The sequence below is a fragment of the Calliopsis andreniformis genome, unplaced genomic scaffold, assembly GCF_051401765.1.
Source record: "Calliopsis andreniformis isolate RMS-2024a unplaced genomic scaffold, iyCalAndr_principal scaffold0041, whole genome shotgun sequence".
Lineage (NCBI taxonomy): Eukaryota > Metazoa > Arthropoda > Insecta > Hymenoptera > Andrenidae > Calliopsis > Calliopsis andreniformis.
Window position 1 is genome coordinate 1669799 of NW_027480450.1, and position 72089 is coordinate 1741887.

Sequence of the window (72089 nt, forward strand, 5' to 3'; positions counted from 1 at the left end):
CCCTCATTCTCAATCCTCAATCCTCTATCCTCAATCCTCAATATTCAATCCTAAATACTCAATCTTTAATCCTCAATCCTCAATCCTCAATCCTCTGTCATCAATCCTCAATCTTCAATACTCAATCGTCAATCCTCAGTCCTCAACCCTCAATCCTCAATCCCCGTCCCTCAAGCTTCAATCCTCAACCCTCAGTCCTCATACTCAATTCTCAATTCTCAGTCCTCAATCCTCAACCCTCAATCTTGAATCCTCAATAAAAAATCTCCAATCCTAGATCATCAATCCCCAATCCTCCATCCTTAATCCTCAATCTTCAATCCTCGATCCCCAGTCCTCAATCTTCAATCCTCAGTCATCAATACTCAACCATCAACACTCAATTCTCAATACTCAATAGAATATCCTGAATTCTCGGGATTGAATACTCAAACCTCAATCCTCAACCCTCAGCCCTCATTCCCAATCGTCAATCCTCAATCCTCAATCCTCAATATTCAATCCTCAATACTCAATCTTCAATCATCAATCCTCAATCCTCAATCCTCAATCCCTAATCCTCAATCCTCAAGCCTCAACCCTCAGTCATCAATACTCAATCTTCAATACTGAATCCTCAATCCTCAATCCTCAACCCTCAATCCTCAATCCTCAATCCTCATTCCTCACACCTCAATCCTCAACCCTCAGTCCTCATCCTCAATTCTCAATTCTCAATCTTCAATACTCAATCCTCAATCCTCAATTCCCAATCCTCAATACTCAACCATCAATACTCAGTTCTCAATACACAATAGAATATCCTGAATTCGCAGGATTCAATACTCAAACCTCAATCCTAAACCCTCAGCCCTCATCCTCCATCCTCGATCCTCAGCCCTCATCCTCAATCCTCAATACTCAATCCTCAATCCTCAATCTTCAATCTTCAACACTCAATATTTAATCCTCAATCCTCGGTCCTCAAACCTCAATTCTGTATCCTCAACACTGAATTCTCAATCTTCAGCCCTCAGTCCTCAACAATCAGTTGTCAATCCTCAATTCTCAATAGAATATCCCCAATTCACAGTTTTCAATACTCAATACTCAATCTGCAATCTTCAAATCTCTATCCACAAACATCAATTCTCATCACTCATCCCTCAACACTCAGTCCCCAATGTTCAAACCTCTATTCTCAATTCTCAATCTTCAAACCTAAATACTGAATCTTCAATCCTCAATCCTCAATCCTCAATCCTCAATCCTCAACCCTCAACCCTCAATCCTCAATCATCAATCATCAATCCTCAATCTTCAATACTCAATCCTCAATCCTCAATCCTCAATCCTCAGTCCTCAATACTCAATCGTCAATCCTCAATCCCCAATACTCAATCTTCAATCCTCAATCCTCAATCCTCAATCCTCAATCCACAATCTTCAATCCTCAATACTCAATCTTCACTCGTCAATTCCCAATCCTCAATCCTTAATCCCCAATCCTCAATCCTCAATCTTCGACCCTCAATACTCAATCTTCAATCCTCAGTCCTCAATCCTCAATCCTCAATTCTTAATCCGCAACCCTCAATCCTCAGACCTGAAACATCAATACTCAACCCTCAGTCCTCGTCCTCAATCCACAACACTCAATTCTCAATCCTCAATCTTCAATCATCAATATTCAATATTCAATCCTCAATCCTCAATCCTCAGTCCTCAATCCCCAGTCTTCAAACCTCAATCCTGAATCCTCAAACCTGAATCCTCAATCTTCAGCCCCCAGTCCTAAACAATCAGTTGTCAATACACAATCCTCAATAGAATAACCTCAATTCACAGTTTTCAATACTCAATACTCTATCTGCAATCTTCAAATCTCTATGCACAAACATCAATTCTCGTCACGCAACCCTCGACACTCAGTCCCCAATCCTCAATCTTCAATCCTCGATCCTCAATCCTCAATCCACAATCGTCAACCTTCAATCCTGAATATTCAATCTTCAATCCACAATCCTCAATCCTCAATCCTCAATCCTCATCCCTCATCCTTCAATCCTCAATACCCAATCCTCAATCTTCAATCCTCAATCCCCAATCGTCAATTCTCAATCCTCAATCCTCAGCCCTAAGTCCTCAATCCTCAGTCCTCAGCCCTCAGCCCTCATCCTCAATCCTCAATACTCAATCCTCAATACGCAATCTTCAAATCTCTATCCACAAACATCAATTCTCATCACTCAACCCTCAACACTCAGTCCTCAATGTTCAATCCTCAATCCTCAATTCTCAATCTTGCATCCTCAATACTGAATCTTCAATCCTCAATCCTCAATCCTCAATCCTCAATCCTCAATCCTCAATCTTCAATCCTCAGTCCCCAATCCTTAATCTTCAATCCTCAATCCGCAATCCTCAATCGTCAATCCTCAATCCTCAGCCCTCAGTCCCCAAACCTCAATCCTCAACCCTCAGACCTCATCCTCAATCCTCAATCCTCAATCCTCAATCCTCAATCCTCAATCTTCAACCCTCAATACTCAATCTTCAACCCTCAATCCTCAGTCCTCAATCCTCAATTCTGTATCCTCAATACTCAATCTTCAACACTCAATCCTCAGTCCTCAATACTCGAATATCAATCCTCAATTCTCAATACTCAATCCTAAATCAACAATCCTCAATCTTCAATACTCAATCCTCAATCTTCAATCCTCAATACTCAATACTCAACCATCAATCCTCAGTTCTCAATACTCAATGGAATATCCTGAATTCTCAGGATTCGATACTCAAACCTCAATCCTCAAACCTCAGCCCTCATTCTCAATCCTCAATCCTCAACCCTCAGTCATCAATCCTCAATCTTCAATACTCAATCGTCAAACGTCAGTCCTCAATCCTCAATCCTCAATCCTCAATCCTCGTTCCTCAAACCTCAATCCTCAACCCTCAGTCCTCATCCTCAATTCCCAATTCTCAATCTTCAATACTCAATCCTCAACACTCAATTTTCAATACACAATAGAATATCCTGAATTCGCAGGATTCAATACTCAAGCCTCAATACTCAACCCTCAGCCCTCATCCTCCATCCTCGATCCTCAGCCCTCATCCTCAATCCTCAATACACAATCCTCAATCCTCAATCTTCAATCCTCAATCATCAATCATCAATCCTCAATCTTCAATACTCAATCCTCAATCCTCAATCGTCAATCCTCAATCCTCAATCCTCAATCATCAATCCTCAATCTTCAATAATCAGTTCTCAATCCTCAATCCTCAATCCTCAATACTCAACCATCAATCCTCAATTCTTCAATACTCAATAGAATATCCTGAATCCTCAAGATTCGATACTCAAACATCAAACCTCAACCCTCAGCCCTCATTCTCAATCCTCAATCCTCAATCCTCAATCCTCAATCCTCAATCCTCAATCCTCAATACTCAATCCTCAATCCTCAAATATCAATCCTCAAACTTCAATACTCAATCCTCAATCCTCAATACTCAACCATCAATCCTCAATCCTCATTCCTCAATCCTAAATCATCAATCCACAATCTTCAATACTCAATCCACAATCCTCAATCCTCAATCCTCAATCCTCAATACTCAACCATCAACCCTCAATTCTCAATACTCAATAGAATATCCTGAATTCTCAGGATTCAATACTCAAACCTCAATCCTCAACCCTCAGCCCTCATTCTCAATCCTCAATCCTCTATCCTCAATCCTCAATATTCAATCCTCAATACTCAATCTTCCATCCTCAATCCTCAATCCTCAATCCTCAATCCTCAATCCTCAATCCTCAAACATCAATCCTCAGTCTTCAATACTCAATCCTCAATCCTCAATACTCAACAATCAATCCTCAATACTCAATCTTCAATCCTCAATCCTCAGTCCTCAAACCTAAATTCTGAATCCTCAATCCTGAATCCTCAATCTTCAGCCCTCAGTCCTCAAAAATCAGTTGTCAATCCTCAATCCTCAATAGAATATCCTCAATTCACAGTTTTCAATACTCAATACTCAATCTGCAATCTTCAAATCTCTATCCACAAACATCAATTCTCATTACTCAACCCTCAACACTCAGTACTCAATGTTCAATTCACAATACTCAATTCTCAATCTTCAATCCTCAATACTGAATCTTCAATCCACAATCCACAATCCTCAATCCTCAATCCTCAATCTTCAATCTTCAATCCTCAGCCTTCAATCCTCAATCCTCAATCCACAATCCTCAATCCTCTGTCATCAATCCTCAATCTTCAATACTCAATCGTCAATCCTCAGTCCTCAGTCCTCAATCCTCAATCCTCGTTCCTCAAACTTCAATCTTCAACCCTCAGTCCTCATCCTCAATTCTCAATTCTCAATCCTCAATCCTCAATCCTCAATCTTGAATCCTCGATAAAAAATATCCAATCCTAGATCATCAATCCCCAATCCTCAATCCTTAACCCTCAACCTTCAATCCTCAATCCCCAGTCCTCAATCTTCAATCCTGAATCCTCAATTCTGAATCCTCAATCTTCAGTCCTCAGTCCTCAACAATCAGTTGTCAATCCTCAATCCTCAATAGAATATCATCAATTCACAGTTTTAAATTCTTAATACTCAATCTGCAATCTTCAAATCTCTATCCACAGACATCAATTCTCATCACTCAACACTCAACACTCAGTCCCCAATCCTCAATACCCAATCCTCAATCTTCAATCCACAATCCTCAATCCTTAATCCACAATCTTCAATCCTCAATCCCCAGTCCTCAATATTCGATCCTCAATGCTCAGCCTTCAATCCACAATTCTCAGTCCTCAACCCTCAATCCTCAATCCTCAAACCTCAATGCTCAGCCGTCAGTCCTCAATCCCCAAACCTCAATCTTCAATCCTCAATCCTCAATCCTCAATCCTCAATCCTCAATCCTCAATCCTCAATACTCAATCCTCAATCCTCAAATATCAATCCTCAAACTTCAATACTCAATCCTCAATCCTCAATACTCAACCATCAATCCTCAATTCTCAATACTGAATAGAATATCCTGAATTCTCAGGATTCAATACTCAAACCTCAATCCTCAATCCTCAGCCCTCATCCTCCATCCTCAATCCTCAATCCTGAATCCTCATTCTTCAATACTCAATACCCAATCCTCAATCTTCAATCCTCAGTCCTCAATCCTCCATCTTCAATCCTCAATCCTCAATCCTCAGACCTCAAACATCAATACTCAACCCTCAGTCCTCGTCCTCAATCCACAACCCTCAATCCTCAATCCTCAACCTTCAATCATCAATATTCAATCTTCAATCCTCAATCCTCAATCCTCAATCCTCAATCCTCAATCCACAATGCTCAATCTCTCAGTCCTCAATACTCAATCTTGAATCCTCAATCCTCAATCCTCAATCCTCAATCCTCAATCGTCGAACTTCACTCCTGAATACTCAATCTTCAATCCTCAATACTCAGTACTCAATCCTCAACGCTCATTCTTCAATGCTCAATACCCAATCCTCAATCCTCAATCCTCAATCGTCAGTCTTCAATCCTCAATTCTCAATCTTCAATCCTCAATCCTCAATCCCCAATCCTCAGTCCTCATTCTTCAATCCTCAATACCCAATCCTCAATCTTCAATCCTCAATCCTCAATCCTCAATTCTCGATGCTCAACACTCAGTCCTCAGACCTCAAACCTCAATCCTCAGCCCTCAGCCTTCATCCTCAATCCTCAACCCTCAATCATCAATCCTCAATCTTCAATCCTCAATACTCAATCCTCAATCCTCAATCTTCAAAGCTCAGTCCTCAACCGTCAGTCCTCGTCCTCAATCCTCAACCGTCAATACTCAATCCTCAATCTTCAATCATCAATACTCAATCCTCAATCCTCAATCCTCAATATTCAACACACAACCCTCAACCATCAATCCTCAATACTCAACCATCAATCCTCAATTCTCAATACTGAATAGAATATCCTGAATTCACAGGATTCAATACTCAAACCTCAATCCTCAATCCTCAATCCTCAGCCCTTATACTCCATCCTCAATCCTCAGTCCTCAATCCTCATTCTTCAATCATCAATACCCAATCCTCAATCTTCAATCCTCAGTCCTCAATCCTCCATCTTCAATCCTCAATCCTCAATCCTCAGACCTCAAACATCAATTCTCAACCCTCAGTCCTCGTCCTCAATCCACAACACTCAATCCTCAATCCTCAATCTTCAATCATCAATATTCAATCTTCAATCCTCAATCCTCAATCCTCAATCCTCAATCCTCAATCCACAATGCTCAATCTCTCAGTCCTCAATACTCAATCTTCAATCCTCAATCCTCAATCCTCAATCCTCAATCCTCAATAGTCAATCTTCAATCCTGAATACTCAATCTTCAATCCTCAACCCTCCGACCTCAGTCCTCAATCCTCATCCCTCAGCCCTCATCCTCAATCCTCAATCCTCAATCCACAATCCTCAATCCCCAATCCTCAATCCTCAGTCTTCAATCCTCAATCCTCAGTCCTCAAACCTCAATCCTGAATCCTCAATTCTGAATCCTCAATCTTCAGCCCCCAGTCCTCAACAAACAGCTGTCAATCCTTAATCCTCAATAGAATATCATCAGTTCACAGTTTTCAATACTTAATACTCAATCTGCAATCTTCAAGTCTCTATCCACAAACATCAGTTCTCATCACTCAACCCTCAACACTCAGTCCCCAATCCTCAATCTTCAATCCTCAATCCTCAATTCTCAATCCTCAATACTCAATCCTCAATCGTCAATCCTCAAGCCACAATCCTCAATCTTCAATCCTAAATGCTCAATCCTCAATTCTCAATCCTCAACCTTCAATCCTCAATACTCAATCCTCAATCCTCAATCCTCAGTCCTCAATTCTCAATCCTCAATCATCAATCCTCAATCTTCAATACTCAATCTTCAATACTCAATCCTCAATCCTCAATACTCAACCATCAATCCTCAATTCTCAATACTGAATAGAATATCCTGAATTCTCAGGATTCAATACTCAAACCTCAATCCTCAATCCTCAGCCCTCATCCTCCATCCTCAATCCTCAATCCTCAATACTCAATCTTCAATCCTCAATCCTCAATCCTCAATCCTCAATCCTCAATCCTCAATCCTCATTCCTCAAACCTCAATCCTCAATCTTCAATACACAATCCTCAATCCTCAATACTCAACCATCAATCCTCAATTCTCAATACTGAATAGAATATCCTGAATTCTCAGGATTCAAACCTCAATCCTCAACCCTCAGCCCTCATCCTCCATCCTCAACCCTCAATCCTCAATCCTCATTCTTCAATCCTCAATACCCAATCCTCAATCTTCAATCCTCAGTCCTCAATCCGGCATCTTCAACCCTCAATCCTCAATCCTCAGACCTCAAACATCAATACTCAACCCTCAGTCCTCGTCCTCAATCCACAACCCTCAATCCTCAATCCTCAATCTTCAATCATCAATCCTCAATAATCAATGTTCAATCCGCAATACACAATCCTCAATCTTCAATCCTCGATCCTCAATCCTCTATCCTCTGTCCTCAATCCTCAGTCCTCAGTCCTCAAACCTCAATCCTGAATCCTCAATTCTGCATCCTCAACCTTCAGCCCTCAGTCCTCAACAATCAGTTGTCGATCCTCAATCCTCAATAGAATATCATCAATTCACAGTTTTCAATACTTAATACTCAATCTGCAATCTTCAAATCTCTATCCACAGACATCAATACTCATCACTCAACCCTCAACACTCAGTCCCCAATCCTCAATCTTCAATCTTCAATCCTCAATCCTCAATCCTCAATCCTCAATCTTCAATCCTCATTCCTCAATCCTCAATCCTCAATCCTCAAACCTAAATCATCAATCCACAATCTTCAATACTCAATCCTCAATCCTCAATCCTTAATCCTCAATCCTCAATACTCAACCATCAACCCTCAATTCTCAATACTCTATAGAATATCCTGAATTCACAGGATTCAATACTCAAACCACAATCCTCAACACTCAGCCCTCATTCTCAATCCTCAATCCTCAATCCTCAATCCTCAATATTTAATCCTCGATACTCAATCTTCAATCCTCAATCCTCAATCCACAATCCTCAATCCTCTGTCATCAATCCTCAATCTTCAATACTCTATCGTCAATCCTCAGTCCTCAATCCTCAATCCTCAATCCTCGTTCCTCAAACTTCAACCCTCAACCCTCAGTCCTCATCCTCAATTCTCAATTCTCAATCGTCAATCCTCAATATTCAACATACAACCCTCAACCATCAATCCTCAATACTCAACCATCAATCCTCAATTCCCAATACTCAATAGAATATCCCGAAATCTCATGGTTCAATACTCAATCCACAATATTCAATAATCAAATCTCAATTCTCAAACATCAATCCTCAACACTCAATCCACATCACTCAGTCCTCTCTCCTCAATCCTCCATCCTGAATCCACAATCCTCAAGCGTCAATCCTCAATCCTCAGACCTCAAACATCAATACTCAGCCCTCAGCCCTCGTCCTCAATCCACAAAACTCAATCCTCAATCCTCAATCTTCAATCATCAATATTCAATCTTCAATCCTCAATCCTCAATCCTCAATCCTGAATCCTCAACCCTCAATCCTCAACGTTCAATCCTCAATACCCAATCCTCAATCTTCAATCCTCAATACTCAATCCTCAACCTTCAGACCTGAGCCCTCAACAATCAGTTTTCAATCCTCAATCCTCAATAGAATATCCACAATTCACAGTTCTCAATACTCAATGCTCAATCTGCAATCTTCAAATCTCTATCCACAAACATGAATTCTCATCACTCAACCCTCAACACTCAGTCCTCAATCCTCAACCTTCAATCCTCAATCCTCAATCCTCAATCCTCAACTCTCAGCCCTCATCCTCAATCCGCAATCCTCAATCCTCAATCCTCAATCCTCAATCTTCAATCCTCAGTCCTCAAACCTCAATTCTGAATCCTCAATACTCAATCTTCAATCATCAATATTCAATCTACAATCCTCAATCCTCAATCCTCAATCCTGAATCTTCAATCCTCAGTCCCAAATCCTCAGTCTTCAATCCTCAGTCCTCAATCCTCAATCCTCAATGCTCAATCCCCAATCCTCAATCTTCAATCTTCAAACCTCAATCCTCAATCCTCAATCCTCAATCCTCATTCTTCAGTCCTCAATACCCAATCTTAAATCTTCAATCATCAATCCTCAGTCCTCAATTCTCAATCCTCAATCCTCAATCCTCAGACCACAGACATCAATACTCAAACCTATGTCCTCGTCCTCAATCCACAACCCTCAATCTGCAATCCTCAATCTTCAATCATCAATATTCAATCTTCAATCCTCAATCCTCAATCCTCAGTCCTCAATCCTCAGTCCTCAAACCTCAATCCTGAATCCCCAATCCTGAATCCTCAATCTTCAGCCCTCAGTCCTCAACAATCATTTGTCAATCCTCAATCCTCAATAGAATATCCTCAATTCACAGTTTTCAATACTCAATACTCAACCTGCAAGCTTCAAATCTCTGTCCTCAAACATCAATTCTCATCAGTCAACCCTCAACACTCAGTCCCCAATCCTCAATCTTCAATCCTCAATCATCAACCCTCAATCCTTAACCCTCAACCCTCATCGTCAGTCCTCAATCCTCAATCCTCAATCCTCAATCCTCAATCCTCAATCTTCAATCCTCAATACTCAACCTTCAATCCTCAATCCTCAGTCCTCAAACCAAAGTTCAGAATACTCAATCCTGAATCCTCAATCTTCAGCCCTCAGTCCTCAACAATCAGTTGTCAATCCTCAATCCTCAATAGAATATCCTCAATTCACAGCTTTCAATACTAAATACTCAATCTGCAATCTTCAAATCTCTACGCACAAACATCAATTCTCGTCACTCAACCCTCAACACTCAGTCCCCAATCCTCAATCTTCAATCCTCAATCCTCAATCCGCAATCCTCAATCCTCAATCCTCAATCTTCAATCCTCAGACATCAAACATCAATTCTCAACCCTCAGTCCTCGTACTCAATCCACAACACTCAATCCTCAATACTCAATCTTCAATCCTCAGTCCTCAATCTTCAATCCTCAATCCTCAATCCTCAATCCTCAACCCTCATTCTTCAATCCTCAATACCCAACCCTCAATCTTCAATCCTCAATCCTCAATCCTCAATTCTCAATCCTCAATCCTCAGTCCTCAGTCCTCAATAATCAATCCTCAATCGTCAGCCCTCATCCTCAATCCTCAATCCTCAATCGTCAATCCTCAATCTTCAATCCTCAATACTCAATGTTCAATCCTCAATCCTCGGTCCTCAAACATCAATTCTGAATCCATAATCCTGTATCCTCAATCTTCATCCCACAGATCTCAAAAATCAGTTGTCAATCCTCAATGCTCAATAGAAAATCCTCAATTCACAGTTTTCAATACTCAATACTCAATCTGCAATCTTCAAATCTCTATGCACAGACATCAATTCTCATCACTCAACCCTCAACACTCAGTCCCCAATCCTCAATCTTCAATCCTCAATCCTCAATCCCTAATCCTCAATCCTCAATCTTCAATCCTCAATACTGAACCTTCAATCCTCAATACTCAATTCTCAATCCTCAATCCTCAATCCTCAAACGTCAATCTTCAAACCTGAATACTGAATCTTCAATCCTCAATCCTCAATCCTCAACCCTCAATCCTCAATATTCAACACACAACTCTCAACCATCAATCCTCAATACTCAATCATCAATCCTCAATTCTCAATACTCAATAGAATATCCTGAATTCTCTTAGTCCTATACTCAATCCACAATATTCAATAATCAAATCCCAATCCTCAAAGATCAATTCTCAAAACTCAATCCTCAACACTCAGTCCTCTCTCTTCAATCCTCCATCCTCAACCCTCAATCCCCAAGCGTCAATCCTCAATCCTCAATCCTCAACCCTCAATCCTCAGTCCTCAAACCTCAATCCCGAATCCTCAATCCTGAATCCTCAGTCTTCAGACCTCAGTCCTCAAAAATCAATTGTCAATCCACAATCCTCAATAGAGTATCCTCAATTCAGAGTTTTCAATACTCAATCCCCATTCTTCAATCTTCGAATCTCAATCCACAAACATCAATCCTCATCACTCAACCCTCAACACCCAGTCCTCAATGTTCAATCCTCAATCCTCAATCCTCAATCTTCAATACTCAATACTCAATCTTCAATCCTCAATATTCAATCTTCAATCCTCAATGCTCAATCCTCAATCCTCAATCCTCAATGTTCAATCCGCAATACACAATCCTCAATCTTCAATCCTCAATCCCCAATCCTCAATCCTCAGTCTTCAATCCTCAATCCTCAGTCCTCAAACCTCAATCCTGAATCCTCAATTCTGAATCCTCAATCTTCAGCCCTCAGTCCTCAACAAACAGCTGTCAATCCTTAATCCTCAATAGAATATCATCAGTTCACAGTTTTCAATACTTAATACTCAATCTGCAATCTTCAAGTCTCTATCCACAAACATCAGTTCTCATCACTCAACCCTCAACACTCAGTCCCCAATCCTCAATCTTCAATCCTCAGTCCTCAATTCTCAATCCTCAATACTCAATCCTCAATCGTCAATCCTCAAGCCACAATCCTCAATCTTCAATACTCAATGCTCAATCCTCAATTCTCAATCCTCAACCTTCAATCCTCAATACTCAATCCTCAATCCTCAATCCTCGATCCTCAATTCTCAATCCTCAATCATCAATCCTCAATCTTCAATACTCAATCTTCAATACTCAATTCTCAATCCTCAATCCTCAATCCTCAATCTTCAATCCTCTATACTCAATTTTCAATCCTGAATCCTCAGTCCTCAAACATCAATTCTGAATCCTCAATGCTAAATCTTCAACCCGTAATCCTCAGTCCTCAATCCTCAATCCTCAATCCCCAATCCTCAGTCTTCAATCCTCAATACTCAATCTTCAATCCTCAATCCTCGATCCTCAATCCTCAATCCTCAATCCTCAATCATCAATCCTCAATCTTCAATACTCGATTCTCAATCCTCAATTCTCAATCCTCAATTCTCAGCCATCGATCCTCAATTCTCAATACTCAACAGAATATCCTGAATTCGCAGGATTCAATACTCAAACCTCAACCCTCAGCCCTCACCCTCCATCCTCGATCCTCAATCCTCAATCCTCAATCTTCAATCCTCAATACTCAATCTTCTGCCTTCAATCCTCCATCCTCAATCCTCAATCCTCAATCCTCAATCCTCAGTCATCAATCCACAATATTCAATAATCAATACTCAATCTTCAATAATCAATACTCAATCTTCAATCCTCAATCCTCCGTCCTCAAACCTCAATTCTGAACCCTCAATCCTGAATCCTCAATCTTCAGACCGCAGTCCTCAACAATCTGTCGTCAATCCTCAATCCTCAGTAGAATATCCTCAATTCACAGCTTTCAATACTCAATACTCAATCTGCAATCTTCAAATCTCTATCCACAAACATCAATTCTCATCACTCAACCCTCAACACTCAGTCCCCAATCCTCAATCTTCTATCCTCAATCCTCAATTCTCAATCCTCAACCCTCAGCCCTGATCCTCAGTCCTCAATCCTCAATCATCAATCCTCAATCCTCAATCCTCAATCTTCAATACTCGGTACTCAATCTTCAATCCTCAATCCTCAGTCCTCAAACCTCAATTCTGAATCCTCAATCCTGAATCCTCAATCTTCAGCCCTCAGTCCTCAAGAATCAGTTGTCAATCCTCAATCCTCAATAGAATATTCTCAATTCACAGTTTTCAATACTCAATACTCAATCTGCTATCTTCAAATCTCTATCTACAAACATCAATTCTCATCACTCAGCCCTCAACACTCAGTCCTCAATGTCCAATCCTCAATCCTCAATTCTCAATCTTCAATCCTCAATCCTCAATCCTCAATCCTCAATCCTCAACCCTCAGTACCCAGTCCTCAAACTTCAATCCTCAACCCTCAGACCTCATCCTCAATCCTCAATCCTCAATCCTCAATCCTCAATCCTCAATCTTCAATCCTCTATACTCAATTTTCAATCCTGAAACGTCAGTCCTCAAACATCAATTCTGAATCCTCAATGCTAAATCTTCAACCCGTAATCCTCAGTCCTCAATACTCAAACATCAATCCTCAATTCTCAATACTCAATATAATATCCTGAATTCTCAGGGCTCAAAACTCAAACCTCAATCCTCAACCCTCAGCCCTCATCCTCCATACTCAATCCTCAATCCTCAATCCTGAATCCTCATTCCTCAAACCTCAATCCTCAACCCTCAGTCCTCATCCTCAATTCTCAATTCTCAACCCTCAATCCTCAATACTCAATCTTCAACCCTCAATCCACAGTGCTCAATACTCAAACATCAATCCTCAATTCTCAATACTCAATAGAATATCCTGAGTTCTCCGGCTTCAATACTCAAACCTTAATCCTCAACCCTGAGCCCTCATTCTCAATCCTCAATCCTCAGTCCTCGATCCTCAATATTCAATCCTCAATACTCAATCTTCAATCCTCAATCCTCAATCCTCAACCCTCAATCCTCAATCCTCAGTCATCAATCCTCAATCTTCAATACTCAATCGCCAATCGTCAGTCCTCAATCCTCAATCCTCAATCCTCAATCCTCAACCCTCACTCTTCAATCCTCAATACCCAATCCTCAATCTTCAATCCTCAATCCTCAATCCTCAATTCTCAACCCTCAATCCTCAGTCCTCAGTCCTGAATCCTCAATCCTCAACCCTCAGCCCTCATCCTCAATCCTCAATCCTCAATCGTCAAACCTCAACCTTCAATCCTCAATACACAATCTTCGATCCTCAATCTTCAGTCGTCAAACCTCAATTCTGAATCCTCAATCCTGTACCCTCAATCTTCAGCCCTCAGTTCTGAACAATCAGTTGTCAATCCTCAATCCTCAATAGAAAATCCACAATTCACAGTTTTCTATACTCAATACTCCATCTGCAATCTTCAAATCTCTATGCACAAACGTCAATTCTCATCACTCAACCCTCAACACTCAGTCCTCAATGTCCAATCCTCAATCCTCAATTCTCAATCTTCAATCCTCAATACTCAATCTTCAATCCTCAATCCTCAATTCTCAATCCTTAATCCTCAATCCTCAGTCATCAATCCTCAATCTTCAATACTCAATCGTCAATCCTCAATTCCCAATACTGAATAGAATATCCTGAATGCTCAGGATTCAATACTCAAACCTCAATCCTCAATCCTCAGCCCTCATCCTCCATCCTCAATCCTCAATCCTCAATCCTCATTCTTCAATCCTCAATACCCAATCTTCAATCCTCAATCCTCAATTCTCAAACCTCAATCCTCAATCCTCAGTCATCAATCCTCAATCTTCAATCCTCAGTCCTCAATCCTCCATCTTCAATCCTCAATCCTCAATCCTCTGACCTCAAACATCAATACTCAACCCTCAGTCCTCGTCCTCAATCCACAACCCTCAATACTCAATCCTCAACCTTCAATCATCAATATTCAATCTTCAATCCTCAATCCTCAATCCTCAATCCTCAATCATCAATACACAATGCTGAATCTCTCAGTCCTCAATACTCATTCTTCAATCCTCAATCCTCAATCCTCAATCCTCAATCCTCAATCGTCGAACTTCACTCCTGAATACTCAATCTTCAATCCTCATTCCTCAATCCTCAATCCTCAATCCTCAAACCTAAATCATCAATCCACAATCTTCAATACTCAATCCTCAATCCTCAATCCTTAATCCTCAATCCTCAATACTCAACCATCAACCCTCAATTCTCAATACTCTATAGAATATCCTGAATTCACAGGATTCAATACTCAAACCGCAATCCTCAACCCTCAGCCCTCATTCTCAATCCTCAATCCTCAATCCTCAATCCTCAATATTCAATCCTCGATACTCAATCTTCAATCCTCAATCCTCAATCCACAATCCTCAATCCTCTGTCATCAATCCTCAATCTTCAATATTCAATCTTCAATCCTCAATCCTCAATCCTCAGTCCTCAATCCTCAGTCCTCAAACCTCAATCCTGAATCCTCAATCCTGAATCCTCAATCTTCAGCCCTCAGTCCTCAACAATCAGTTGTCAATCCTCAATCCTCAATAGAATATCCTCAATTCACAGTTTTCAATACTCAATACTCAACCTGCAAGCTTCAAATCTCTGTCCTCAAACATCAATTCTCATCAGTCAACCCTCAACACTCAGTCCCCAATCCTCAATCTTCAATCCTCAATCATCAACCCTCAATCCTCAACCCTCAACCCTCATCGTCAGTCCTCAATCCTCAATCCTCAATCTTCAATCCTCAATCCTCAATCCGCAATCCTCAATCCTCAATCCTCAATCTTCAATCCTCAGACATCAAACATCAATTCTCAACCCTCAGTCCTCGTACTCAATCCACAACACTCAACCCTCAATCCTCAGTCCTCAAACCTCAATCCCGAATCCTCAATCCTGAATCCTCAGTCTTCAGACCTCAGTCCTCAAAAATCAATTGTCAATCCACAATCCTCAATAGAGTATCCTCAATTCAGAGTTTTCAATACTCAATCCCCATTCTTCAATCTTCGAATCTCAATCCACAAACATCAATCCTCATCACTCAACCCTCAACACCCAGTCCTCAATGTTCAATCCTCAATCCTCAATCCTCAATCTTCAATACTCAATACTCAATCTTCAATCCTCAATATTCAATCTTCAATCCTCAATGCTCAATCCTCAATCCTCACTCCTCAAACCTCAATGCTCAACCCTCAGTCCTCATCCTCAATTCTCAATTCTCAACCCTCAATCTTCAATACTCAATCTTCAATCCTCAATCCTCAATTCTCAATCCTCAATACTCAATCCTCAATCGTCAATCCTCAAGCCACAATCCTCAATCTTCAATCCTCAATGCTCAATCCTCAATTCTCAATCCTCAACCTTCAATCCTCAATACTCAATCCTCAATCCTCAATCCTCGATCCTCAATTCTCAATCCTCAATCATCAATCCTCAATCTTCAATACTCAATCTTCAATACTCAATTCTCAATCCTCAATCCTCAATCCTCAATCTTCAATCCTCTATACTCAATTTTCAATCCTGAATCCTCAGTCCTCAAACATCAATTCTGAATCCTCAATGCTAAATCTTCAACCCGTAATCCTCAGTCCTCAATCCTCTATCCTCAATCCCCAATCCTCAGTCTTCAATCCTCAATACTCAATCTTCAATCCTCAATCCTCGATCCTCAATTCTCAATCCTCAATCCTCAATCATCAATCCTCAATCTTCAATACTCAATTTTCAATCCTCAATTCTCAATCCTCAATTCTCAGCCATCGATCCTCAATTCCCAATACTCAATAGAATATCCCGAAATCTCATGGTTCAATACTCAATCCACAATATACAATAATCAAATCTCAATTCTCAAACATCAATCCTCAACACTCAATCCACATCACTCAGTCCTCTCTCCTCAATCCTCCATCCTGAATCCACAATCCTCAAGCGTCAATCCTCAATCCTCAGACCTCAAACATCAATACTCAGCCCTCAGCCCTCGTCCTCAATCCACAACACTCAATCCTCAATCCTCAATCTTCAATCATCAATATTCAATCTTCAATCCTCAATCCTCAATCCTCAATCCTGAATCCTCAACCCTCAATCCTCAACGTTCAATCCTCAATACCCAATCCTCAATCTTCAATCCTCAATACTCAATCCTCAACCTTCAGACCTGAGCCCTCAACAATCAGTTTTCAATCCTCAATCCTCAATAGAATATCCACAATTCACAGTTCTCAATACTCAATGCTCAATCTGCAATCTTCAAATCTCTATCCACAAACATCAATTCACATCACTCAACCCTCAACACTCAGTCCTCAATCCTCAACCTTCAATCCTCAATCCTCAATCCTCAATCCTCAACTCTCAGCCCTCATCCTCAATCCGCAATCCTCAATCCTCAATCCTCAATCCTCAATCTTCAATCCTCAGTCCTCAAACCTCAATTCTGAATCCTCAATACTCAATCTTCAATCATCAATATTCAATCTACAATCCTCAATCCTCAATCCTCAATCCTGAATCTTCAATCCTCAGTCCCAAATCCTCAGTCTTCAATCCTCAGTCCTCAATCCTCAATCCTCAATGCTCAATCCCCAATCCTCAATCTTCAATCTTCAAACCTCAATCCTCAATCCTCAATCCTCAATCCTCATTCTTCAGTCCTCAATACCCAATCTTAAATCTTCAATCATCAATCCTCAGTCCTCAATTCTCAATCCTCAATCCTCAATCCTCAGACCACAGACATCAATACTCAAACCTATGTCCTCGTCCTCAATCCACAACCCTCAATCTGCAATCCTCAATCTTCAATCATCAATATTCAATCTTCAATCTTCAATCCTCAATCCTCAATCCTCAGTCCTCAATCCTCAGTCCTCAAACCTCAATCCTGAATCCTCAATCCTGAATCCTCAATCTTCAGCCCTCAGTCCTCAACAATCATTTGTCAATCCTCAATCCTCAATAGAATATCCTCAATTCACAGTTTTCAATACTCAATACTCAACCTGCAAGCTTCAAATCTCTGTCCTCAAACATCAATTCTCATCAGTCAACCCTCAACACTCAGTCCCCAATCCTCAATCTTCAATCCTCAATCATCAACCCTCAATCCTTAACCCTCAACCCTCATCGTCAGTCCTCAATCCTCAATCCTCAATCCTCAATCCTCAATCCTCAATCTTCAATCCTCAATACTCAACCTTCAATCCTCAATCCTCAGTCCTCAAACCAAAGTTCAGAATACTCAATCCTGAATCCTCAATCTTCAGCCCTCAGTCCTCAACAATCAGTTGTCAATCCTCAATCCTCAATAGAATATCCTCAATTCACAGTTTTCAATACTAAATACTCAATCTGCAATCTTCAAATCTCTACGCACAAACATCAATTCTCGTCACTCAACCCTCAACACTCAGTCCCCAATCCTCAATCTTCAATCCTCAATCCTCAATCCGCAATCCTCAATCCTCAATCTTCAATCCTCAATACTGAACCTTCAATCCTCAATACTCAATTCTCAATCCTCAATCCTCAATCCTCAAACGTCAATCTTCAAACCTGAATACTGAATCTTCAATCCTCAATCCTCAATCCTCAACCCTCAATCCTCAATATTCAACACACAACTCTCAACCATCAATCCTCAATACTCAATCATCAATCCTCAATTCTCAATACTCAATAGAATATCCTGAATTCTCTTAGTCCTATACTCAATCCACAATATTCAATAATCAAATCCCAATCCTCAAAGATCATTTCTCAAAACTCAATCCTCAACACTCAGTCCTCTCTCTTCAATCCTCCATCCTCAACCCTCAATCCCCAAGCGTCAATCCTCAATCCTCAATCCTCAACCCTCAATCCTCAGTCCTCAAACCTCAATCCCGAATCCTCAATCCTGAATCCTCAGTCTTCAGACCTCAGTCCTCAAAAATCAATTGTCAATCCACAATCCTCAATAGAATATCCTCAATTCAGAGTTTTCAATACTCAATCCCCATTCTTCAATCTTCGAATCTCAATCCACAAACATCAATCCTCATCACTCAACCCTCAACACCCAGTCCTCAATGTTCAATCCTCAATCCTCAATCCTCAATCTTCAATACTCAATACTCAATCTTCAATCCTCAATCTTCAATCCTCAATCCCCAATCCTCAATCCTCAGTCTTCAACCCTCAATCCTCAGTCCTCAAACCTCAATCCTGAATCCTCAATTCTGAATCCTCAATCTTCAGCCCTCAGTCCTCAACAAACAGCTGTCAATCCTTAATCCTCAATAGAATATCATCAGTTCACAGTTTTCAATACTTAATACTCAATCTGCAATCTTCAAGTCTCTATCCACAAACATCAGTTCTCATCACTCAACCCTCAACACTCAGTCCCCAATCCTCAATCTTCAATCCTCAATCCTCAATTCTCAATCCTCAATACTCAATCCTCAATCGTCAATCCTCAAGCCACAATCCTCAATCTTCAATCCTCAATGCTCAATCCTCAATTCTCAATCCTCAACCTTCAATCCTCAATACTCAATCCTCAATCCTCAATCCTCGATCCTCAATTCTCAATCCTCAATCATCAATCCTCAATCCTCAATCCTCAATCCTCAGTCATCAATCCACAATATTCAATAATCAATACTCAATCTTCAATAATCAATACTCAATCTTCAATCCTCAATCCTCAATTCTCAATCCTCAATACTCAATCCTCAATCGTCAATCCTCAAGCCACAATCCTCAATCTTCAATACTCAATGCTCAATCCTCAATTCTCAATCCTCAACCTTCAATCCTCAATACTCAATCCTCAATCCTCAATCCTCGATCCTCAATTCTCAATCCTCAATCATCAATCCTCAATTCTCAATCCTCAATACTCAATCCTCAATCGTCAATCCTCAAGCCACAATCCTCAATCTTCAATACTCAATGCTCAATCCTCAATTCTCAATCCTCAACCTTCAATCCTCAATACTCAATCCTCAATCCTCAATCCTCGATCCTCAATTCTCAATCCTCAATCATCAATCCTCAATCTTCAATACTCAATCTTCAATACTCAATTCTCAATCCTCAATCCTCAATCCTCAATCTTCAATCCTCTATACTCAATTTTCAATCCTGAATCCTCCGTCCTCAAACATCAATTCTGAATCCTCAATGCTAAATCTTCAACCCGTAATCCTCAGTCCTCAATCCTCAACCCTCAATCCCCAATCCTCAGTCTTCAATCCTCAATACTCAATCTTCAATCCTCAATCCTCGATCCTCAATCCTCAATCCTCAATCCTCAATCATCAATCCTCAATCTTCAATACTCGATTCTCAATCCTCAATTCTCAATCCTCAATTCTCAGCCATCGATCCTCAATTCTCAATACTCAACAGAATATCCTGAATTCGCAGGATTCAATACTCAAACCTCAACCCTCAGCCCTCACCCTCCATCCTCGATCCTCAATCCTCAATCCTCAATCTTCAATCCTCAATACTCAATCTTCTGCCTTCAATCCTCCATCCTCAATCCTCAATCCTCAATCCTCAATCCTCAGTCATCAATCCACAATATTCAATAATCAATACTCAATCTTCAATAATCAATACTCAATCTTCAATCCTCAATCCTCCGTCCTCAAACCTCAATTCTGAACCCTCAATCCTGAATCCTCAATCTTCAGACCGCAGTCCTCAACAATCTGTCGTCAATCCTCAATCCTCAGTAGAATATCCTCAATTCACAGCTTTCAATACTCAATACTCAATCTGCAATCTTCAAATCTCTATCCACAAACATCAATTCTCATCACTCAACCCTCAACACTCAGTCCCCAATCCTCAATCTTCTATCCTCAATCCTCAATTCTCAATCCTCAACCCTCAGCCCTGATCCTCAGTCCTCAATCCTCAATCATCAATCCTCAATCCTCAATCCTCAATCTTCAATACTCGGTACTCAATCTTCAATCCTCAATCCTCAGTCCTCAAACCTCAATTCTGAATCCTCAATCCTGAATCCTCAATCTTCAGCCCTCAGTCCTCAAGAATCAGTTGTCAATCCTCAATCCTCAATAGAATATTCTCAATTCACAGTTTTCAATACTCAATACTCAATCTGCTATCTTCAAATCTCTAGCTACAAACATCAATTCTCATCACTCAGCCCTCAACACTCAGTCCTCAATGTCCAATCCTCAATCCTCAATTCTCAATCTTCAATCCTCAATCCTCAATCCTCAATCCTCAATCCTCAACCCTCAGTACCCAGTCCTCAAACTTCAATCCTCAACCCTCAGACCTCATCCTCAATCCTCAATCCTCAATCCTCAATCCTCAATCTTCAATCCTCTATACTCAATTTTCAATCCTGAAACGTCAGTCCTCAAACATCAATTCTGAATCCTCAATGCTAAATCTTCAACCCGTAATCCTCAGTCCTCAATACTCAAACATCAATCCTCAATTCTCAATACTCAATATAATATCCTGAATTCTCAGGGCTCAAAACTCAAACCTCAATCCTCAACCCTCAGCCCTCATCCTCCATACTCAATCCTCAATCCTCAATCCTGAATCCTCATTCCTCAAACCTCAATCCTCAACCCTCAGTCCTCATCCTCAATTCTCAATTCTCAACCCTCAATCCTCAATACTCAATCTTCAACCCTCAATCCACAGTGCTCAATACTCAAACATCAATCCTCAACTCTCAATACTCAATAGAATATCCTGAGTTCTCCGGCTTCAATACTCAAACCTTAATCCTCAACCCTGAGCCCTCATTCTCAATCCTCAATCCTCAGTCCTCGATCCTCAATATTCAATCCTCAATACTCAATCTTCAATCCTCAATCCTCAATCCTCAACCCTCAATCCTCAATCCTCAGTCATCAATCCTCAATCTTCAATACTCAATCGCCAATCGTCAGCCCTCAATCCTCAATCCTCAATCCTCAATCCTCAACCCTCACTCTTCAATCCTCAATACCCAATCCTCAATCTTCAATCCTCAATCCTCAATCCTCAATTCTCAACCCTCAATCCTCAGTCCTCAGTCCTGAATCCTCAATCCTCAACCCTCAGCCCTCATCCTCAATCCTCAATCCTCAATCGTCAAACCTCAACCTTCAATCCTCAATACACAATCTTCGATCCTCAATCTTCAGTCGTCAAACCTCAATTCTGAATCCTCAATCCTGTACCCTCAATCTTCAGCCCTCAGTTCTGAACAATCAGTTGTCAATCCTCAATCCTCAATAGAAAATCCACAATTCACAGTTTTCAATACTCAATACTCCATCTGCAATCTTCAAATCTCTATGCACAAACGTCAATTCTCATCACTCAACCCTCAACACTCAGTCCTCAATGTCCAATCCTCAATCCTCAATTCTCAATCTTCAATCCTCAATACTCAATCTTCAATCCTCAATCCTCAATTCTCAATCCTTAATCCTCAATCCTCAGTCATCAATCCTCAATCTTCAATACTCAATCGTCAATCCTCAATTCTCAATACTGAATAGAATATCCTGAATGCTCAGGATTCAATACTCAAACCTCAATCCTCAATCCTCAGCCCTCATCCTCCATCCTCAATCCTCAATCCTCAATCCTCATTCTTCAATCCTCAATACCCAATCTTCAATCCTCAATCCTCAATTCTCAAACCTCAATCCTCAATCCTCAGTCATCAATCCTCAATCTTCAATCCTCAGTCCTCAATCCTCCATCTTCAATCCTCAATCCTCAATCCTCTGACCTCAAACATCAATACTCAACCCTCAGTCCTCGTCCTCAATCCACAACCCTCAATCCTCAATCCTCAACCTTCAATCATCAATACTCAATCTTCAATCCTCAATCCTCAATCCTCAATCCTCAATCATCAATACACAATGCTGAATCTCTCAGTCCTCAATACTCATTCTTCAATCCTCAATCCTCAATCCTCAATCCTCAATCCTCAATCGTCGAACTTCACTCCTGAATACTCAATCTTCAATCCTCATTCCTCAATCCTCAATCCTCAATCCTCAAACCTAAATCATCAATCCACAATCTTCAATACTCAATCCTCAATCCTCAATCCTTAATCCTCAATCCTCAATACTCAACCATCAACCCTCAATTCTCAATACTCTATAGAATATCCTGAATTCACAGGATTCAATACTCAAACCGCAATCCTCAACCCTCAGCCCTCATTCTCAATCCTCAATCCTCAATCCTCAATCCTCAATATTCAATCCTCGATACTCAATCTTCAATCCTCAATCCTCAATCCACAATCCTCAATCCTCTGTCATCAATCCTCAATCTTCAATATTCAATCTTCAATCCTCAATCCTCAATCCTCAGTCCTCAATCCTCAGTCCTCAAACCTCAATCCTGAATCCTCAATCCTGAATCCTCAATCTTCAGCCCTCAGTCCTCAACAATCAGTTGTCAATCCTCAATCCTCAATAGAATATCCTCAATTCACAGTTTTCAATACTCAATACTCAACCTGCAAGCTTCAAATCTCTGTCCTCAAACATCAATTCTCATCAGTCAACCCTCAACACTCAGTCCCCAATCCTCAATCTTCAATCCTCAATCATCAACCCTCAATCCTCAACCCTCAACCCTCATCGTCAGTCCTCAATCCTCAATACTCAATCTTCAATCCTCAATCCTCAATCCGCAATCCTCAATCCTCAATCCTCAATCTTCAATCCTCAGACATCAAACATCAATTCTCAACCCTCAGTCCTCGTACTCAATCCACAACACTCAATCCTCAATACTCAATCTTCAATCCTCAGTCCTCAATCTTCAATCCTCAATCCTCAATCCTCAATCCTCAACCCTCATTCTTCAATCCTCAATACCCAACCCTCAATCTTCAATCCTCAATCCTCAATCCTCAATTCTCAATCCTCAATCCTCAGTCCTCAGTCCTCAATCCTCAATCCTCAATCGTCAGCCCTCATCCTCAATCCTCAATCATCAATCGTCAATCCTCAATCTTCAATCCTCAATACTCAATGTTCAATCCTCAATCCTCGGTCCTCAAACATCAATTCTGAATCCTCAATGCTAAATCTTCAACCCGTAATCCTCAGTCCTCAATACTCAAACATCAAGCCTCAATTCTCAATACTCAATATAATATCCTGAATTCTCAGGGTTCAAAACTCAAACCTCAATCCTGAACCCTCAGCCCCCATCCTCCATACTCAATCCACAAGCCTTAATCCTCAATCCTCACTCCTCAAACCTCAATGCTCAACCCTCAGTCCTCATCCTCAATTCTCAATTCTCAACCCTCAATCTTCAATACTCAATCTTCAATCCTCAATCCTCAATTCTCAATCCTCAATACTCAATCCTCAATCGTCAATCCTCAAGCCACAATCCTCAATCTTCAATCCTCAATGCTCAATCCTCAATTCTCAATCCTCAACCTTCAATCCTCAATACTCAATCCTCAATCCTCAATCCTCGATCCTCAATTCTCAATCCTCAATCATCAATCCTCAATCTTCAATACTCAATCTTCAATACTCAATTCTCAATCCTCAATCCTCAATCCTCAATCTTCAATCCTCTATACTCAATTTTCAATCCTGAATCCTCAGTCCTCAAACATCAATTCTGAATCCTCAATGCTAAATCTTCAACCCGTAATCCTCAGTCCTCAATCCTCAATCCTCAATCCCCAATCCTCAGTCTTCAATCCTCAATACTCAATCTTCAATCCTCAATCCTCGATCCTCAATTCTCAATCCTCAATCCTCAATCATCAATCCTCAATCTTCAATACTCAATTTTCAATCCTCAATTCTCAATCCTCAATTCTCAGCCATCGATCCTCAATTCTCAATACTCAACAGAATATCCTGAATTCGCAGGATTCAATACTCAAACCTCAACCCTCAGCCCTCACCCTCCATCCTCGATCCTCAATCCTCAATCCTCAATCTTCGATCCTCAATACTCAATCTTCTGCCTTCAATCCTCCATCCTCAATCCTCAATCTTCGATCCTCAATACTCAATCTTCTGCCTTCAATCCTCCATCCTCAATCCTCAATCCTCAATCCTCAATCCTCAGTCATCAATCCACAATATTCAATAATCAATACTCAATCTTCAATAATCAATACTCAATCTTCAATCCTCAATCCTCCGTCCTCAAACCTCAATTCTGAACCCTCAATCCTGAATCCTCAATCTTCAGACCGCAGTCCTCAACAATCTGTCGTCAATCCTCAATCCTCAGTAGAATATCCTCAATTCACAGCTTTCAATACTCAATACTCAATCTGCAATCTTCAAATCTCTATCCACAAACATCAATTCTCATCACTCAACCCTCAACACTCAGTCCCCAATCCTCAATCTTCTATCCTCAATCCTCAATTCTCAATCCTCAACCCTCAGCCCTGATCCTCAATCCTCAATCCTCAATCATCAATCCTCAATCCTCAATCCTCAATCTTCAATACTCGGTACTCAATCTTCAATCCTCAATCCTCAGTCCTCAAACCTCAATTCTGAATCCTCAATCCTGAATCCTCAATCTTCAGCCCTCAGTCCTCAAGAATCAGTTGTCAATCCTCAATCCTCAATAGAATATTCTCAATTCACAGTTTTCAATACTCAATACTCAATCTGCTATCTTCAAATCTCTATCTACAAACATCAATTCTCATCACTCAGCCCTCAACACTCAGTCCTCAATGTCCAATCCTCAATCCTCAATTCTCAATCTTCAATCCTCAATCCTCAATCCTCAATCCTCAATCCTCAACCCTCAGTACCCAGTCCTCAAACTTCAATCCTCAACCCTCAGACCTCATCCTCAATCCTCAATCCTCAATCCTCAATCCTCAATCTTCAATCCTCTATACTCAATTTTCAATCCTGAATCGTCAGTCCTCAAACATCAATTCTGAATCCTCAATGCTAAATCTTCAACCCGTAATCCTCAGTCCTCAATACTCAAACATCAATCCTCAATTCTCAATACTCAATATAATATCCTGAATTCTCAGGGCTCAAAACTCAAACCTCAATCCTCAACCCTCAGCCCTCATCCTCCATACTCAATCCTCAATCCTCAATCCTGAATCCTCATTCATCAAACCTCAATCCTCAACCCTCAGTCCTCATCCTCAACTCTCAATTCTCAACCCTCAATCCTCAATACTCAATCTTCAACCCTCAATCCACAGTGCTCAATACTCAAACATCAATCCTCAATTCTCAATACTCAATAGAATATCCTGAGTTCTCCGGCTTCAATACTCAAACCTTAATCCTCAACCCTGAGCCCTCATTCTCAATCCTCAATCCTCAGTCCTCGATCCTCAATATTCAATCCTCAATACTCAATCTTCAATCCTCAATCCTCAATCCTCAATCCTCAATCCTCAATCCTCAGTCATCAATCCTCAATCTTCAATACTCAATCGTCAATCGTCAGTCCTCAATCCTCAATCCTCAATCCTCAATCCTCAACCCTCACTCTTCAATCCTCAATACCCAATCCTCAATCTTCAATCCTCAATCCTCAATCCTCAATTCTCAACCCTCAATCCTCAGTCCTCAGTCCTGAATCCTCAATCCTCAACCCTCAGCCCTCATCCTCAATCCTCAATCCTCAATCGTCAAACCTCAACCTTCAATCCTCAATACACAATCTTCGATCCTCAATCTTCAGTCGTCAAACCTCAATTCTGAATCCTCAATCCTGTACCCTCAATCTTCAGCCCTCAGTTCTGAACAATCAGTTGTCAATCCTCAATCCTCAATAGAAAATCCTCAATTCACAGTTTTCAATACTCAATACTCCATCTGCAATCTTCAAATCTCTATGCACAAACGTCAATTCTCATCACTCAACCCTCAACACTCAGTCCTCAATGTCCAATCCTCAATCCTCAATTCTCAATCTTCAATCCTCAATTCTCAATCTTCAATCCTCAATCCTCAATTCTCAATCCTCAATCCTCAATCCTCAGTCATCAATCCTCAATCTTCAATACTCAATCGTCAATTCTCAATTCTCAATACTGAATAGAATATCCTGAATTCTCAGGATTCAATACTCAAACCTCAATCCTCAATCCTCAGCCCTCATCCTCCATCCTCAATCCTCAATCCTCAATCCTCATTCTTCAATCCTCAATACCCAATCTTCAAACCTCAATCCTCAATTCTCAAACTTCAATCCTCAATCCTCAGTCATCAATCCTCAATCTTCAATCCTCAGTCCTCAATCCTCCATCTTCAATCCTCAATCCTCAATCCTCAGACCTCAAACATCAATACTCAACCCTCAGTCCTCGTCCTCAATCCACAACCCTCAATCCTCAATCCTCAACCTTCAATCATCAATATTCAATCTTCAATCCTCCGACCTCAGTCCTCAACCCTCAACCCTCAGCCCTCATCCCCAATCCTCAATCCTCAATCCACAATCCTCAATCTTCAATCCCCAACACTCAATCTTCAATCCTCAACCCTCAATCCTCAATCCTCAATGCTCAGTCCTCAATCCTCAATGATCAATGTTCAATCCGCAATACACAATCCTCAATCTTCAATCCTCGATCCTCAATCCCCAATCCTCAGTCCTCAATCCTCAATCCTCAGTCCTCAAACCTCAATCCTGAATCCTCAATTCTGAATCCTCAATCTTCAGCCCTCAGTCCTCAACAATCAGTTGTCACTCCTCAATCCTCAATAGAATATCATCAATTCACAGTTTTAAATTCTTAATACTCAATCTGCAATCTTCAAGTCTCTATCCACAGACATCAATTCTCGTCACTCAACCCTCAACACTCAGTCCCCAATCCTCAATCTTCAATCCTCAATCCTCAATCCTCAATACTCAATCCTCAATCCTCAATTTTCAATCCTCAATACTCAATCTTCAATCCTCAATCCTCAATCCTCAATCCTCAATCCTCAATCCTCAATCCTCAATCCTCAATCCTCAATCGTCAGTGTTCAATCCTCAATACTCAATCTTCAATCCTCAATCCTCAATCCTCAATCCTCAATCCTCAGTCCCAAATCCTCAGTCTTCAGTCCTCAATCCTCAATCCTCAATCCTCAACCCTCATTCTTCAATCCCCAATACCCAATCCTCAATCTTCAATCCTCAATCCTCGATCCTCAATTCTCAACCCTCAATCCTCAGTCCTCAGTCCTGAATCCTCAATCTTCAACCCTCAGCCCTCATCCTCAATCCTCAATCCTCAATCGTCAAACCTCAACCTTCAATCCTCAATACGCAATCTTCAATCCTCAATCCTCAGACGTCAAACCTCAATTCTGAATCCTCAATACTGTACCCTCAATCTTCAGCCCTCAGTTCTCAACAATCAGTTGTCAATCCTCAATCCTCAATAGAAAATCCTCAATTCACAGTTTTCAATACTCAATACTCCATCTGCAATCTTCAAATTGCTATGCACAAACGTCAATTCTCATCACTCAACCCTCAACACTCAGTCCTCAATGTCCAATCCTCAATCCTCAATTCTCAATCTTCAATCCTCTATCCTCAATCCTCAATCCTCAATCCTCAATCCTCAGTAATCAGTCCTCAAACCTCAATCCTCAACCCTCAGGCCTCATCCTCAATCCTCAATCCTCAATCCTCAATCCTCAATATTCAATCCTCTATACTCAATTTTCATTCCTGAATCCTCAGCCCTCAAACATCAATTCTGAATCCTCAATGCTAAATCTTCAACCCGTAATCCTCAGTCCTCAATACTCAAACATCAATCCTCAATTCTCAATACTCAGTATAATATCCTGAATTCTCAGGGCTCAAAACTCAAACCTCAATCCTGAACCCTCAGCCCTCATCCTCCATACTCAATCCTCAATCCTCAATCCTCAAGCCTCATTCCTCAAACCTCAATCCTCAACCCTCAGTCCTCATCCTCAATTCTCAATTCTCAACCCACAATCCTCAATACTCAATCTTCAATCCTCAATAATCAATCTCCAATCCTAGATCCTCAATCCCCAAACCTCAATCCTTAATCCTCAATCTTCAATCCTCAATCCCCAGTCCTCAATCTTCAATCCTCAATGCTCAATCTTCAATCCTCAATTCTCAGTCCTCAATCCTCAATCCTCATTCCTCAAACCTCAATCCTCAGTCCTCAATCCTCATTCCTCAATCCTCAATACCCAATCCTCAATCTTCAATCCTCAATCCTCAATTCTCAATTCTCGATCCTCAACCCTCAGTCCTCAGTCCTCAAACCTCAGTCCTCAGCCCTCAGCCCTCGTCCTCAATCCTCAATCCTCAATCATCAATCCTCAATCTTCAATAATCAATACTCAATCTTCAATCCTCAATCCTCCGTCCTCAAACCTCAATTCTGAACCCTCAATCCTGAATCCTCAATCTTCAGACCGCAGTCCTCAACAATCTGTCGTCAATCCTCAATCCTCAGTAGAATATCCTCAATTCACAGCTTTCAATACTCAATACTCAATCTGCAATCTTCAAATCTCTATCCACAAACATCAATTCTCATCACTCAACCCTCAACACTCAGTCCCCAATCCTCAATCTTCTATCCTCAATCCTCAATTCTCAATCCTCAACCCTCAGCCCTGATCCTCAATCCTCAATCCTCAATCATCAATCCTCAATCCTCAATCCTCAGTCATCAATCCACAATATTCAATACTCAATCGTCAATCCGCAGTCCTCAAAGCTCATCCCTCAACCCTCAGTCCTCATCCTCAGTTCTCAATTCTCAATCATCAATCCTCAATCCTCAATCTTCAATCCTCAATAGTCAATCTCCAATCCCAGATCCTCAATCCCCAATCCTCAGTCCTTAATCCTCAACCTTCAACCCTCAATCCCCAGTCCTCAATCTTCAATCCTCAATGCTCAATCCAAAATCCTCAATCCGCAGTCCTCAATCTTCAATCCTCAATCCTCAAACCTCTATCTTCAACCGTCAGTCCTCGTCCTCAATCCTCAACCCTCACTACTCCACCATCGATACTCAATCTTGAATCCTCAATCCTCAATCCTCAATCCTCAACCCTCAATCCTCAATATTCAACACACAACTCTCAACCATCAATCCTCAATACTCAATCATCAATCCTCAATTCTCAATACTCAATAGAATATCCTGAATTCTCTTAGTCCTATACTCAATCCACAATATTCAATAATCAAATCTCAATCCTCAAAGATCAATTCTCAACACTCAATCCTCAACACTCAGTCCTCTCTCTTCAATCCTCCATCCTCAACCCTCAATCCCCAAGCGTCAATCCTCAATCCTCAATCCTCAACCCTCAATCCTCAGTCTTCAAACCTCAATCCCGAATCCTCAATCCTGAATCCTCAGTCTTCAGACCACAGTCCTCAAAAATCAATTGTCAATCCACAATCCTCAATAGAATAACCTCAATTCAGAGTTTTCAATACTCAATCCCCATTCTTCTATCTTCAAATCTCAATTCACAAGCATCAATTCTCATCACTCAACCCTCAACACCCAGTCCTCAATGTTCAATCCTCAAACATCAATCCTCAATCTTCAATACTCAATACTCAATCTTCAATCCTCAATCCTCAATACTCAATCCTCAATACTCAATCCTCAATCGTCAATCCTCAACCCCAATCCTCAATCTTCAATCCTCAATCCTCAATCCTCAATCCTCAATCCCCAATAATCGATCCTCAATACTCAATCTTCAAACCTGAATACTCAATCTTCAATCCTCAACCCTCAATCCTCAATCCTCAACCCTCATTCTTCAATCCCCAATACCCAATCCTCAATCTTCAATCCTCAATCCTCGATCCTCAATTCTCAACCCTCAATCCTCAGTCCTCAGTCCTGAATCCTCAATCTTCAACCCTCAGCCCTCATCCTCAATCCTCAATCCTCAATCGTCAAACCTCAACCTTCAATCCTCAATACGCAATCTTCAATCCTCAATCCTCAGACGTCAAACCTCAATTCTGAATCCTCAATACTGTACCCTCAATCTTCAGCCCTCAGTTCTCAACAATCAGTTGTCAATCCTCAATCCTCAATAGAAAATCCTCAATTCACAGTTTTCAATACTCAATACTCCATCTGCAATCTTCAAATTGCTATGCACAAACGTCAATTCTCATCACTCAACCCTCAACACTCAGTCCTCAATGTCCAATCCTCAATCCTCAATTCTCAATCTTCAATCCTCTATCCTCAATCCTCAATCCTCAATCCTCAATCCTCAGTAATCAGTCCTCAAACCTCAATCCTCAACCCTCAGGCCTCATCCTCAATCCTCAATCCTCAATCCTCAATCCTCAATATTCAATCCTCTATACTCAATTTTCATTCCTGAATCCTCAGTCCTCAAACATCAATTCTGAATCCTCAATGCTAAATCTTCAACCCGTAATCCTCAGTCCTCAATACTCAAACATCAATCCTCAATTCTCAATACTCAGTATAATATCCTGAATTCTCAGGGCTCAAAACTCAAACCTCAATCCTGAACCCTCAGCCCTCATCCTCCATACTCAATCCTCAATCCTCAATCCTCAAGCCTCATTCCTCAAACCTCAATCCTCAACCCTCAGTCCTCATCCTCAATTCTCAATTCTCAACCCACAATCCTCAATACTCAATCTTCAATCCTCAATAATCAATCTCCAATCCTAGATCCTCAATCCCCAAACCTCAATCCTTAATCCTCAATCTTCAATCCTCAATCCCCAGTCCTCAATCTTCAATCCTCAATGCTCAATCTTCAATCCTCAATTCTCAGTCCTCAATCCTCAATCCTCATTCCTCAAACCTCAATCCTCAGTCCTCAATCCTCATTCCTCAATCCTCAATACCCAATCCTCAATCTTCAATCCTCAATCCTCAATTCTCAATTCTCGATCCTCAACCCTCAGTCCTCAGTCCTCAAACCTCAGTCCTCAGCCCTCAGCCCTCGTCCTCAATCCTCAATCCTCAATCATCAATCCTCAATCTTCAATAATCAATACTCAATCTTCAATCCTCAATCCTCCGTCCTCAAACCTCAATTCTGAACCCTCAATCCTGAATCCTCAATCTTCAGACCGCAGTCCTCAACAATCTGTCGTCAATCCTCAATCCTCAGTAGAATATCCTCAATTCACAGCTTTCAATACTCAATACTCAATCTGCAATCTTCAAATCTCTATCCACAAACATCAATTCTCATCACTCAACCCTCAACACTCAGTCCCCAATCCTCAATCTTCTATCCTCAATCCTCAATTCTCAATCCTCAACCCTCAGCCCTGATCCTCAATCCTCAATCCTCAATCATCAATCCTCAATCCTCAATCCTCAATCCTCAATACTCGGTACTCAATCTTCAATCCTCAATCCTCAGTCCTCAAACCTCAATTCTGAATCCTCAATCCTGAATCCTCAATCTTCAGCCCTCAGTCCTCAAGAATCAGTTGTCAATCCTGAATCCTCAATAGAATATTCTCAATTCACTGTTTTCAATACTCAATACTCAATCTGCTATCTTCAAATCTCTATCCACAAACATCAATTCTCATCACTCAGCCCTCAACACTCAGTCCTCAATGTCCAATCCTCAATCCTCAATTCTCAATCTTCAATCCTCAATCCTCAATCCTCAATCCTCAATCCTCAACCCTCAGTACCCAGTCCTCAAACTTCAATCCTCAACCCTCAGACCTCATCCTCAATCCTCAATCCTCAATCCTGAAACCTCAATCTTCAATCCTCTATACTCAATTTTCATTCCTGAATCCTCAGTCCTCAAACATCAATTCTGAATCCTCAATGCTATATCTTCAACCCGTAACCCTCAGTCCTCAATACTCAAACATCAATCCTCAATTCTCAATACTCAATATAATATCCTGAATTCTCAGGGCTCAAAACTCAAACTTCAATCCTCAACCCTCAGCCCTCATCCTCCATACTCAATCCTCAATCCTCAATCCTCAATCCTCATTCCTCAAACCTCAATCCTCAACCCTCAGTCCTCATCCTCAATTCTCAATTCTCAACCCTCAATCCTCAATACTCAAACTTCAATCCTCAATAGTCAATCTCCAATCCTCAATCCTCAGTCCTCAAACCTCAATTCTGAACCCTGAATCCTGAATCCTCAATCTTCAGACCGCAGTCCTCAACAATCTGTCGTCAATCCTCAATCCTCAATAGAATATTCTCAATTCACAGTTTTCAATACAAAATAGTCAATCTGCTATCTTCAAATCTCTATCCACAAACATCAATTCTCATAACTCAGCCCTCAACACTCAGTCCTCAATGTTCAATCCTCAATCCTCAATTCTCAATCTTCAATCCAAGATACTGAATCTTGAATCCTCAATCCTCAATCCTCAATCCTCAATCCTCAACCCTGAATCTTCAATCCTCAGTCCCAAAACCTCAATCTTCAATCCTCATTACTCATTCCTCAATCCTCAATCCCCAATCCTCAATCTTCAATCCTCAATACTCAACCTTCGATCCTCAATCCTCAATCCTCAATCCTCAATTCTCAATCGTCAATTCTCAACCATCAATCCTCAATTCTCAATACTCAATAGAATATCCTGAATTCGCAGGATTCAATACTCAAACCTCCATCCTCAACCCTCAGCCCTCATCCTCTATCCTCGATCCTCAATCCTCAGTCATCAATCCTCAATATGCAATACTCAATCGTCATTCCGCAGTCCTCAATCCTCAATCCTCAATCCTCGTTCCTCAAACCTCCATCCTCAACCCTCAGCCCTCATCCTCTATCCTCGATCCTCAATCCTCAGTCATCAATCCTCAATATGCAATACTCAATCGTCATTCCGCAGTCCTCAATCCTCAATCTTCTATCCTCAATCCTCAATTCTCTATCCTCAACCCTCAGCCCTGATCCTCAATCCTCAATCCTCAATCATCAATCCTCAATCCTCAATCTTCAATCTTCAATACTCGGTACTCAATCTTCAATCCTCAATCCTCAGTCCTCAAACCTCAATTCTGAGTCCTCAATCCTGAATCCTCAATCTTCAGCCCTCAGTCCTCAAGAATCAGTTGTCAATCCTCAATCCTCAATAGAATATTCTCAATTCACAGTTTTCATTACTCAATACTCAATCTGCTATCTTCAAATCTCTATCTACAAACATCAATTCTCATCACTCAGCCCTCAACACTCAGTCCTCAATGTCCAATCCTCAATCCTCAATTCTCAATCTTCAATCCTCAATCCTCAATCCTCAATCCTCAATCCTCAACCCTCAGTACCCAGTCCTCAAACTTCAATCCTCAACCCTCAGACCTCATCCTCAATCCTCAATCCTCAATCCTCAATCCTCAATCTTCAATCCTCTATACTCAATTTTCAATCCTGAATCGTCAGTCCTCAAACATCAATTCTGAATCCTCAATGCTAAATCTTCAACCCGTAATCCTCAGTCCTCAATACTCAAACATCAATCCTCAATTCTCAATACTCAATATAATATCCTGAATTCTCAGGGCTCAGAACTCAAACCTCAATCCTCAGCCCTCAGCCCTCATCCTCCATACTCAATCCTCAATCCTCAATCCTGAATCCTCATTCCTCAAACCTCAATCCTCAACCCTCAGTCCTCATCCTCAATTCTCAATTCTCAACCCTCAATCCTCAATACTCAATCTTCAACCCTCAATCCACAGTGCTCAATACTCAAACATCAATCCTCAATTCTCAATACTCAATAGAATATCCTGAGTTCTCCGGCTTCAATACTCAAACCTTAATCCTCAACCCTGAGCCCTCATTCTCAATCCTCAATCCTCAGTCCTCGATCCTCAATATTCAATCCTCAATACTCAATCTTCAATCCTCAATCCTCAATCCTCAATCCTCAATCCTCAATCCTCAGTCATCAATCCTCAATCTTCAATACTCAATCGTCAATCGTCAGTCCTCAATCCTCAATCCTCAATCCTCAATCCTCAACCCTCACTCTTCAATCCTCAATACCCAATCCTCAATCTTCAATCCTCAATCCTCAATCCTCAATTCTCAACCCTCAATCCTCAGTCCTCAGTCCTGAATCCTCAATCCTCAACCCTCAGCCCTCATCCTCAATCCTCAATCCTCAATCGTCAAACCTCAACCTTCAATCCTCAATACACAATCTTCGATCCTCAATCTTCAGTCGTCAAACCTCAATTCTGAATCCTCAATCCTGTACCCTCAATCTTCAGCCCTCAGTTCTGAACAATCAGTTGTCAATCCTCAATCCTCAATAGAAAATCCTCAATTCACAGTTTTCAATACTCAATACTCCATCTGCAATCTTCAAATCTCTATGCACAAACGTCAATTCTCATCACTCAACCCTCAACACTCAGTCCTCAATGTCCAATCCTCAATCCTCAATTCTCAATCTTCAATCCTCAATTCTCAATCTTCAATCCTCAATCCTCAATTCTCAATCCTCAATCCTCAATCCTCAGTCATCAATCCTCAATCTTCAATACTCAATCGTCAATTCTCAATTCTCAATACTGAATAGAATATCCTGAATTCTCAGGATTCAATACTCAAACCTCAATCCTCAATCCTCAGCCCTCATCCTCCATCCTCAATCCTCAATCCTCAATCCTCATTCTTCAATCCTCAATACCCAATCTTCAAACCTCAATCCTCAATTCTCAAACTTCAATCCTCAATCCTCAGTCATCAATCCTCAATCTTCAATCCTCAGTCCTCAATCCTCCATCTTCAATCCTCAATCCTCAATCCTCAGACCTCAAACATCAATACTCAACCCTCAGTCCTCGTCCTCAATCCACAACCCTCAATCCTCAATCCTCAACCTTCAATCATCAATATTCAATCTTCAATCCTCCGACCTCAGTCCTCAACCCTCAACCCTCAGCCCTCATCCCCAATCCTCAATCCTCAATCCACAATCCTCAATCTTCAATCCCCAACACTCAATCTTCAATCCTCAACCCTCAATCCTCAATCCTCAATGCTCAGTCCTCAATCCTCAATGATCAATGTTCAATCCGCAATACACAATCCTCAATCTTCAATCCTCGATCCTCAATCCCCAATCCTCAGTCCTCAATCCTCAATCCTCAGTCCTCAAACCTCAATCCTGAATCCTCAATTCTGAATCCTCAATCTTCAGCCCTCAGTCCTCAACAATCAGTTGTCACTCCTCAATCCTCAATAGAATATCATCAATTCACAGTTTTAAATTCTTAATACTCAATCTGCAATCTTCAAGTCTCTATCCACAGACATCAATTCTCGTCACTCAACCCTCAACACTCAGTCCCCAATCCTCAATCTTCAATCCTCAATCCTCAATCCTCAATACTCAATCCTCAATCCTCAATTTTCAATCCTCAATACTCAATCTTCAATCCTCAATCCTCAATCCTCAATCCTCAATCCTCAATCCTCAATCCTCAATCCTCAATCCTCAATCGTCAGTGTTCAATCCTCAATACTCAATCTTCAATCCTCAATCCTCAATCCTCAATCCTCAATCCTCAGTCCCAAATCCTCAGTCTTCAGTCCTCAATCCTCAATCCTCAATCCTCAGTCCTCAATCCTCAATCCTCAATCTTCAATCCTCAATCCTCAATCCTCAATCCTCAATCCTCAATCCTCAGTCATCAATCCTCAATCTTCAATACTCAATCGTCAATCCTCAGTCCTCAATCCTCAATCCTCAATCCTCGTCCCTCAAACCTCAATCCTCAATCCTCAAACCTCCGCCCTCATCCTCAATCCTCAATCCTCAATCCTCAATCCTCAATCCTCAATCTTCAATCCTCAGTCCTCAAACCTCAATTCTGAATCCTCAATACTCAATCTTCAATCATCAATATTGAATCTTCAGTCCTCAAACCTCAATCCTCAGTCCTCAATCCTCAGTCCTCAAACCTCAATCCTGAATCCTCAATCCTGAATTCTCAATCTTCAGCCCTCAGTCCTCTACAATCAGTTGTCAATCCTCAATCCTCAATAGAATATCCTCAATTCACAGCTTTCAATACTCAAAACTCAATCTGCAATCTTCAAATATCAATCCTCAAACATCTATTCTCATCACTCAACCCTCAACACTCAGTCCCCAATCCTCAATCTTCAATCCTCAATCCTCAATCCTTAATCCTCAATCCTCAATCTTCAATCATCAATACTGAACCTTCAATCCTCAATCCTCAATTCTCAATCCTCAATCCTCAATCCTCAAACGTCAATCTTCAAACCTGAATACTGAATCTTCAATCCTCAATCCTCAATCCTCAACCCTCAATCCTTAATATTCAACACACAACTCTCAACCATCAATCCTCAATACTCAATCATCAATCCTCAATTCTCAATACTCAATAGAATATCCTGAATTCTCTTAGTCCTATACTCAATCCACAATATTCAATAATCAAATCTCAATCCTCAAAGATCAATTCTCAACACTCAATCCTCAACACTCAGTCCTCTCTCTTCAATCCTCCATCCTCAACCCTCAATCCCCAAGCGTCAATCCTCAATCCTCAATCCTCAACCCTCAATCCTCAGTCTTCAAACCTCAATCCCGAATCCTCAATCCTGAATCCTCAGTCTTCAGACCACAGTCCTCAAAAATCAATTGTCAATCCACAATCCTCAATAGAATATCCTCAATTCAGAGTTTTCAATACTCAATCCCCATTCTTCTATCTTCAAATCTCAATTCACAAGCATCAATTCTCATCACTCAACCCTCAACACCCAGTCCTCAATGTTCAATCCTCAATCATCAATCCTCAATCTTCAATACTCAATACTCAATCTTCAATCCTCAATCCTCAATACTCAATCCTCAATACTCAATCCTCAATCGTCAATCCCCAACCCCAATCCTCAATCTTCAATCCTCAATCCTCAATCCTCAATCCTCAATCCCCAATAATCGATCCTCAATACTCAATCTTCAAACCTGAATACTCAATCTTCAATCCTCAACCCTCAATCCTCAATCCTCAACCCTCATTCTTCAATCCCCAATACCCAATCCTCAATCTTCAATCCTCAATCCTCGATCCTCAATTCTCAACACTCAATCCTCAGTCCTCAGTCCTGAATCCTCAATCTTCAACCCTCAGCCCTCATCCTCAATCCTCAATCCTCAATCGTCAAACCTCAACCTTCAATCCTCAATACGCAATCTTCAATCCTCAATCCTCAGACGTCAAACCTCAATTCTGAATCCTCAATACTGTACCCTCAATCTTCAGCCCTCAGTTCTCAACAATCAGTTGTCAATCCTCAATCCTCAATAGAAAATCCTCAATTCACAGTTTTCAATACTCAATACTCCATCTGCAATCTTCAAATTGCTATGCACAAACGTCAATTCTCATCACTCAACCCTCAACACTCAGTCCTCAATGTCCAATCCTCAATCCTCAATTCTCAATCTTCAATCCTCTATCCTCAATCCTCAATCCTCAATCCTCAATCCTCAGTAATCAGTCCTCAAACCTCAATCCTCAACCCTCAGGCCTCATCCTCAATCCTCAATCCTCAATCCTCAATCCTCAATATTCAATCCTCTATACTCAATTTTCATTCCTGAATCCTCAGTCCTCAAACATCAATTCTGAATCCTCAATGCTAAATCTTCAACCCGTAATCCTCAGTCCTCAATACTCAAACATCAATCCTCAATTCTCAATACTCAGTATAATATCCTGAATTCTCAGGGCTCAAAACTCAAACCTCAATCCTGAACCCTCAGCCCTCATCCTCCATACTCAATCCTCAATCCTCAATCCTCAAGCCTCATTCCTCAAACCTCAATCCTCAACCCTCAGTCCTCATCCTCAATTCTCAATTCTCAACCCACAATCCTCAATACTCAATCTTCAATCCTCAATAATCAATCTCCAATCCTAGATCCTCAATCCCCAAACCTCAATCCTTAATCCTCAATCTTCAATCCTCAATCCCCAGTCCTCAATCTTCAATCCTCAATGCTCAATCTTCAATCCTCAATTCTCAGTCCTCAATCCTCAATCCTCATTCCTCAAACCTCAATCCTCAGTCCTCAATCCTCATTCCTCAATCCTCAATACCCAATCCTCAATCTTCAATCCTCAATCCTCAATTCTCAATTCTCGATCCTCAACCCTCAGTCCTCAGTCCTCAAACCTCAGTCCTCAGCCCTCAGCCCTCGTCCTCAATCCTCAATCCTCAATCATCAATCCTCAATCTTCAATAATCAATACTCAATCTTCAATCCTCAATCCTCCGTCCTCAAACCTCAATTCTGAACCCTCAATCCTGAATCCTCAATCTTCAGACCGCAGTCCTCAACAATCTGTCGTCAATCCTCAATCCTCAGTAGAATATCCTCAATTCACAGCTTTCAATACTCAATACTCAATCTGCAATCTTCAAATCTCTATCCACAAACATCAATTCTCATCACTCAACCCTCAACACTCAGTCCCCAATCCTCAATCTTCTATCCTCAATCCTCAATTCTCAATCCTCAACCCTCAGCCCTGATCCTCAATCCTCAATCCTCAATCATCAATCCTCAATCCTCAATCCTCAGTCATCAATCCACAATATTCAATACTCAATCGTCAATCCGCAGTCCTCAAAGCTCATCCCTCAACACTCAGTCCTCATCCTCAGTTCTCAATTCTCAATCATCAATCCTCAATCCTCAATCTTCAATCCTCAATAGTCAATCTCCAATCCCAGATCCTCAATCCCCAATCCTCAGTCCTTAATCCTCAACCTTCAACCCTCAATCCCCAGTCCTCAATCTTCAATCCTCAATGCTCAATCCAAAATCCTCAATCCGCAGTCCTCAATCTTCAATCCTCAATCCTCAAACCTCTATCTTCAACCGTCAGTCCTCGTCCTCAATCCTCAACCCTCACTACTCCACCATCGATACTCAATCTTGAATCTTCAATCCTCAATCCTCAATCCTCAACCCTCAATCCTTAATATTCAACACACAACTCTCAACCATCAATCCTCAATACTCAATCATCAATCCTCAATTCTCAATACTCAATAGAATATCCTGAATTCTCTTAGTCCTATACTCAATCCACAATATTCAATAATCAAATCTCAATCCTCAAAGATCAATTCTCAACACTCAATCCTCAACACTCAGTCCTCTCTCTTCAATCCTCCATCCTCAACCCTCAATCCCCAAGCGTCAATCCTCAATCCTCAATCCTCAACCCTCAATCCTCAGTCTTCAAACCTCAATCCCGAATCCTCAATCCTGAATCCTCAGTCTTCAGACCACAGTCCTCAAAAATCAATTGTCAATCCACAATCCTCAATAGAATATCCTCAATTCAGAGTTTTCAATACTCAATCCCCATTCTTCTATCTTCAAATCTCAATTCACAAGCATCAATTCTCATCACTCAACCCTCAACACCCAGTCCTCAATGTTCAATCCTCAATCATCAATCCTCAATCTTCAATACTCAATACTCAATCTTCAATCCTCAATCCTCAATACTCAATCCTCAATACTCAATCCTCAATCGTCAATCCCCAACCCCAATCCTCAATCTTCAATCCTCAATCCTCAATCCTCAATCCTCAATCCCCAATAATCGATCCTCAATACTCAATCTTCAAACCTGAATACTCAATCTTCAATCCTCAACCCTCAATCCTCAATCCTCAACCCTCATTCTTCAATCCCCAATACCCAATCCTCAATCTTCAATCCTCAATCCTCGATCCTCAATTCTCAACACTCAATCCTCAGTCCTCAGTCCTGAATCCTCAATCTTCAACCCTCAGCCCTCATCCTCAATCCTCAATCCTCAATCGTCAAACCTCAACCTTCAATCCTCAATACGCAATCTTCAATCCTCAATCCTCAGACGTCAAACCTCAATTCTGAATCCTCAATACTGTACCCTCAATCTTCAGCCCTCAGTTCTCAACAATCAGTTGTCAATCCTCAATCCTCAATAGAAAATCCTCAATTCACAGTTTTCAATACTCAATACTCCATCTGCAATCTTCAAATTGCTATGCACAAACGTCAATTCTCATCACTCAACCCTCAACACTCAGTCCTCAATGTCCAATCCTCAATCCTCAATTCTCAATCTTCAATCCTCTATCCTCAATCCTCAATCCTCAATCCTCAATCCTCAGTAATCAGTCCTCAAACCTCAATCCTCAACCCTCAGGCCTCATCCTCAATCCTCAATCCTCAATCCTCAATCCTCAATATTCAATCCTCTATACTCAATTTTCATTCCTGAATCCTCAGTCCTCAAACATCAATTCTGAATCCTCAATGCTAAATCTTCAACCCGTAATCCTCAGTCCTCAATACTCAAACATCAATCCTCAATTCTCAATACTCAGTATAATATCCTGAATTCTCAGGGCTCAAAACTCAAACCTCAATCCTGAACCCTCAGCCCTCATCCTCCATACTCAATCCTCAATCCTCAATCCTCAAGCCTCATTCCTCAAACCTCAATCCTCAACCCTCAGTCCTCATCCTCAATTCTCAATTCTCAACCCACAATCCTCAATACTCAATCTTCAATCCTCAATAATCAATCTCCAATCCTAGATCCTCAATCCCCAAACCTCAATCCTTAATCCTCAATCTTCAATCCTCAATCCCCAGTCCTCAATCTTCAATCCTCAATGCTCAATCTTCAATCCTCAATTCTCAGTCCTCAATCCTCAATCCTCATTCCTCAAACCTCAATCCTCAGTCCTCAATCCTCATTCCTCAATCCTCAATACCCAATCCTCAATCTTCAATCCTCAATCCTCAATTCTCAATTCTCGATCCTCAACCCTCAGTCCTCAGTCCTCAAACCTCAGTCCTCAGCCCTCAGCCCTCGTCCTCAATCCTCAATCCTCAATCATCAATCCTCAATCTTCAATAATCAATACTCAATCTTCAATCCTCAATCCTCCGTCCTCAAACCTCAATTCTGAACCCTCAATCCTGAATCCTCAATCTTCAGACCGCAGTCCTCAACAATCTGTCGTCAATCCTCAATCCTCAGTAGAATATCCTCAATTCACAGCTTTCAATACTCAATACTCAATCTGCAATCTTCAAATCTCTATCCACAAACATCAATTCTCATCACTCAACCCTCAACACTCAGTCCCCAATCCTCAATCTTCTATCCTCAATCCTCAATTCTCAATCCTCAACCCTCAGCCCTGATCCTCAATCCTCAATCCTCAATCATCAATCCTCAATCCTCAATCCTCAGTCATCAATCCACAATATTCAATACTCAATCGTCAATCCGCAGTCCTCAAAGCTCATCCCTCAACACTCAGTCCTCATCCTCAGTTCTCAATTCTCAATCATCAATCCTCAATCCTCAATCTTCAATCCTCAATAGTCAATCTCCAATCCCAGATCCTCAATCCCCAATCCTCAGTCCTTAATCCTCAACCTTCAACCCTCAATCCCCAGTCCTCAATCTTCAATCCTCAATGCTCAATCCAAAATCCTCAATCCGCAGTCCTCAATCTTCAATCCTCAATCCTCAAACCTCTATCTTCAACCGTCAGTCCTCGTCCTCAATCCTCAACCCTCACTACTCCACCATCGATACTCAATCTTGAATCCTCAATCCTCAATCCTCAATCCTCAATCCTCAATCCTCAATATTCAACACACAACCCTCAACCATCAATCCTCAATACTCAACCATCAATCCTCAATTCTCAATACTCAACAGAATATTCTGAAATCTCATGGTTCAACACTCAATCCACAATATACAATAATCAAATCTCAATCCTCAAACATTAATTCTGAACACTAAATTCTCAACACTCTGCCATCTCTCTTGAATCCTCCATCCTCAATCCTCAGTCCTCAAACGTCAAACCTCAATCCTCAATCCTCAACCCACAATCCTCAGTCCTCAAACCTCAAACCCGAATCCTCAATCCTGAATCCTCAATACTCAGACCTCAGTCCTCAGTCCTCAAACCTCAATCCTGAATCCGCAATCCTGAATTCTCAATCTTCAGCCCTCAGTCCTCTACAATCAGTTGTCAATCCTCAATCCTCAATAGTATATCCTCAATTCACTGTTTTCAATACTCAAAACTCAATCTGCAATCTTCAAATATCTATCCCCAAACATCTATTCTCATCACTCAAGCCTCAACACTCAGTCCCGAATCCTCAATCTTCAATCCTCAATCCTCAATCCTTAATTCTCAATCCTCAATCTTCAATCCTCAATACTGAATCTTCAATCCTCAATCCTCAATTCTCAATCCTCAATCCTCAATCCTCAAACGTCAATCTTCAAACCTGAATACTCAATCTTCAATCCTCAACCCTCAATCCTCAATCCTCAACACTCATTCTTCAATCCTCAATACCCAATCCTCAATCTTCAATCCTCAATCCTCGATCCCCAATTCTCAACCCTCAGCCCTCATCCTCAATCCTCAATCCTCAATCGTCAAACCTCAATCCTCGTCCCTCAAACCTCAATCCTCAATCCTCAACCCTCCGCCCTCATCCTCAATTCTCAATCCTGAATCCTCAATCCTCAATCCTCAATCTTCAATCCTCAGTCCTCAAACCTCAATTCTGAATCCTCAATACTCAATCTTCAATCATCAATATTCAATCTTCAGTCCTCAAACCTCAATCCTCAGTCCTCAATCCTCAGTCCTCAAACCTCAATCCTGAATCCTCAATCCTGAATTCTCAATCTTCAGCCCTCAGTCCTCTACAGTCAGTTGTCGATCCTCAATCCTCAATAGAATATCCTCAATTCACAGCTTTCAATACGCAAAACTCAATCTGCAATCTTCAAATATCAATCCTCAAACATCTATTCTCATCACTCAACCCTCAACACTCAGTCCCCATTCCTCAATCTTCAATCCTCAATGCTCAATCCTTAATCCTCAATCCTCAATCTCCAATCCTCAATACTGAACCTTCAATCCTCAATCCTCAATTCTCAAACCTCAATCCTCAATCCTCAAACGTCAATCTTCAAACCTGAATACTGAATCTTCAATCCTCAATCCTCAATCCTCAACCCTCAATCCTCAATATTCAACACACAACTCTCAACCATCAATCCTCAATACTCAATCATCAATCCTCAATTCTCAATACTCAATAGAATATCCTGAATTCTCTTAGTCCTATACTCAATCCACAATATTCAATAATCAAATCTCAATCCTCAAAGATCAATTCTCAACACTCAATCCTCAACACTCAGTCCTCTCTCTTCAATCCTCCATCCTCAACCCTCAATCCCCAAGCGTCAATCCTCAATCCTCAATCCTCAACCCTCAATCCTCAGTCTTCAAACCTCAATCCCGAATCCTCAATCCTGAATCCTCAGTCTTCAGACCACAGTCCTCAAAAATCAATTGTCAATCCACAATCCTCAATAGAATATCCTCAATTCAGAGTTTTCAATACTCAATCCCCATTCTTCTATCTTCAAATCTCAATTCACAAGCATCAATTCTCATCACTCAACCCTCAGCACCCAGTCCTCAATGTTCAATCCTCAATCATCAATCCTCAATCTTCAATACTCAATACTCAATCTTCAATCCTCAATCCTCAATACTCAATCCTCAATACTCAATCCTCAATCGTCAATCCTCAACCCCAATCCTCAATCTTCAATCCTCAATCCTCAATCCTCAATCCTCAATCCCCAATAATCGATCCTCAATACTCAATCTTCAAACCTGAATACTCAATCTTCAATCCTCAACCCTCAATCCTCAATCCTCAACCCTCATTCTTCAATCCCCAATACCCAATCCTCAATCTTCAATCCTCAATCCTCGATCCTCAATTCTCAACCCTCAATCCTCAGTCCTCAGTCCTGAATCCTCAATCTTCAACCCTCAGCCCTCATCCTCAATCCTCAATCCTCAATCGTCAAACCTCAACCTTCAATCCTCAATACGCAATCTTCAATCCTCAATCCTCAGACGTCAAACCTCAATTCTGAATCCTCAATACTGTACCCTCAATCTTCAGCCCTCAGTTCTCAACAATCAGTTGTCAATCCTCAATCCTCAATAGAAAATCCTCAATTCACAGTTTTCAATACTCAATACTCCATCTGCAATCTTCAAATTGCTATGCACAAACGTCAATTCTCATCACTCAACCCTCAACACTCAGTCCTCAATGTCCAATCCTCAATCCTCAATTCTCAATCTTCAATCCTCTATCCTCAATCCTCAATCCTCAATCCTCAATCCTCAGTAATCAGTCCTCAAACCTCAATCCTCAACCCTCAGGCCTCATCCTCAATCCTCAATCCTCAATCCTCAATCCTCAATATTCAATCCTCTATACTCAATTTTCATTCCTGAATCCTCAGTCCTCAAACATCAATTCTGAATCCTCAATGCTAAATCTTCAACCCGTAATCCTCAGTCCTCAATACTCAAACATCAATCCTCAATTCTCAATACTCAGTATAATATCCTGAATTCTCAGGGCTCAAAACTCAAACCTCAATCCTGAACCCTCAGCCCTCATCCTCCATACTCAATCCTCAATCCTCAATCCTCAAGCCTCATTCCTCAAACCTCAATCCTCAACCCTCAGTCCTCATCCTCAATTCTCAATTCTCAACCCACAATCCTCAATACTCAATCTTCAATCCTCAATAATCAATCTCCAATCCTAGATCCTCAATCCCCAAACCTCAATCCTTAATCCTCAATCTTCAATCCTCAATCCCCAGTCCTCAATCTTCAATCCTCAATGCTCAATCTTCAATCCTCAATTCTCAGTCCTCAATCCTCAATCCTCATTCCTCAAACCTCAATCCTCAGTCCTCAATCCTCATTCCTCAATCCTCAATACCCAATCCTCAATCTTCAATCCTCAATCCTCAATTCTCAATTCTCGATCCTCAACCCTCAGTCCTCAGTCCTCAAACCTCAGTCCTCAGCCCTCAGCCCTCGTCCTCAATCCTCAATCCTCAATCATCAATCCTCAATCTTCAATAATCAATACTCAATCTTCAATCCTCAATCCTCCGTCCTCAAACCTCAATTCTGAACCCTCAATCCTGAATCCTCAATCTTCAGACCGCAGTCCTCAACAATCTGTCGTCAATCCTCAATCCTCAGTAGAATATCCTCAATTCACAGCTTTCAATACTCAATACTCAATCTGCAATCTTCAAATCTCTATCCACAAACATCAATTCTCATCACTCAACCCTCAACACTCAGTCCCCAATCCTCAATCTTCTATCCTCAATCCTCAATTCTCAATCCTCAACCCTCAGCCCTGATCCTCAATCCTCAATCCTCAATCATCAATCCTCAATCCTCAATCCTCAATCCTCAATACTCGGTACTCAATCTTCAATCCTCAATCCTCAGTCCTCAAACCTCAATTCTGAATCCTCAATCCTGAATCCTCAATCTTCAGCCCTCAGTCCTCAAGAATCAGTTGTCAATCCTGAATCCTCAATAGAATATTCTCAATTCACTGTTTTCAATACTCAATACTCAATCTGCTATCTTCAAATCTCTATCCACAAACATCAATTCTCATCACTCAGCCCTCAACACTCAGTCCTCAATGTCCAATCCTCAATCCTCAATTCTCAATCTTCAATCCTCAATCCTCAATCCTCAATCCTCAATCCTCAACCCTCAGTACCCAGTCCTCAAACTTCAATCCTCAACCCTCAGACCTCATCCTCAATCCTCAATCCTCAATCCTGAAACCTCAATCTTCAATCCTCTATACTCAATTTTCATTCCTGAATCCTCAGTCCTCAAACATCAATTCTGAATCCTCAATGCTATATCTTCAACCCGTAACCCTCAGTCCTCAATACTCAAACATCAATCCTCAATTCTCAATACTCAATATAATATCCTGAATTCTCAGGACTCAAAACTCAAACCTCAATCCTCAACCCTCAGCCCTCATCCTCCATACTCAATCCTCAATCCTCAATCCTCAATCCTCATTCCTCAAACCTCAATCCTCAACCCTCAGTCCTCATCCTCAATTCTCAATTCTCAACCCTCAATCCTCAATACTCAAACTTCAATCCTCAATAGTCAATCTCCAATCCTCAATCCTCAGTCCTCAAACCTCAATTCTGAACCCTGAATCCTGAATCCTCAATCTTCAGACTGCAGTCCTCAACAATCTGTCGTCAATCCTCAATCCTCAATAGAATATTCTCAATTCACAGTTTTCAATACAAAATAGTCAATCTGCTATCTTCAAATCTCTATCCACAAACATCAATTCTCATAACTCAGCCCTCAACACTCAGTCCTCAATGTTCAATCCTCAATCCTCAATTCTCAATCTTCAATCCAAGATACTGAATCTTGAATCCTCAATCCTCAATCCTCAATCCTCAATCCTCAACCCTGAATCTTCAATCCTCAGTCCCAAAACCTCAATCTTCAATCCTCATTACTCATTCCTCAATCCTCAATCCCCAATCCTCAATCTTCAATCCTCAATACTCAACCTTCGATCCTCAATCCTCAATCCTCAATCCTCAATTCTCAATCGTCAATTCTGAACCATCAATCCTCAATTCTCAATACTCAATAGAATATCCTGAATTCGCAGGATTCAATACTCAAACCTCCATCCTCAACCCTCAGCCCTCATCCTCTATCCTCGATCCTCAATCCTCAGTCATCAATTCTCAATATGCAATACTCAATCGTCATTCCGCAGTCCTCAATCCTCAATCCTCAATCCTCGTTCCTCAAACCTCCATCCTCAACCCTCAGCCCTCATCCTCTATCCTCGATCCTCAATCCTCAGTCATCAATCCTCAATATGCAATACTCAATCGTCATTCCGCAGTCCTCAATCCTCAATCTTCTATCCTCAATCCTCAATTCTCTATCCTCAACCCTCAGCCCTGATCCTCAATCCTCAATCCTCAATCATCAATCCTCAATCCTCAATCTTCAATCTTCAATACTCGGTACTCAATCTTCAATCCTCAATCCTCAGTCCTCAAACCTCAATTCTGAGTCCTCAATCCTGAATCCTCAATCTTCAGCCCTCAGTCCTCAAGAATCAGTTGTCAATCCTCAATCCTCAATAGAATATTCTCAATTCACAGTTTTCATTACTCAATACTCAATCTGCTATCTTCAAATCTCTATCTACAAACATCAATTCTCATCACTCAGCCCTCAACACTCAGTCCTCAATGTCCAATCCTCAATCCTCAATTCTCAATCTTCAATCCTCAATCCTCAATCCTCAATCCTCAATCCTCAACCCTCAGTACCCAGTCCTCAAACTTCAATCCTCAACCCTCAGACCTCATCCTCAATCCTCAATCCTCAATCCTCAATCCTCAATCTTCAATCCTCTATACTCAATTTTCAATCCTGAATCGTCAGTCCTCAAACATCAATTCTGAATCCTCAATGCTAAATCTTCAACCCGTAATCCTCAGTCCTCAATACTCAAACATCAATCCTCAATTCTCAATACTCAATATAATATCCTGAATTCTCAGGGCTCAGAACTCAAACCTCAATCCTCAGCCCTCAGCCCTCATCCTCCATACTCAATCCTCAATCCTCAATCCTGAATCCTCATTCCTCAAACCTCAATCCTCAACCCTCAGTCCTCATCCTCAATTCTCAATTCTCAACCCTCAATCCTCAATACTCAATCTTCAACCCTCAATCCACAGTGCTCAATACTCAAACATCAATCCTCAATTCTCAATACTCAATAGAATATCCTGAGTTCTCCGGCTTCAATACCCAAACCTTAATCCTCAACCCTGAGCCCTCATTCTCAATCCTCAATCCTCAATCCTCCATCCTCAATATTCAATCCTCAATACTCAATCTTCAATCCTCAATCCTCAATCCTCAATCCTCAATCCTCAATCCTCAGTCATCAATCCTCAATCTTCAATACTCAATCGTCAATCGTCAGTCCTCAATCCTCAATCCTCAATCCTCAATCCTCAACCCTCACTCTTCAATCCTCAATACCCAATCCTCAATCTTCAATCCTCAATCCTCAATCCTCAATTCTCAACCCTCAATCCTCAGTCCTCAGTCCTGAATCCTCAATCCTCAACCCTCAGCCCTCATCCTCAATCCTCAATCCTCAATCGTCAAACCTCAACCTTCAATCCTCAATACACAATCTTCGATCCTCAATCTTCAGTCGTCAAACCTCAATTCTGAATCCTCAATCCTGTACCCTCAATCTTCAGCCCTCAGTTATGAACAATCAGTTGTCAATCCTCAATCCTCAATAGAAAATCCTCAATTCACAGTTTTCAATACTCAATACTCCATCTGCAATCTTCAAATCTCTATGCACAAACGTCAATTCTCATCACTCAACCCTCAACACTCAGTCCTCAATGTCCAATCCTCAATCCTCAATTCTCAATCTTCAATCCTCAATACTCAATCTTCAATCCTCAATCCTCAATTCTCAATCCTCAATCCTCAATCCTCAGTCATCAATCCTCAATCTTCAATACTCAATCGTCAATCCTCAATTCTCAATACTGAATAGAATATCCTGAATTCTCAGGATTCAATACTCAAACCTCAATCCTCAATCCTCAGCCCTCATCCTCCATCCTCAATCCTCAATCCTCAATCCTCATTCTTCAATCCTCAATACCCAATCCTCAATCTTCAATCTTCAGTCCTCAATCCTCCATCTTCAATCCTCAATCCTCAATCCTCAGACCTCAAACATCAATACTCAACCCTCAGTCCTCGTCCTCAATCCACAACCCTCAATCCTCAATCCTCAACCTTCAATCATCAATATTCAATCTTCAATCCTCAATCCTCAATCCTCAATCCTCAATCCTCAATCCACAATGCTGAATCTCTCAGTCCTCAATACTCAGTCTTCAATCCTCAATCCTCAATCCTCAATCCTCAATCCTCAATCGTCGAACTTCACTCCTGAATACTCAATCTTCAATCCTCAATCCTCAGTACTCAATCCTCAACGCTCATTCTTCAATGCTCAATACCCAATCCTCAATCTTCAATCCTCAATCTGCAATCCTCAATTCTCAATCCTCAATCCTCCGACCTCAGTCCTCAATCCTCAACCCTCAGCCCTCATCCCCAATCCTCAATCCTCAATCCACAATCCTCAATCTTCAATCCCCAACACTCAATCTTCAATCCTCAACCCTCAATCCTCAATCCTCAATGCTCAGTCCTCAATCCTCAATGCTGAATCTCTCAGTCCTCAATACTCAATCTTCAATCCTCAATCCTCAATCCTCAATCCTCAATCCTCAATCGTCGAACTTCACTCCTGAATACTCAATCTTCAATCCTCAATCCTCAGTACTCAATCCTCAACGCTCATTCTTCAATGCTCAATACCCAATCCTCAATCTTCAATCCTCAATCTGCAATCCTCAATTCTCAATCCTCAATCCTCCGACCTCAGTCCTCAATCCTCAACCCTCAGACCTCATCCCCAATCCTCAATCCTCAATCCACAATCCTCAATCTTCAATCCTCGATCCTCAATCCTCAATCCTCAGTCCTCAATCCTCAATCCTCAGTCCTCAAACCTCAATCCTGAATCCTCAATTCTGAATCCTCAACCTTCAGCCCTCAGTTCTCAACAATCAGTTGTCACTCCTCAATCCTCAATAGAATATCATAAATTCACAGTTTTAAATTCTTAATACTCAATCTGCAATCTTCAAATCTCTATCCACAGACATCAATTCTCGTCACTCAACCCTCAACACTCAGTCCCCAATCCTCAATCTTCAATCCTCAATCCTCAATCCTCAATACTCAATCCTCAATCCTCAATTTGCAATCTTCAATAGTCCCCAGTCCCCAGTCCTCAATCCTCAATCCTCAGTCCTCAAACCTCAATCCTGAATCCTCAATCCTGAATTCTCAATCTTCAGCCCTCAGTCCTCTACAGTCAGTTGTCGATCCTCAATCCTCAATAGAATATCCTCAATTCACAGCTTTCAATACGCAAAACTCAATCTGCAATCTTCAAATATCAATCCTCAAACATCTATTCTCATCACTCAACCCTCAACACTCAGTCCCCAATCCTCAATCTTCAATCCTCAATGCTCAATCCTTAATCCTCAATCCTCAATCTTCAATCCTCAATACTGAACCTTCAATCCTCAATCCTGAATTCTCAATCCTCAATCCTCAATCCTCAAACGTCAATCTTCAAACCTGAATACTGAATCTTCAATCCTCAATCCTCAATCCTCAATCCTCAACCCTCATTCTTCAATCCCCAATACCCAATCCTCAATCTTCAATCCTCAATCCTCGATCCTCAATTCTCAACCCTCAATCCTCAGTCCTCAGTCCTGAATCCTCAATCTTCAACCCTCAGCCCTCATCCTCAATCCTCAATCCTCAATCGTCAAACCTCAACCTTCAATCCTCAATACGCAATCTTCAATCCTCAATCCTCAGACGTCAAACCTCAATTCTGAATCCTCAATACTGTACCCTCAATCTTCAGCCCTCAGTTCTCAACAATCAGTTGTCAATCCTCAATCCTCAATAGAAAATCCTCAATTCACAGTTTTCAATACTCAATACTCCATCTGCAATCTTCAAATTGCTATGCACAAACGTCAATTCTCATCACTCAACCCTCAACACTCAGTCCTCAATGTCCAATCCTCAATCCTCAATTCTCAATCTTCAATCCTCTATCCTCAATCCTCAATCCTCAATCCTCAATCCTCAGTAATCAGTCCTCAAACCTCAATCCTCAACCCTCAGGCCTCATCCTCAATCCTCAATCCTCAATCCTCAATCCTCAATATTCAATCCTCTATACTCAATTTTCATTCCTGAATCCTCAGTCCTCAAACATCAATTCTGAATCCTCAATGCTAAATCTTCAACCCGTAATCCTCAGTCCTCAATACTCAAACATCAATCCTCAATTCTCAATACTCAGTATAATATCCTGAATTCTCAGGGCTCAAAACTCAAACCTCAATCCTGAACCCTCAGCCCTCATCCTCCATACTCAATCCTCAATCCTCAATCCTCAAGCCTCATTCCTCAAACCTCAATCCTCAACCCTCAGTCCTCATCCTCAATTCTCAATTCTCAACCCACAATCCTCAATACTCAATCTTCAATCCTCAATAATCAATCTCCAATCCTAGATCCTCAATCCCCAAACCTCAATCCTTAATCCTCAATCTTCAATCCTCAATCCCCAGTCCTCAATCTTCAATCCTCAATGCTCAATCTTCAATCCTCAATTCTCAGTCCTCAATCCTCAATCCTCATTCCTCAAACCTCAATCCTCAGTCCTCAATCCTCATTCCTCAATCCTCAATACCCAATCCTCAATCTTCAATCCTCAATCCTCAATTCTCAATTCTCGATCCTCAACCCTCAGTCCTCAGCCCTCAAACCTCAGTCCTCAGCCCTCAGCCCTCGTCCTCAATCCTCAATCCTCAATCATCAATCCTCAATCTTCAATAATCAATACTCAATCTTCAATCCTCAATCCTCCGTCCTCAAACCTCAATTCTGAACCCTCAATCCTGAATCCTCAATCTTCAGACCGCAGTCCTCAACAATCTGTCGTCAATCCTCAATCCTCAGTAGAATATCCTCAATTCACAGCTTTCAATACTCAATACTCAATCTGCAATCTTCAAATCTCTATCCACAAACATCAATTCTCATCACTCAACCCTCAACACTCAGTCCCCAATCCTCAATCTTCTATCCTCAATCCTCAATTCTCAATCCTCAACCCTCAGCCCTGATCCTCAATCCTCAATCCTCAATCATCAATCCTCAATCCTCAATCCTCAGTCATCAATCCACAATATTCAATACTCAATCGTCAATCCGCAGTCCTCAAAGCTCATCCCTCAACCCTCAGTCCTCATCCTCAGTTCTCAATTCTCAATCATCAATCCTCAATCCTCAATCTTCAATCCTCAATAGTCAATCTCCAATCCCAGATCCTCAATCCCCAATCCTCAGTCCTTAATCCTCAACCTTCAACCCTCAATCCCCAGTCCTCAATCTTCAATCCTCAATGCTCAATCCAAAATCCTCAATCCGCAGTCCTCAATCTTCAATCCTCAATCCTCAAACCTCTATCTTCAACCGTCAGTCCTCGTCCTCAATCCTCAACCCTCACTACTCCACCATCGATACTCAATCTTGAATCCTCAATCCTCAATCCTCAATATTCAACACACAACCCTCAACCATCAATCCTCAATACTCAACCATCAATCCTCAATTCTCAATACTCAATAGAATATTCTGAAATCTCATGGTTCAACACTCAATCCACAATATACAATAATCAAATCTCAATCCTCAAACATTAATTCTGAACACTAAATTCTCAACACTCTGCCATCTCTCTTGAATCCTCCATCCTCAATCCTCAGTCCTCAAACGTCAAACCTCAATCCTCAATCCTCAACCCACAATCCTCAGTCCTCAAACCTCAAACCCGAATCCTCAATCCTGAATCCTCAATACTCAGACCTCAGTCCTCAGTCCTCAAACCTCAATCCTGAATCCGCAATCCTGAATTCTCAATCTTCAGCCCTCAGTCCTCTACAATCAGTTGTCAATCCTCAATCCTCAATAGTATATCCTCAATTCACTGTTTTCAATACTCAAAACTCAATCTGCAATCTTCAAATATCTATCCCCAAACATCTATTCTCATCACTCAAGCCTCAACACTCAGTCCCGAATCCTCAATCTTCAATCCTCAATCCTCAATCCTTAATCCTCAATCCTCAATCTTCAATCCTCAATACTGAATCTTCAATCCTCAATCCTCAATTCTCAATCCTCAATCCTCAATCCTCAAACGTCAATCTTCAAACCTGAATACTCAATCTTCAATCCTCAACCCTCAATCCTCAATCCTCAACACTCATTCTTCAATCCTCAATACCCAATCCTCAATCTTCAATCCTCAATCCTCGATCCCCAATTCTCAACCCTCAGCCCTCATCCTCAATCCTCAATCCTCAATCGTCAAACCTCAATCCTCGTCCCTCAAACCTCAATCCTCAATCCTCAACCCTCCGCCCTCATCCTCAATCCTCAATCCTCAATCCTCAATCCTCAATCCTCAATCTTCAATCCTCAGTCCTCAAACCTCAATTGTGAATCCTCAATACTCAATCTTCAATCATCAATATTCAATCTTCAGTCCTCAAACCTCAATCCTCAGTCCTCAATCCTCAGTCCTCAAACCTCAATCCTGAATCCTCAATCCTGAATTCTCAATCTTCAGCCCTCAGTCCTCTACAGTCAGTTGTCGATCCTCAATCCTCAATAGAATATCCTCAATTCACAGCTTTCAATACGCAAAACTCAATCTGCAATCTTCAAATATCAATCCTCAAACATCTATTCTCATCACTCAACCCTCAACACTCAGTCCCCATTCCTCAATCTTCAATCCTCAATGCTCAATCCTTAATCCTCAATCCTCAATCTTCAATCCTCAATACTGAACCTTCAATCCTCAATCCTCAATTCTCAATCCTCAATCCTCAATCCTCAAACGTCAATCTTCAAACCTGAATACTGAATCTTCACTCCTCAATCCTCAATCCTCAACCCTCAATCCTCAATATTCAACACACAACTCTCAACCATCAATCCTCAATACTCAATCATCAATCCTCAATTCTCAATACTCAATAGAATATCCTGAATTCTCTTAGTCCTATACTCAATCCACAATATTCAATAATCAAATCTCAATCCTCAAAGATCAATTCTCAACACTCAATCCTCAACACTCAGTCCTCTCTCTTCAATCCTCCATCCTCAACCCTCAATCCCCAAGCGTCAATCCTCAATCCTCAATCCTCAACCCTCAATCCTCAGTCTTCAAACCTCAATCCCGAATCCTCAATCCTGAATCCTCAGTCTTCAGACCACAGTCCTCAAAAATCAATTGTCAATCCACAATCCTCAATAGAATATCCTCAATTCAGAGTTTTCAATACTCAATCCCCATTCTTCTATCTTCAAATCTCAATTCACAAGCATCAATTCTCATCACTCAACCCTCAACACTCAGTCCTCAATGTCCAATCCTCAATCCTCAATTCTCAATCTTCAATCCTCTATCCTCAATCCTCAATCCTCAATCCTCAATCCTCAGTAATCAGTCCTCAAACCTCAATCCTCAACCCTCAGGCCTCATCCTCAATCCTCAATCCTCAATCCTCAATCCTCAATATTCAATCCTCTATACTCAATTTTCATTCCTGAATCCTCAGTCCTCAAACATCAATTCTGAATCCTCAATGCTAAATCTTCAACCCGTAATCCTCAGTCCTCAATACTCAAACATCAATCCTCAATTCTCAATACTCAGTATAATATCCTGAATTCTCAGGGCTCAAAACTCAAACCTCAATCCTGAACCCTCAGCCCTCATCCTCCATACTCAATCCTCAATCCTCAATCCTCAAGCCTCATTCCTCAAACCTCAATCCTCAACCCTCAGTCCTCATCCTCAATTCTCAATTCTCAACCCACAATCCTCAATACTCAATCTTCAATCCTCAATAATCAATCTCCAATCCTAGATCCTCAATCCCCAAACCTCAATCCTTAATCCTCAATCTTCAATCCTCAATCCCCAGTCCTCAATCTTCAATCCTCAATGCTCAATCTTCAATCCTCAATTCTCAGTCCTCAATCCTCAATCCTCATTCCTCAAACCTCAATCCTCAGTCCTCAATCCTCATTCCTCAATCCTCAATACCCAATCCTCAATCTTCAATCCTCAATCCTCAATTCTCAATTCTCGATCCTCAACCCTCAGTCCTCAGTCCTCAAACCTCAGTCCTCAGCCCTCAGCACTCGTCCTCAATCCTCAATCCTCAATCATCAATCCTCAATCTTCAATAATCAATACTCAATCTTCAATCCTCAATCCTCCGTCCTCAAACCTCAATTCTGAACCCTCAATCCTGAATCCTCAATCTTCAGACCGCAGTCCTCAACAATCTGTCGTCAATCCTCAATCCTCAGTAGAATATCCTCAATTCACAGCTTTCAATACTCAATACTCAATCTGCAATCTTCAAATCTCTATCCACAAACATCAATTCTCATCACTCAACCCTCAACACTCAGTCCCCAATCCTCAATCTTCTACCCTCAATCCTCAATTCTCAATCCTCAACCCTCAGCCCTGATCCTCAATCCTCAATCCTCAATCATCAATCCTCAATCCTCAATCCTCAATCCTCAATACTCGGTACTCAATCTTCAATCCTCAATCCTCAGTCCTCAAACCTCAATTCTGAATCCTCAATCCTGAATCCTCAATCTTCAGCCCTCAGTCCTCAAGAATCAGTTGTCAATCCTGAATCCTCAATAGAATATTCTCAATTCACTGTTTTCAATACTCAATACTCAATCTGCTATCTTCAAATCTCTATCCACAAACATCAATTCTCATCACTCAGCCCTCAACACTCAGTCCTCAATGTCCAATCCTCAATCCTCAATTCTCAATCTTCAATCCTCAATCCTCAATCCTCAATCCTCAATCCTCAACCCTCAGTACCCAGTCCTCAAACTTCAATCCTCAACCCTCAGACCTCATCCTCAATCCTCAATCCTCAATCCTGAAACCTCAATCTTCAATCCTCTATACTCAATTTTCATTCCTGAATCCTCAGTCCTCAAACATCAATTCTGAATCCTCAATGCTATATCTTCAACCCGTAATCCTCAGTCCTCAATACTCAAACATCAATCCTCAATTCTCAATACTCAATATAATATCCTGAATTCTCAGGGCTCAAAACTCAAACCTCAATCCTCAACCCTCAGCCCTCATCCTCCATACTCAATCCTCAATCCTCAATCCTCAATCCTCATTCCTCAAACCTCAATCCTCAACCCTCAGTCCTCATCCTCAATTCTCAATTCTCAACCCTCAATCCTCAATACTCAAACTTCAATCCTCAATAGTCAATCTCCAATCCTCAATCCTCAGTCCTCAAACCTCAATTCTGAACCCTGAATCCTGAATCCTCAATCTTCAGACCGCAGTCCTCAACAATCTGTCGTCAATCCTCAATCCTCAATAGAATATTCTCAATTCACAGTTTTCAATACTAAATAGTCAATCTGCTATCTTCAAATCTCTATCCACAAACATCAATTCTCATAACTCAGCCCTCAACACTCACTCCTCAATGTTCAATCCTCAATCCTCAATTCTCAATCTTCAATCCAAGATACTGAATCTTGAATCCTCAATCCTCAATCCTCAATCCTCAATCCTCAACCCTGAATCTTCAATCCTCAGTCCCAAAACCTCAATCTTCAATCCTCATTACTCATTCCTCAATCCTCAATCCCCAATCCTCAATCTTCAATCCTCAATACTCAACCTTCGATCCTCAATCCTCAATCCTCAATCCTCAATTCTCAATCGTCAATTCTCAACCATCAATCCTCAATTCTCAATACTCAATAGAATATCCTGAATTCGCAGGATTCAATACTCAAACCTCCATCCTCAACCCTCAGCCCTCATCCTCTATCCTCGATCCTCAATCCTCAGTCATCAATCCTCAATATGCAATACTCAATCGTCATTCCGCAGTCCTCAATCCTCAATCCTCAATCCTCGTTCCTCAAACCTCCATCCTCAACCCTCAGCCCTCATCCTCTATCCTCGATCCTCAATCCTCAGTCATCAATCCTCAATATGCAATACTCAATCGTCATTCCGCAGTCCTCAATCCTCAATCTTCTATCCTCAATCCTCAATTCTCTATCCTCAACCCTCAGCCCTGATCCTCAATCCTCAATCCTCAATCATCAATCCTCAATCCTCAATCCTCAATCTTCAATACTCGGTACTCAATCTTCAATCCTCAATCCTCAGTCCTCAAACTTCAATTCTGAGTCCTCAATCCTGAATCCTCAATCTTCAGCCCTCAGTCCTCAAGAATCAGTTGTCAATCCTCAATCCTCAATAGAATATTCTCAATTCACAGTTTTCATTACTCAATACTCAATCTGCTATCTTCAAATCTCTATCTACAAACATCAATTCTCATCACTCAGCCCTCAACACTCAGTCCTCAATGTCCAATCCTCAATCCTCAATTCTCAATCTTCAATCCTCAATCCTCAATCCTCAATCCTCAATCCTCAACCCTCAGTACCCAGTCCTCAAACTTCAATCCTCAATCCTCAATTCTCAATCCTCAATCCTCAATCCTCAGTCATCAATCCTCAATCTTCAATACTCAATCGTCAATCCTCAATTCTCAATACTGAATAGAATATCCTGAATTCTCAGGATTCAATACTCAAACCTCAATCCTCAATCCTCAGCCCTCATCCTCCATCCTCAATCCTCAATCCTCAATCCTCATTCTTCAATCCTCAATACCCAATCCTCAATCTTCAATCCTCAGTCCTCAATCCTCCATCTTCAATCCTCAATCCTCAATCCTCAGACCTCAAACATCAATACTCAACCCTCAGTCCTCGTCCTCAATCCACAACCCTCAATCCTCAATCCTCAACCTTCAATCATCAATATTCAATCTTCAATCCTCAATCCTCAATCCTCAATCCTCAATCCTCAATCCACAATGCTGAATCTCTCAGTCCTCAATACTCAATCTTCAATCCTCAATCCTCAATCCTCAATCCTCAATCCTCAATCGTCGAACTTCACTCCTGAATACTCAATCTTCAATCCTCAATCCTCAGTACTCAATCCTCAACGCTCATTCTTCAATGCTCAATACCCAATCCTCAATCTTCAATCCTCAATCTGCAATCCTCAATTCTCAATCCTCAATCCTCCGACCTCAGTCCTCAATCCTCAACCCTCAGCCCTCATCCCCAATCCTCAATCCTCAATCCACAATCCTCAATCTTCAATCCCCAACACTCAATCTTCAATCCTCAACCCTCAATCCTCAATCCTCAATGCTCAGTCCTCAATCCTCAATGCTGAATCTCTCAGTCCTCAATACTCAATCTTCAATCCTCAATCCTCAATCCTCAATCCTCAATCCTCAATCGTCGAACTTCACTCCTGAATACTCAATCTTCAATCCTCAATCCTCAGTACTCAATCCTCAACGCTCATTCTTCAATGCTCAATACCCAATCCTCAATCTTCAATCCTCAATCTGCAATCCTCAATTCTCAATCCTCAATCCTCCGACCTCAGTCCTCAATCCTCAACCCTCAGACCTCATCCCCAATCCTCAATCCTCAATCCACAATCCTCAATCTTCAATCCTCGATCCTCAATCCTCAATCCTCAGTCCTCAATCCTCAATCCTCAGTCCTCAAACCTCAATCCTGAATCCTCAATTCTGAATCCTCAACCTTCAGCCCTCAGTCCTCAACAATCAGTTGTCACTCCTCAATCCTCAATAGAATATCATAAATTCACAGTTTTAAATTCTTAATACTCAATCTGCAATCTTCAAATCTCTATCCACAGACATCAATTCTCGTCACTCAACCCTCAACACTCAGTCCCCAATCCTCAATCTTCAATCCTCAATCCTCAATCCTCAATACTCAATCCTCAATCCTCAATTTGCAATCTTCAATAGTCCCCAGTCCCCAGTCCTCAATCCTCAATCCTCAATTCTCAATACTCAATAGAATATCCTGAATTCTCTTAGTCCTATACTCAATCCACAATATTCAATAATCAAATCTCAATCCTCAAAGATCAATTCTCAACACTCAATCCTCAACACTCAGTCCTCTCTCTTCAATCCTCCATCCTCAACCCTCAATCCCCAAGCGTCAATCCTCAATCCTCAATCCTCAACCCTCAATCCTCAGTCGTCAAACCTCAATCCCGAATCCTCAATCCTGAATCCTCAGTCTTCAGACCTCAGTCCTCAAAAATCAATTGTCAATCCACAATCCTCAACAGAATATCCTCAATTCAGAGTTTTCAATACTCAATCCCCATTCTTCTATCTTCAAATCTCAATCCACAAACATCAATTCTCATCACTCAACCCTCAACACCCAGTCCTCAATGTTCAATCCTCAATCATCAATCCTCAATCTTCAATACTCAATACTCAATCTTCAATCCTCAATCCTCAATACTCAATCCTCAATACTCAATCCTCAATCGTCAATCCTCAACCCCAATCCTCAATCTTCAATCCTCAATCCTCAATCCTCAATCCTCAATCCCCAATAATCAATCCTCAATACTCAATCTTCAAACCTGAATACTCAATCTTCAATCCTCAACCCTCAATCCTCAATCCTCAACCCTCATTCTTCAATCCCCAATACCCAATCCTCAATCTTCAATCCTCAATACTCGATCCTCAATTCTCAGTCCTCAATATTCAATCCTCTATACTCAATTTTCATTCCTGAATCCTCAGTCCTCAAACATCAATTCTGAATCCTCAATGCTAAATCTTCAACCCGTAATCCTCAGTCCTCAATACTCAAACGTCAATCCTCAATTCTCAATACTCAGTATAATATCCTGAATTCTCAGGGCTCAAAACTCAAACCTCAATCCTGAACCCTCAGCCCTCATCCTCCATACTCAATCCTCAATCCTCAATCCTCAAGCCTCATTCCTCCAACCTCAATCCTCAACCCTCAGTCCTCATCCTCAATTCTCAATTCTCAACCCACAATCCTCAATACTCAATCTTCAATCCTCAATAATCAATCTCCAATCCTAGATCCTCAATCCCCAAACCTCAATCCTTAATCCTCAATCTTCAATCCTCAATCCCCAGTCCTCAATCTTCAATCCTCAATGCTCAATCTTCAATCCTCAATTCTCAGTCCTCAATCCTCAATCCTCATTCCTCCAACCTCAATCCTCAGTCCTCAATCCTCATTCCTCAATCCTCAATACCCAATCCTCAATCTTCAATCCTCAATCCTCAATTCTCAATTCTCGATCCTCAACCCTCAGTCCTCAGTCCTCAAACCTCAGTCCTCAGCCCTCAGCCCTCGTCCTCAATCCTCAATCCTCAATCATCAATCCTCAATCTTCAATAATCAATACTCAATCTTCAATCCTCAATCCTCCGTCCTCAAACCTCAATTCTGAACCCTCAATCCTGAATCCTCAATCTTCAGACCGCAGTCCTCAACAATCTGTCGTCAATCCTCAATCCTCAGTAGAATATCCTCAATTCACAGCTTTCAATACTCAATACTCAATCTGCAATCTTCAAATCTCTATCCACAAACATCAATTCTCATCACTCAACCCTCAACACTCAGTCCCCAATCCTCAATCTTCTATCCTCAATCCTCAATTCTCAATCCTCAACCCTCAGCCCTGATCCTCAATCCTCAATCCTCAATCATCAATCCTCAATCCTCAATCCTCAATCTTCAATAATCGGTACTCAATCTTCAATCCTCAATCCTCAGTCCTCAAACCTCAATTCTGAATCCTCAATCCTGAATCCTCAATCTTCAGCCCTCAGTCCTCAAGAGTCAGTTGTCAATCCTGAATCCTCAATAGAATATTCTCAATTCACTGTTTTCAATACTCAATACTCAATCTGCTATCTTCAAATCTCTATCCACAAACATCAATTCTCATCACTCAGCCCTCAACACTCAGTCCTCAATGTCCAAACCTCAATCCTCAATTCTCAATCTTCAATCCTCAATCCTCAATCCTCAATCCTCAACCCTCAGTACCCAGTCCTCAAACTTCAATCCTCAACCCTCAGACCTCATCCTCAATCCTCAATCCTCAATCCTCAGACCTCAATCTTCAATCCTCTATACTCAATTTTCATTCCTGAATCCTCAGTCCTCAAACATCAATTCTGAATCCTCAATGCTATATCTTCAACCCGTAATCCTCAGTCCTCAATACTCAAACATCAATCCTCAATTCTCAATACTCAATACAATATCCTGAATTCTCAGGGCTCAAAACTCAAACCTCAATCCTCAACCCTCAGCCCTCATCCTCCATACTCAATCCTCAATCCTCAATCCTCAATCCTCATTCCTCAAACCTCAATCCTCAACCCTCAGTCCTCATCCTCAATTCTCAATTCTCAACCCTCAATCCTCAATACTCAAACTTCAATCCTCAATAGTCAATCTCCAATCCTCAATCCTCAGTCCTCAAACCTCAATTCTGAACCCTGAATCCTGAATCCTCAATCTTCAGACCGCAGTCCTCAACAATCTGTCGTCAATCCTCAATCCTCAATAGAATATTCTCATTTCACAGTTTTCAATACTAAATAGTCAATCTGCTATCTTCAAATCTCTATCCACAAACATCAATTCTCATCACTCAGCCCTCAACACTCAGTCCTCAATGTTCAATCCTCAATCCTCAATTCTCAATCTTCAATCCAAGATACTGAATCTTGAATCCTCAATCCTCAATCCTCAATTCTCAATCCTCAACCCTGAATCTTCAATCCTCAGTCCCAAATCCTCAATCTTCAATCCTCATTACTCATTCCTCAATCCTCAATCCCCAATCCTCAATCTTCAATCCTCAATACTCAACCTTCGATCCTCAATCCTCAATCATCAATCCTCAATCCTCAATTCTCAATCATCAATCCTCAATCTTCAATACTCAATCCTCAATCCTCAATTCTCAATCGTCAATTCTCAACCATCAATCCTCAATTCTCAATACTCAATAGAATATCCTGAATTCGCAGGATTCAATACTCAAACCTCCATCCTCAACCCTCAGCCCTCATCCTCTATCCTCGATCCTCAATCCTCAGTCATCAATCCTCAATATGCAATACTCAATCGTCATTCCGCAGTCCTCAATCCTCAATCCTCAATCCTCGTTCCTCAAACCTCCATCCTCAACCCTCAGCCCTCATCCTCTATCCTCGATCCTCAATCCTCAGTCATCAATCCTCAATATGCAATACTCAATCGTCATTCCGCAGTCCTCAATCCTCAATCTTCTATCCTCAATCCTCAATTCTCTGTCCTCAACCCTCAGCCCTGATCCTCAATCCTCAATCCTCAATCCTCAATCTTCAATACTCGGTACTCAATGTTGAATCCTCAATCCTCAGTCCTCAAACCTCAATTCTGAATCCTCAATCCTGAATCCTCAATCTTCAGCCCTCAGTCCTCAAGAATCAGTTGTCAATCCTCAATCCTCAATAGAATATTCTCAATTCACTGTTTTCAATACTCAATACTCAATCTGCTATCTTCAAATCTCTATCCACAAACATCAATTCTCATCACTCAGCCCTCAACACTCAGTCCTCAATGTCCAATCCTCAATCCTCAATTCTCAATCTTCAATCCTCAATCCTCAATCCTCAATCCTCAATCCTCAACCCTCAGTACCCAGTCCTCAAACTTCAATCCTCAACCCTCAGACCTCATCCTCAATCCTCAATCCTCAATCCTCAGACCTCAATCTTCAATCCTCTATACTCAATTTTCATTCCTGAATCCTCAGTCCTCAAACATCAATTCTGAATCCTCAATGCTATATCTTCAACCCGTAATCCTCAGTCCTCAATACTCAAACATCAATCCTCAATTCTCAATACTCAATATAATATCCTGAATTCTCAGGGCTCAAAACTCAAACCTCAATCCTCAACCCTCAGCCCTCATCCTCCATACTCAATCCTCAATCCTCAATCCTCAATCCTCATTCCTCAAACCTCAATCCTCAACCCTCAGTCCTCATCCTCAATTCTCAATTGTCAACCCTCAATCCTCAATACTCAAACTTCAATCCTCAATAGTCAATCTCCAATCCTCAATCCTCAGTCCTCAAACCTCAATTCTGAACCCTGAATCCTGAATCCTCAATCTTCAGACCGCAGTCCTCAACAATCTGTCGTCAATCCTCAATCCTCAATAGAATATTCTCAATTCTCAGTTTTCAATACTAAATAGTCAATCTGCTATCTTCAAATCTCTATCCACAAACATCAATTCTCATCACTCAGCCCTCAACACTCAGTCCTCAATGTTCAATCCTCAATCCTCAATACTCAATCTTCAATCCAAGATACTGAATCTTGAATCCTCTATCCTCAATCCTCAATTCTCAATCCTCAACCCTGAATCTTCAATCCTCAGTCCCAAATCCTCAATCTTCAATCCTCATTACTCATTCCTCAATCCTCAATCCCCAATCCTCAATCTTCAATCCTCAATACTCAACCTTCGATCCTCAATCCTCAATCATCAATCCTCAATCCTCAATTCTCAATCATCAATCCTCAATCTTCAATACTCAATCCTCAATCCTCAATTCTCAATCGTCAATTCTCAACCATCAATCCTCAATTCTCAATACTCAATAGAATATCCTGAATTCGCAGGATTCAATACTCAAACCTCCATCCTCAACCCTCAGCCCTCATCCTCTATCCTCGATCCTCAATCCTCAGTCATCAGTCCTCAATATGCAATACTCAATCGTCATTCCGCAGTCCTCAATCCTCAATCCTCAATCCTCGTTCCTCAAACCTCCATCCTCAACCCTCAGCCCTCATCCTCTATCCTCGATCCTCAATCCTCAGTCATCAATCCTCAATATGCAATACTCAATCGTCATTCCGCAGTCCTCAATCCTCAATCTTCTATCCTCAATCCTCAATTCTCTGTCCTCAACCCTCAGCCCTGATCCTCAATCCTCAATCCTCAATCATCAATCCTCAATCCTCAATCCTCAATCTTCAATACTCGGTACTCAATCTTGAATCCTCAATCCTCAGTCCTCAAACCTCAATTCTGAATCCTCAATCCTGAATCCTCAATCTTCAGCCCTCAGTCCTCAAGAATCAGTTGTCAATCCTCAATCCTCAATAGAATATTCTCAATTCACAGTTTTCATTACTCAATACTCAATCTGCTATCTTCAAATCTCTATCTACAAACATCAATTCTCATCACTCAGCCCTCAACACTCAGTCCTCAATGTCCAATCCTCAATCCTCAATTCTCAATCTTCAATCCTCAATCCTCAATCCTCAATCCTCAATCCTGAACCCTCAGTACCCAGTCCTCAAACTTCAATCCTCAACCCTCAGACCTCATCCTCAATCATCAATCCTCAATCCTCAATCCTCAATCTTCAATCCTCTATACTCAATTTTCAATCCTGAATCGTCAGTCCTCAAACATCAATTCTGAATCCTCAATGCTAAATCTTCAACCCGTAATCCTCAGTCCTCAATACTCAAACATCAATCCTCAATTCTCAATACTCAATATAATATCCTGAATTCTCAGGGCTCAAAACTCAATCCTCAATCCTCAACCCTCAGCCCTCATCCTCCATACTCAATCCTCAATCCTCAATCCTGAATCCTCATTCCTCAAACCTCAATCCTCAACCCTCAGTCCTCATCCTCAATTCTCAATTCTCAACCCTCAATCCTCAATACTCAATCTTCAACCCTCAATCCACAGTGCTCAATACTCAAACATCAATCCTCATTTCTCAATACTCAATAGAATATCCTGAGTTCTCCGGCTTCAATACTCAAACCTTAATCCTCAACCCTGAGCCCTCATTCTCAATCCTCAATCCTCAGTCCTCCATCCTCAATATTCAATCCTCAATACTCAATCTTCAATCCTCTATCCTCAATCCTCAATCCTCAATCCTCAATCCTCAGTCATCAATCCTCAATCTTCAATACTCAATCGTCAATCGTCAGTCCTCAATCCTCAATCCTCAATCCTCAATCCTCAACCCTCACTCTTCAATCCTCAATACCCAATCCTCAATCTTCAATCCTCAATCGTCAAACCTCAACCTTCAATCCTCAATACACAATCTTCGATCCTCAATCTTCAGTCGTCAAACCTCAATTCTGAATCCTCAATCCTGTACCCTCAATCTTCAGCCCTCAGTTCTGAACAATCAGTTGTCAATCCTCAATCCTCAATAGAAAATCCTCAATTCACAGTTTTCAATACTCAATACTCCATCTGCAATCTTCAAATCTCTATGCACAAACGTCAATTCTCATCACTCAACCCTCAACACTCAGTCCTCAATGTCCAATCCTCAATCCTCAATTCCCAATCTTCAATCCTCAATACTCAATCTTCAATCCTCAATCCTCAATTCTCAATCCTCAATCCTCAATCCTCAGTCATCAATCCTCAATCTTCAATACTCAATCGTCAATCCTCAATTCTCAATACTGAATAGAATATCCTGAATTCTCAGGATTCAATACTCAAACCTCAATCCTCAATCCTCAGCCATCATCCTCCATCCTCAATCCTCAATCCTCAATCCTCATTCTTCAATCCTCAATACCCAATCATCAATCTTCAATCCTCAGTCCTCAATCCTCCATCTTCAATCCTCAATCCTCAATCCTCAGACCTCAAACATCAATACTCAACCCTCAGTCCTCGTCCTCAATCCACAACCCTCAATCCTCAATCCTCAACCTTCAATCATCAATATTCAATCTTCAATCCTCAATCCTCAATCCTCAATCCTCAATCCTCAATCCACAATGCTGAATCTCTCAGTCCTCAATACTCAATCTTCAATCCTCAATCCTCAATCCTCAATCCTCAATCCTCAATCGTCGAACTTCACTCCTGAATACTCAATCTTCAATCCTCAATCCTCAGTCCTCAATCCTCAATCCTCCGTCCTCAAACCTCAATTCTGAACCCTCAATCCTGAATCCTCAATCTTCAGACCGCAGTCCTCAACAATCTGTCGTCAATCCTCAATCCTCAGTAGAATATTCTCAATTCACTGTTTTCAATACTCAATACTCAATCTGCTATCTTCAAATCTCTATCCACAAACATCAATTCTCATCACTCAGCCCTCAACACTCAGTCCTCAATGTCCAATCCTCAATCCTCAATTCTCAATCTTCAATCCTCAATCCTCAATCCTCAGTCCTCAATCCTCAACCCTCAGTACCCAGTCCTCAAACTTCAATCCTCAACCCTCAGACCTCATCCTCAATCCTCAATCCTCAATCCTCAAACCTCAATCTTCAATCCTCTATACTCAATTTTCATTCCTGAATCCTCAGTCCTCAAACATCAATTCTGAATCCTCAATGCTAAATCTTCAACCCGTAATCCTCAGTCCTCAATACTCAAACATCAATTCTCAATTCTCAATACTCAATATAATATCCTGAATTCTCAGGATTCAATACTCAAACCTCCATCCTCAACCCTCAGCCCTCATCCTCTATCCTCGATCCTCAATCCTCAGTCATCAATCCTCAATATGCAATACTCAATCGTCATTCCGCAGTCCTCAATCCTCAATCCTCAATCCTCGTTCCTCAAACCTCATTCCTCAACCATCAGTCCTCATCCTCAGTTCTCAATTCTCAATCCTCAATCTTCAACCCTCCATCTTCAATCCTCAATAATCAGTCTCCAATCCTAGATCCTCAATCCCCAATCCTCAATCCTTAATCCTCAATCTTCAACTCTCAATCCCCAGTCCTCAATCTTCAATCTTCAACGCTCAATGCAAAATCGTCAATCCTTAGTCCTCAATCCACAATCCTCAATCCTCAAACCTCAATCCTCAACACTCAGTCCTCAACAATCAGTCCTCAATGTTCAATCCTCAATCCTCAATTCTGAAACTTCAATCCTCAATACTGAATCTTCAATCCTCAGTCCCAAATCCTCAATCCTCAATCCTCAACACTCAATCCCCAATCCTCAATCTTCAGTCCTCAATACTCAATCTTCAATCCTCAATCCTCAATCCTCAATCCTCAATCCTCAATCCTCAATCATCAATCCTCAATCTTCAATACTCAATCCTCAATCCTCAATTCTCAATCCTCAATACTCAACCATCAATCCGCAATTTCAATACTCAATAGAATATCCTGAACTCGCATGTTTCAATACTCAAACCCCAATCCTCAACCCTCACCCCTCATCCTCCATCCTCGATCCTCAATCCTCAATCCTCAATCTTCAATCCTCAATACTCAATCTTCAATCTTCAATACTCAATCCTCAATCCTCAATCTTCAATCCTAAATACTCAATCTACAATCCTCAATCGTCAGCTCTCAATCCTCAATCCTGAATCTTCAATCCTCAGTACCAAATCCTCAATCTTCAATCCTCAATCCTCATTCTTCAATCCTCAATACCCAATCCTCAATCTTCAATCCCCAATCCTCAATCCTTAATCCACAATCTTCAATCCTCAATCCCCAGTCCTCAATCTTCGATCCTCAATGCTCAACCTTCAATCCACAATTCTCAGTCCTCAACCCTCAATCCTCGATCCTCAAACCTCAATGCTCAACCGTCAGTCCTCAATCCCCAATCCTCAATCTTCAATCCTCAATACTCAATCCTCAATCCTCAATCCTCAATACCCAATCCTCAATCTTCAATCCTCAGTCCTCAATCCTCCATCTTCAACCCTCAATCCTCAATCCTCAGACCTCAAACATCAATACTCAACCCTCAGTCCTCGTCCTCAATCCACAACCCTCAATCCACAATCCTCAATCTTCAATCCTCAGTCTTCAATCCTCAATCCTCAATCCTAAATCCTCAATACTCAATCCTCAATCCTCAATCCTCAATCCTCAATCCTCAATCCTCAGTCATGAATACTCAATATTCAATACTCAATCCTCAATCCTCTATCCTCAATCCTCAATCCTCAATACTCAATCCCCAATCCTCAATTTCCAATCCTCAATCTTCAATCCTCAATCCTCAATACTCAATCCTCAATCCTCAACCTTCAATCCTCAATACTCAACCTTCACTCCTCAATTCCCAATCCTCAATCTTTAATCCACAATCTTTAATACTCAATCTTCAATCCTCAATCCTCAATCCTCAATCCTCATTCCTCAATCCTCAATCCTCAATCCTCAATATTCAATCCTCAAAACTCAATCTTCAATCCTCAATCCTCAGTCCTCAAACCTGAATTCTGAATCCTCAATACTCAATCTTCAACCCTCAATCCTGAGCCCTCAATACTCAACCATCAATCCTCAATTCTCAATACTCAACAGAATATCCTGAATTCTCAGGATTCAAAACTCAAACCTCGATCCTCAACCCTCAGCCCTCACCCTCCATCATCAATCCTCAATCCTCAATACTCAATCTTCAATCCTCAATCCTCAATCCTCAATCCTCAATCCTCAATCCTCAATCCTCAGTCCCAAATCCTCAATCTTCAGTCCTCAATCCTCAATCCTCAATCCTCAGTCCTCAATCCTCAATCCTCAATCCCCAATCCTCAATCTTCAATCCTTTAATCCTCGTTCCTCAAACCTCCATCCTCAACCCTCAGCCCTCATCCTCTATCCTCGATCCTCAATCCTCAGTCATCAATCCTCAATATGCAATACTCAATCGTCATTCCGCAGTCCTCAATCCTCAATCTTCTATCCTCAATCCTCAATTCTCTATCCTCAACCCTCAGCCCTGATCCTCAATCCTCAATCCTCAATCATCAATCCTCAATCCTCAATCTTCAATCTTCAATACTCGGTACTCAATCTTCAATCCTCAATCCTCAGTCCTCAAACCTCAATTCTGAGTCCTCAATCCTGAATCCTCAATCTTCAGCCCTCAGTCCTCAAGAATCAGTTGTCAATCCTCAATCCTCAATAGAATATTCTCAATTCACAGTTTTCATTACTCAATACTCAATCTGCTATCTTCAAATCTCTATCTACAAACATCAATTCTCATCACTCAGCCCTCAACACTCAGTCCTCAATGTCCAATCCTCAATCCTCAATTCTCAATCTTCAATCCTCAATCCTCAATCCTCAATCCTCAATCCTCAACCCTCAGTACCCAGTCCTCAAACTTCAATCCTCAACCCTCAGACCTCATCCTCAATCCTCAATCCTCAATCCTCAATCCTCAATCTTCAATCCTCTATACTCAATTTTCAATCCTGAATCGTCAGTCCTCAAACATCAATTCTGAATCCTCAATGCTAAATCTTCAACCCGTAATCCTCAGTCCTCAATACTCAAACATCAATCCTCAATTCTCAATACTCAATATAATATCCTGAATTCTCAGGGCTCAGAACTCAAACCTCATTCCTCAGCCCTCAGCCCTCATCCTCCATACTCAATCCTCAATCCTCAATCCTGAATCCTCATTCCTCAAACCTCAATCCTCAACCCTCAGTCCTCATCCTCAATTCTCAATTCTCAACCCTCAATCCTCAATACTCAATCTTCAACCCTCAATCCACAGTGCTCAATACTCAAACATCAATCCTCAATTCTCAATACTCAATAGAATATCCTGAGTTCTCCGGCTTCAATACTCAAACCTTAATCCTCAACCCTGAGCCCTCATTCTCAATCCTCAATCCTCAATCCTCCATCCTCAATATTCAATCCTCAATACTCAATCTTCAATCCTCAATCCTCAATCCTCAATCCTCAATCCTCAATCCTCAGTCATCAATCCTCAATCTTCAATACTCAATCGTCAATCGTCAGTCCTCAATCCTCAATCCTCAATCCTCAATCCTCAACCCTCACTCTTCAATCCTCAATACCCAATCCTCAATCTTCAATCCTCAATCCTCAATCCTCAATTCTCAACCCTCAATCCTCAGTCCTCAGTCCTGAATCCTCAATCCTCAACCCTCAGCCCTCATCCTCAATCCTCAATCCTCAATCGTCAAACCTCAACCTTCAATCCTCAATACACAATCTTCGATCCTCAATCTTCAGTCGTCAAACCTCAATTCTGAATCCTCAATCCTGTACCCTCAATCTTCAGCCCTCAGTTATGAACAATCAGTTGTCAATCCTCAATCCTCAATAGAAAATCCTCAATTCACAGTTTTCAATACTCAATACTCCATCTGCAATCTTCAAATCTCTATGCACAAACGTCAATTCTCATCACTCAACCCTCAACACTCAGTCCTCAATGTCCAATCCTCAATCCTCAATTCTCAATCTTCAATCCTCAATACTCAATCTTCAATCCTCAATCCTCAATTCTCAATCCTCAATCCTCAATCCTCAGTCATCAATCCTCAATCTTCAATACTCAATCGTCAATCCTCAATTCTCAATACTGAATAGAATATCCTGAATTCTCAGGATTCAATACTCAAACCTCAATCCTCAATCCTCAGCCCTCATCCTCCATCCTCAATCCTCAATCCTCAATCCTCATTCTTCAATCCTCAATACCCAATCCTCAATCTTCAATCTTCAGTCCTCAATCCTCCATCTTCAATCCTCAATCCTCAATCCTCAGACCTCAAACATCAATACTCAACCCTCAGTCCTCGTCCTCAATCCACAACCCTCAATCCTCAATCCTCAACCTTCAATCATCAATATTCAATCTTCAATCCTCAATCCTCAATCCTCAATCCTCAATCCTCAATCCACAATGCTGAATCTCTCAGTCCTCAATACTCAATCTTCAATCCTCAATCCTCAATCCTCAATCGTCGAACTTCACTCCTGAATACTCAATCTTCAATCCTCAATCCTCAGTACTCAATCCTCAACGCTCATTCTTCAATGCTCAATACCCAATCCTCAATCTTCAATCCTCAATCTGCAATCCTCAATTCTCAATCCTCAATCCTCCGACCTCAGTCCTCAATCCTCAACCCTCAGCCCTCATCCCCAATCCTCAATCCTCAATCCACAATCCTCAATCTTCAATCCCCAACACTCAATCTTCAATCCTCAACCCTCAATCCTCAATCCTCAATGCTCAGTCCTCAATCCTCAATGCTGAATCTCTCAGTCCTCAATACTCAATCTTCAATCCTCAATCCTCAATCCTCAATCCTCAATCCTCAATCGTCGAACTTCACTCCTGAATACTCAATCTTCAATCCTCAATCCTCAGTACTCAATCCTCAACGCTCATTCTTCAATGCTCAATACCCAATCCTCAATCTTCAATCCTCAATCTGCAATCCTCAATTCTCAATCCTCAATCCTCCGACCTCAGTCCTCAATCCTCAACCCTCAGACCTCATCCCCAATCCTCAATCCTCAATCCACAATCCTCAATCTTCAATCCTCGATCCTCAATCCTCAATCCTCAGTCCTCAATCCTCAATCCTCAGTCCTCAAACCTCAATCCTGAATCCTCAATCCTGAATTCTCAATCTTCAGCCCTCAGTCCTCTACA